Source organism: Nipponia nippon, unplaced genomic scaffold (genome assembly GCF_047370975.1).
Source record: "Nipponia nippon isolate SJK-2023a ecotype South Korea unplaced genomic scaffold, ASM4737097v1 scaffold_3, whole genome shotgun sequence".
NCBI classification, from domain to species: Eukaryota; Metazoa; Chordata; class Aves; order Pelecaniformes; family Threskiornithidae; genus Nipponia; species Nipponia nippon.
The window spans coordinates 83,498,791-83,570,570 of record NW_028262347.1 but is presented as its reverse complement, the minus strand read 5'-3'; the positions used below and the strand labels follow the sequence as shown (position 1 = coordinate 83,570,570).

The 71,780-nt window shown below is 41.3% G+C and overlaps 2 protein-coding genes across 5 annotated transcripts; both read right to left on the bottom strand.

Moving 5' to 3' along the window:
- Positions 1 to 19,869: 19,869 nt before the first annotated feature.
- Positions 19,870 to 42,116, bottom strand: LOC148054728 (C-type lectin domain family 5 member A-like). Of its 4 annotated transcripts, XM_087767272.1 has the most exons (8): positions 41,963 to 42,116; positions 40,951 to 41,019; positions 37,173 to 37,262; positions 30,519 to 30,584; positions 29,709 to 29,789; positions 29,463 to 29,605; positions 28,690 to 28,799; positions 19,870 to 28,091 (listed from the first exon to the last, which is right to left on the bottom strand). In XM_087767272.1, the coding sequence occupies exons 1-8, from the start codon at positions 42,039 to 42,041 to the stop codon at positions 27,947 to 27,949; spliced, it is 783 nt and encodes a 260-aa protein (XP_087623398.1). In that variant the 5' UTR covers positions 42,042 to 42,116; the 3' UTR covers positions 19,870 to 27,946. The 4 variants fall into 4 exon arrangements, with proteins under 4 accessions (XP_087623398.1, XP_087623399.1, XP_087623400.1 ...); XM_087767273.1 differs by lacking the exon at positions 29,709 to 29,789; XM_087767274.1 differs by lacking the exon at positions 37,173 to 37,262.
- Positions 42,117 to 46,428: 4,312 nt separating this feature from the next.
- Positions 46,429 to 64,051, bottom strand: LOC104021962 (DBH-like monooxygenase protein 2). Its single transcript, XM_087766021.1, has 12 exons — positions 63,887 to 64,051; positions 58,991 to 59,092; positions 57,689 to 57,772; positions 56,308 to 56,475; positions 55,258 to 55,360; positions 54,309 to 54,475; positions 52,407 to 52,498; positions 49,107 to 49,203; positions 48,831 to 48,890; positions 47,700 to 47,830; positions 47,298 to 47,412; positions 46,429 to 46,548 (listed from the first exon to the last, which is right to left on the bottom strand). The coding sequence occupies exons 1-12, from the start codon at positions 64,049 to 64,051 to the stop codon at positions 46,429 to 46,431; spliced, it is 1,404 nt and encodes a 467-aa protein (XP_087622147.1).
- Between the last annotated feature and the right edge of the window lie 7,729 nt (positions 64,052 to 71,780).

The window sequence follows — 71,780 nt, the reverse complement described above, 5'->3', positions numbered from 1 at the left end:
ATAATATTCTCTCTGAGAAGGAGGCAGAGTAGTGAGGGCAGAAACACACAGCCAGACATTGCGAGTGGAAGAGAGAGCTGCGTATAACCAAAAAAACCCCAAAACCCTAGGTCAAGGCTCTTCTCAGAAGCTCTCAGAGAAGCCACAGGAAGTGAAGCACTAAACGTCGACATTCAGAATTGCAGGTACTGTGGTGTCTAAGGGTCAGCCAAGAATTTGACCTTACATTGGAGATATGACAGCAAAACCTGGCCTTGTGGTTACAGTCTAAGCAGATTGAATAGGTGAAGGATGCAAGCAAAATTAACAGTCACTTGGTGGCAACTTTGGGGGAACTTTGCAGTTTTGGGGAAGGGTGAACTAAGTGAAGTAAAAGTGCAGAAAGCTCTGAGTTGCTGCGAGTCCTTTCCTTGGCTTGTTGAATAGCTGTTTGCAGAGCCTGCAGACTGCCTGGCTGCTCTCTGCTGTTCTTCCTCTAAGCAAAAGAGGGAAGAAGAAACTATCCCGTTGCCTCAAACTGGGGCAATTTCTTCTGTGCAGCACAGGATCTCAAGGAACTGAAGGGTGAAATAGGAGGGGAACCCCTCTGTCCTCCACTTTTTATCTCTTACTTGCTAAAGTGATAATTGTGTTTATTCCAGCCTGTTGGGGTTCTACATCCTGTTACAGCTCAAAATCTGTCTTTGTCTTTTTTTTTTTTCTTCCCCCAGTTCCAGGTTCACCAGAAGTAGATGATAATACTGTGCCTCCTTCAAATTTCATTCCTTTGCATAGTACTGAGGATAGTTCCTCTTTATCCACTTGCCTCCTCAGAAAAGAGAATGTCCAACAGAAAGTCAAAAAGTCACACAAAGTAGTAGTTTTTGGTAATGCCACATGTAAAGAAGGCCTTTGACTCATCTACTAGCTCCCAACAGCCTTTACAATCAGTAAAAATCAACAGAAGAGATTATTCACCTGCGGACAAGAAGTCATTGTCTTCTGGTAATCAGGGTCTGTCAGAACTACAGGGTGGAGAAAGCACAAAGAAAAACCAGCAAGAAGGAGACAGCCAGATGAAGAAGGTCTTAGAAACATTGGGCAGTATAGTGGAGCAACAAAGAAAAACGGAGGAGAGCATGACTAAGATTTACAGCTGTTTAGAAGAGCACAAGAAGGTAGCAAAAACCTTCCTTGGTCAGAAGGGAGCATGAACCAAGTCCTGCCACAACATGATTCTATACCTAGAGCAAAAGACATACCTAGTGTTTGTGCCTGTATGACCAAAAAGTTAATCTGAAGTGGGGCAGGAGAGCAAATACCTGGAGACGTGAGAGGCCATCTACTGTTCTTGTTTTGTCTGGTTGTAGCAAAAGATTTGTGCCAGGTTCTGAAGTCCTTTTTCTAAACTGGCCCATCAAAGGACAAACTGCTGTTTGTTAGAGTGTTTTAAAACTAGAACTAGTTGCATGTTTTCTTGAATTATGAAAAAATATATGGGGAGCTCCTTTTGTGTTCTTATTTTTTTTGCCTAGGTTTGCATTTTGATTGGAGAAATTAAAACAAAAAAACCTCTGCATGTAGTAGGCGTGTATTTTGATGAGACCACACCAAGAAAATGCAAACTGAATGAAAGTTTTGTACATACTGACCAAATCATTCTTTCTTAAAGTATGTATGTCTCAACTGTAGTGGTTTAAGATAGCTTAGAAATGGGTAGTGATTTTGGGGAATGTGGAGACATCTCCATAGCTCCTGCCTGTCAGCGAGAGCCATGCATCCGTAAGTAGTTTAGTACCGTCCTAGTGCCTTGTCGCTGTTGGCTGTCTGCTCTTGGAGAAGTTTCTGTCTTAGCTTCAGACTGGCTGTAACATGTACTGCTCTGTTTCTTCAGCATAAGAGGACTCGACCTTGTAGGCTTTCCATGGCTTTCAGGGTTCTCCGTAGTTAGCTCACTGCCGGCACTGGTGGGTGCAGCGTGCGTTGCTCTAGAGAGCCAGCTCTGTGGGTACAGTACAGATTTCCTGAGCACAAGGTGATACCACTCATAAAACATGCTGAATCCAGTGTATAGGAGCATGTTGACTCCAGAATGTAACAGCTGTCAGCATAGCCTGCCACAGTTACCAACCAATTTAATTTTTCTCTTGCAGCTCCGGATAAGGCCCACCTACTTTTTTTTTTTTTCTTTTTTTTTTTTTTTTCCAGTGAATTCATTCAAGGCAGTGGCACATAGCAATGCACCCATCATTGCTGTTCTGGTGTGACTTTCAGACGTCACTTCAGCTGCAGCTTTGCGAAGTGTGGCATCAGCAAGTGCATTGCTACTGTTTTGAACAGCCCGAGTGCTAGTTTGCTGGGTGGGTGATTTCAGTGGGGCTGGTCAAGATGCTTGAGAGTTCATTGTTTGGAGGAACCTGGAATGCTTTTATCCTTGTAATTTTTTTTCAGTACTAGAAAAATCAGTGTCATATTTTGGCAAGAGGACTGCTTCGTCGTTTGATGGCGTCTTTTATTAACGGGATGGTTATGCCTTTTTATTCAGTTTTCATTCCTCTAGGGTTGGGAAACACTCTGTTCCTTTTTGCACTGGCAATATTTTGTTTCTTTTAGACATTTAAAAATGTGTTTTGTGACCTACAGGTTGATGCCGTAGATCACTTATGCACCAGTAATAATGCACTGTAATAAACCAGTTGTTCAAAACACGATTGAGTTTCTTTCTCACTTGTTGAATGGCTGCCAGGGAATGAGTGAGGCTGTGTGTTATTCCAGGTCCCTGCACTGGGAAAGGTACAGGATGTGGTGTGTCCATCTGTCTTTTGTGATATAACTTAGAAACGTATAGAGACTATATCATGGTGTGTGAGAATGTGGACCTGTGCTGTCTGCATGGAATAATCTATTTAATAAAGTGTACCATAATTGTGCTAGGCAATGAACAGAGCTTTCTTAATGGTGAAGAATTAATTTGTGTGGGATGGCATGTTTGCATGCGTCTGTTTTGCTCAAGATATATATCCTACTATGTTCTGGAAAAAAAATAGAAGCATGCATAGCCTTAAAATGTATTAATATAAAGCCAGGAAATGCTAACAATTTCTGAAATGTTTCTGAAAGTTTTGATCTATTTTACTGCACATCAATGAGTCAGTGGTCTTGTCACTGGAAACTTTTTAATGAGATCTTGCCTCTTTTGTGTTCAGAAATTTTTAAGTTCCTGTTGTTTTACAAGGACCCTATCTTGTCTAGATTTTATCATTCTGCCTATGTAATCTACTTTCACATCAGCATGAACTCAGACTAATTTCTTGACTAGACAGTTTCTTGACTCATTGTGGTTATTGTAAATAAGACCTGGCTGAAACCAAAGCACAGAACCGTATGATTTTTATGCCATTTGCTGTAAAGTCTTTGCTGAAATTCAGTGGCGATAGTAGGACACAGCTATAGACAGGGACATGAATGGTGTTTGCCAAACCTTCAGATTGGTCTGCAGTCACTGAATTGGTCCAAAACATAAGGAAGCTTCTGTCTTCACCATAAAGTACTGATGTGTTCAGTCATAGAAAAGATTGTCTTTCTATATCTCTGAATCACCGTGGTTGGCAGGGAGAAGCAAGTGGCAGCCCAGCTGAGGAGCTTCTGTGAAATGGCGCTGATCGTGCACTGCAGAAGAAAAGTAGTTCTTCAAACTTTGGCAAATGACAGATGTCACAGATTCTTTGCTGGGGTAGACAGCAGCAGTGTGAGCTTCTATAGAGACAAGACTCGCCACGTAGGAGCTTGTAAGAACACGGGTTTGTGACTTCCTATATCTTCTTAATAATGCAATTCTCTTTGGTGGACAAATGAAGAAAACACAGGAGAAACACCATGTGAGTGAGTTCACGTGATCTGCAAAACCAATGAATGTAGGGTATTGCGTGAACTTCAGTGGAAGCCGTGAGTGAGTGACAATGTGACCTTCAAGAGGTACTAGATCACAAAAGGTTCTTCCTCAGTGGAAAAATAAAAGGGTTTTTAAATCCTTTTATGCCTTGGTGTCATAAACAGCTGAAGTGATGAGATGGCTTGCCCTCCCCATATGCACACCAGCTTTTGTGCTCTTTGGGTCCCTCTGAGACTGGATTTACTCTGTCAGCCTAGAAAGAAATGATGCATTGTTTTCTTGGGTTGATTTTCTGTTGAGCTGGTGAGCTGTACGGGCTTCCTACAACTCCCTCTTGGTCGTGAGCAGCTCTTGGTTTGGCTCATGGCGTTTCTTGAATGTATCTTTGTCTTTCTTATAAAGCTAATAGCAGAGCATGAAATTCACCTGTAGGATTTCTAAAAGGAGTTTTTTTTGACTCTCCTGTTGAACAATCATAGCTGGTTTGCAGATGAATGAGGAATTGTTTTCTATCCATTTATACCAGAGTTTGGACAAGATTACATGCTCACAAAAGTGAATCTGGGGAGATTTGGACTGTAGTCTAAAGTGAAGAGCTCTCTTCAATAGTAATTGCAATGATCTTTCCTTGTCTGCAGTAATAGAGTCTGGAAGATTTTTTTAGTCCTCCCTCAAAGCCCTGTCCTTAGGCAGAAGACGTTTGTCAATTTTGTGTAATTGCAGTTTACACTATCAAATTCTTTATGCTTGAGACGTAGTAATGTATGTCTGTTCTGAAGAGCATCCTGGGCATAATGGCTGCAGCACTGGAAAGAAGCGATAAGGAAGTACAGAGAGAATGGGAGGTGGTAGCAGGGATAAGGCTTCACCAGATAGATAATTCTGAGTTTTGTGGTAAATGCTAAATAAATGCAGTAAGAAACAGGAAGTCAGGGGCAGATATTGTATGTGGTAGACTGGACATAACTGTATCAGTCAGCATACACTTGGTGGAAAAAATGCTATGAGTATCTTGGCAAGAATCACAGCCAAGAGGTTTTTATTTTTAGGAGGAAACAGTGAGTGAAGATAAGGTTCTTAAAAAAAAAAGAAAAATTAAAAAGCCCAGAAGCTGTTGTATCTGCTAACAAAAAGCAAGTACAGCAGAAAGTGGATGAATAGCAGCCAAACCAGAACCATTCACAAAACAGAAAGAAAAAATCAAACCCACCCAAAAATGAGATGGGGAAAAGAAAGAGGTGTGTGTGGGGGAAACACAAACTTCTGTCTCTTTGTGCTGAAAGCTCTCTGAGTACAGCTGTCTCTTCTTACACATCTGAACTGCTCATGTGTTCTGGATAGGGTATTCTGTTTTCCTTCAAAGGATCAGGCAAAGTCCAGGACCTTCTGCATCAGATATTCTCATACTGTGGTATTTATTTTGTTGCAAGCAATTGTGGACTCCTGCAGGAGCTGCACTCTGATCATCCAGGTGCGGAGTACAACTTGCTTCCAACCTGAGTTACTGACTTGAACCTCTACCTACCCAGCCAACGTGGCTGTCACAGTGGAGAGTCAGATGAGTAGAAGAAGTTGCAGAAAAAGTATGCAGGGGAAACTGAATAGCTGTGATTTGTGTCTAGTTGAGTGCAAAATGAAAAACGAGGTTTTTTTCTCTTACCATGGGGTCTGTTGTCTCACTGTTACAGCTTGCATTTAGCTTTACATGCAAGGTAGGTGAGCAAAAAAACATTTGAGAGGAATGAACAGCAGCAGCACCTCATTGAACAAAGGAGAATTTGCAGGAGTCACATATTGTTTTAAAACAAGTTCAGGAAAACAGAACCAAATGCATTTGAACTACAAGAAAGGAACTTCAAGACAGGAGTTCTGTGATCTCCAAGTGTGCAGAGATGTCCGGGGAATGTGACAGAAAAGATTAGGGTACCCATGTACTGTATGGTTTAAGCTAATGCCAGTTTATAGAAGGTTGTGAGAGGTTCCAGTGGGAAGATTACATGAGGTTTGTCCTTGCATCCCTTTAAGGAAGTTTTTTTGGGGTCACAAATCTCCTACTTAGAGAGATAGAATCTACTGTAACAATTTTGTATGTAAGAAGGTACAGCTGAGCTTTTGTTATGCATTTTGCGATTGGATCCTACTGTAAAGAAAAAGCAAAATAGGAATAAATTGTAAAGATCTGCTTTGTGGAAGGCTAAGATTTGCAGTAGTTTTGGCTCATTTTCTGATGAGGATAGAAAACAGAAAGCCAGTCTTTACCTTGGATAAATGAAGACTAAGTAAATGAGAAAGCAAGATGATTTGCTTCTGGCTTCAATTAAATGTGCTAGTATCCCCTGCCAAATTGCTTATCAAAAGTAAATGGTGATCTCTCTGCTCAGTGCTGTTTCCCTGTGATGATGTTCCATTGCCCAGTTCAGTAGCAAGTGTGTATATTCCAAGGTCTGATTTTCTCTGGCAACTAAAAATGGAAAATCACTATATTCTATTGAGCCTTTCCATTTATTTAATTCACTTCAATATAAAAGTGTATGACTCCATGAAAATTCAGCTTCATTTTGAAAGTGTTTTCCTCAAAAGGTAGAACTGCTGTACATGAGTGCATGTACTGTATGTATGATTTATTACAATGCATTGAATAAATGTGTGTTTACACACATTTTTCTGCCAGTAAGACTTAGAGTTGTAGCAATTATATAACTCCCACTGAAAATAAAAGTAAGTGCACAATCTATATTTGTTGATCTATAATGATGTTTTTTTCAAATAAGGAATAATAATTCTGTTTCCTGCTAAAATGATCAATGATTCCAAAAATGTTGAAGCAGAACCACTAAAAAGAAAAGGTGTAAAAAGCGTTGGCTATCAGCAAATCAGTTAGCAGTAGTGAGAGCTGCAGCTGCGTACAATCCCACAGTGGCAAATAGGGCTTGTCTGAAAGGTGGGTGCCCTCGGGCCACGCTACCCTGGGTGCGTGCACCTCGGTGTCAGTGTGTCCCTTACCCTAGCCATGGGAGTATGCCCTCTCTCCTCCACCCTGTCCTCATTTCTCCACCCTATGGCGGTGTGTCTCTTGCTGCGTGGAATGACTTTCTCTTCCTCTTCCAGTCATGTAACAAGGAGTTATCCCTTGTGCTGAGGCCCTCAAGGTCCCTCCCAGTGTGATGGAGACAGCCTTGCCAGGCTGCTCCTCCAGACCTGCTCTTCTCACCTCTTCACCTCCAAGCACCCCACCTGGGGCCCCACCAAGGGCTGGGACACACCTCCCCCACACCTTCCACTCCAACAGGAAAAGCAGTGTGGGCAGGACTTCCCGGCAGGGAAGTCAGAGTCACTGAAACCAGCAGCCTCCAGGGCTCACATCTTGCCTCTTCCCAGGCACTGAGTAAATGCTTCCCTCCTCCTTCACACAGTGGCGATGATGCCCCAATCCCAAAGCGATGCCCCACTCCCAGCACCCAAGGGCTGTGGTGGGAGATGTAGGGAAAACAAAGATGGTTGTTGCTTGGGCTCCTGGTCTCTCTGCTGGTGCTGGCAGCTCTGGTTAGTTGTGGTTTCAGGCCCTCGTGTCAGCTCAGCAGAGGGGAATTCCTTTCTGAGGTGGAGGAGGAGAAGGACAGGAAAGGGACAGGAGGCCCTTGCGTGCAATCAACTGGAAAAGGGGGGAATGAGGAGGCTGGAGACATTGGAGAACACCCTGCAACACTCATACAGTTCTTTTAGCAAGATGCCATGTGGCTCGTTCAGGTGGTGGGCTTACCAGTGCTGGGTGAGATGAGAATATTTGGCATGGGAAGGACACAGCTGGTATTTATAACTTTGGCAGCCCTTATTTCTTTTTGCTATCATAAAGCAAATTTGCTTGAAATTTTGCATGCCAGATCTTTGCAAAAAGTAATATTTTCTATGACTAATGAGTCCTTGGATGATGCAGGGAGCAATGTAGAGTGGCAGTACCTGAGCCTTACTACACCCTCATTGTTCATGGGGAACCGGCATCTTGCACCTTGGGTTTTTGGAAAGGTCCGCGTATTCTCCCCACAGCCTCTCTGGTGTGGATGGATGGACCACTTCAGAGGGATTTTCACACCAAGAACAAAAACCTCCACAGTGATTACATCTAGCTCTTATAAAGGGCTCCAAGCAATCTGTTTGCTTCCTTCTTGTCTTGCATAGCTAGGCTGAAGTGAAGGACAGCCTGTCTGAGAAGGTTCAGGACACTTTCTGCTGGTCTGTGGAGAGCTGTCTGAAGAGGGCTGCTGCACTTATGGTACTAGCTCTGCTTCTTGCTTCTCTGTGTTAATAATATCAAAAGCAGTGAACAATACTCTGTGCATTCCTAATATTAAATCCCAAGTAGATAATACTGATATGTACTACTAAGGAGCTTTGCTGCTGCAAATGCCTGAATGGAATATATAGTTACTTATAATTCCTATAGTAATTTAATTAAAATTCTAGCTAGATGAAAAACATTTGCTCCCAGAAACAATTCCACTGGGTTAAATTAAAAGTATGAATCAGTGCTCACCAATGTGACAGAAGTTGAGTTGAAGCCAGGGACTAAGCCAGATGCTTGATACCGCAATTCCCAAACTCAGAGTCTGTCACCATTATCAGTGTGTCTGTGAAACCAAAACCACAAGTGCGTAGTGTAGCCCGAGAAGAGAAGCACGGACAGGGAAAATGGTATACCTTTGGCAGGCAGAACAGTTTGCAAAATTATGCATTTTATTTCTGTCTGTTTTTACGGTGCGCGATTTCATCATTTGTGCTTTCGTGGTTTGCTTTTACAGCAATGAATGATGGACTTCAAAGAGGAAAATAAACCCATTTCAGATACTTGTATTAGTGAGACCAGTTCTGCATTACCTGCAAGAGCAGGAATGGCAGATCTTCAAGGGCCACAGGTGCTTCCTGAGCTACCTGCACTGGCAGCCCGTGAGGCTCACCACGTCTTTGTCAGTTATGGTAAGATCAATTCAGCCTGGGTGAAGAACCTTATCCAGAGCCTAGAAGCCATGATTCCTAATCTGAAGGTCTGCTATCATGACAGGGACTCTATACCAAGTAAAACAATCATTGAAAACATGGTTGAGGCCATTCAAGGAAGCCAGAAAATTGTCTTAGTCCTCAGCCCTGACTTTGTCCAGAGCAGGTGGTGCCTTCTGGAACCCAATCTGTCTTCCAAGACTGTTTAGAAAGACAGTGATCCCCATCATGTTGGTGCCCTGTTTTGTGCCACTGCACCTCACCTGTTTGACTTATATTGACACCAGTGTCGTCCACTATTTGGATAAAGTTGTCAAGGTCATTTGCACTCCCAGCCATGAATTGAAGAATGCCACCATGGTTCCTTATAGCCCTCCATCCCTTGACAATGGGAAATCCCTCTTGGCCGTGCCTGCAGTGGATGATCAGGTCATTCCAAGATGGAGAGGAGCGCATTCAGTGAGGCACTGCCTGAGGAGCTGAAGATAGTCTGTGAAGATACTGAGGTCTACAGAAAGGCCATCCAAATGATTAATGAGGTATCATCTAGGGTATCACCTTGTTCATCAATCAGTATTATCTTCCGGATATCAGCTTGCCTGTTAGGAAGCTTACATTTGATGATTGCCATCTTTTTATTTGCTTCGTTAGGCCAGGACTCTGGTGACTCCTATAAAACAGAGGGCTCTCTGAAGGCTAATATAGGGGAAAATGTCCACTAGAGAACTTTATTTACCCTCCATTCTAGACTTACTTGCAGGGGAGTTAAAAAGAGAAGGCTAAGTGATTTACTGTCTCTTGAGCACAACATGTTCTTTGCTGCATCCCGTTTAATTAATCTTCACTGTAGGTTGTACAAAACAGATGGGACAAGTGCTCACCTCCAAGTCTAGTCTTGACAATGTCCATAAGGAATTGCCTTGCTGTATATGAGTGTGGGGTAGGAAAAAAAAAAGAAGAGTACTAGTGAAAAGGGCAGCCGTGGGCAGAGCTGAGCAGCAGTGGAATCACCAGAGACTAATATGGATTCTGGAAATTCATCCCTTCTGGACAGTAGTGTCTTTAGATGGATACCATGTGTGATGCACCCCATTCTTTCTGGCCTGCAGAGCTCCACTGAGAGCAGCTAGGGAACAACAGTGGTCTGTCAGAAGGATGAATCCCTGACTTGTCCTTTTCAGGGGCAATGTTTTTAGTCCACATGGAACATGTTATGAGGCTGATTTCTGGCTGCATCAAGATGTTCCTTCTCTCTTCTGCACCTCAGTGACCCTCTAAACTGCAGTGGGTTGTTTTTAGATGGTAGTTGTTAGATATATACAGTAACAGGAAAAGGAGAGGGATGTTATGCAAGGGCCCTGGCTTACTGTAGGAGGGAAGGAAACCTGGGACAGTTGCACTGACATACTGCTACCATGGAGCACCACAGGTTGTGCGACTTCCCAGACCAAAATTACTGGGTCCCAGATGTTCAATCATGTTGTTGCCACTACTGCTGCTGGCCTTCCCAGCCCAGAAATAATAGAGACATCTATCCAGATACATCTTAACTGGAGATCTAATGAGGTATCAGGGATATGAGGCACCTTTTGTGGATAGGTGATGGATCAGGTACCATACCATTGTACTTATACTTTACTATTTACTTTTCAACTCTGATTATACTTTTTTGGCTTGTTCATTTTATGGGCAATCCTTTTTAGTAATTGCTGTTTAGTCAATTTTGTAGCTATTCTGTCTCTGGTGACTTGAGTTTCGTATACAAGAAATGCAAATACTTTAAAGTTATTTGTATTAAATCATACCAAGATATGGAAGCTTTCAGGTTTCCCAGTTGGTTGGAAAACTATTCAGCTGCCAGGCTCAAGCCTTTCTGAGATTTTGAAAAGATGCAGAATATTTTTGTACAGATACTTTTACACAGAATGCATTTTACATCTCAGAAAATGAAATATAATTTTGATTGGCTCAGTGGCCTACCTTCAATCCAGAATGACCAAAATAGTTTAGAACAAAAGTAAGGCCGAATTCTGCTTAAGCACAATGAACTTAAGGAGAGATTATATAGGATATAAACAATGGCAACATTTGGTCCACTGTATTCATCTACAAGTTTTTAAAATAAAGGCTTATAACAAAACACTTGGATAAAAATCAAGCTGATGATAGTGTTATTCTTTGTTTGTTCTACTTGCCTCTTTCATTTGTATTGCTGCTTAGGGGATCATTCATCTCTTAAGTGCACTTCAGCTGAAAGATTTATTTATAAATAAAAAAGTTGATACTTTCCATACAACTTGCAAATTTAGCTTGGATCCAGGAAAGCAAAGCTGGGCTCTTAAGCATTCCTGTCCTAAGCTACAGGCTCATCATTCACATGATGAAATGATAAATTTGATTAAAAGAGGACAAACACATTCTGTTTGTAGCAACCAGTAACAGCATCGGCTTTGTATCCTACAGCTCTGCTGGCTTTGCATATCCAAAAGAGTGAAGAAATCCCTGTGTTTACACTCTCCAGTTTTGTGTTTTCAGGTGTCAGCATATGACATGGTATCATAGCAAAGCAGGATTTGTTTCTTGTTTTTCTATTGCATAAAATATTTGCAAATTGCTTTATGGGTAAATGGACATGGTTTCTTTTTTTCTAATGAAACTGATAATCAGAAACATAAACTTTGGTCAAAACTGATCAAAACCCACCACCATACTGTCTGAAAGGGTAAGATTGTGTAGTGAAGTGAAGTGAAGCAAAGAAGCGAAGCGAAGCGAAGCGAAGCGAAGCGAAGCGAAGCGAAGCGAAGCGAAGAGAAGAGAAGAGAAGAGAAGAGAAGAGAAGAGAAGAGAAGAGAAGAGAAGAGAAGAGAAGAGAAGAGAAGAGAAGAGAAGAGAAGGTTCAGGGGCATCTTGTCAATGTGTATAAATACCTGATGGCAGGGAATGAGGAAAATGGAGCCAGACTCTTCTCATTGATATGCAGTGAAATGATAAGAGGTAATAAGCACAAATTTAAATACAGGAAATTCCACTTAAACATCAGAAAAAAAACTTTTGCAGTGAAGTGGATTGAACATTGGAACAGCCTGCCCAGAGAGGCTGTGGAATCTCCATCCATGGAGCTACTCAAAACCCACCTGGACGCTGCCCTGAGCAACCTGCTGTAGCCTTGAACAGGAGGTTGGACCAGACGATTTCCAGAGGTGCCTTCCAATCTCAGCTACTCTGGGCTTCTGTGATTCTGCAATTTTGATATAGCTGATCATGTGCAAAGCAGAAAGAAATGGATCATTCACAGCTGAATTGCTGTATTACTACTAAAGAAAGCCTATGAGCCCTATAGCTCCCAGTAAGAATTTTATTGAGGATTTTACATTTAGCTTTGTGTTATTATTTATATATGGCCTAGAAGTAGCATTGTTCATGTGCAAGTGGTATGACAGCAAGGGTGAAGGAATGTTCAGAAAGACCCTGCCATGCACAGCAACAGTTGTTTTTTAGGTATATATTTCATAACATCTGAAGAAAGGAAGGAAAATCCAAGAGAGGAAGAGCTCACCACTTGTGTCCATCTGTCGGCACTTGGAATGAGGAGGAATGGGGTTTGTCAGAAAGAGTAGTTTCACCATATGTCCAGTAACCATGCCTGCCTTCCCTGTCTGCTTTGGCACCATATCTCTAGCAGTCTGAATGGCCAGGGAGCAGCTTTCCATCACAGTCACAGTGCATGTCTGTTATTCATCCCACCATTAGCTTAGGTACTATCTACTAGCTTCTGTTGGACCTGGAAGTGAATACAAGTGAACATGAAGAGTGCACAGGGAGAAGCCAGTCACTCTCCTATCTCCCACTTGATTCCCTGTCTTCCTTGCCTTAGTGTGGCCACAGATGTGTATCTTATCTCCTAGCCTACTGATTAAGAAGAGGAGCTACCTCCTTCTGCAGTTTTGTAAACGGAACATATTGAGCAAATAATGTGTACCCCAAATAAATAAAACCCCCACCATCTTTTAATTGAAAGGTGATGGAATGATTTTGATTGTTTCAGTGTCTTGCTTTCATTTTTGCAAAATGTCCTTCCTTGTTTGCAATAAAAATCCAAAACCAGACAGACTTATTTAGTATCTCCTATCACAATGTGTCTATAGTTTTACATATTTACACCATAGTTTGTCTTCAAGCAAGGAACAGAAATACAGTATGACACTTACATTCTAGCCCAGCTCCGTCTCACTTGTGCTTATGTTTGTGAGTATTGTGCCTTTTTTCCTGATATATATGTCTGCTGTAAACCCCTCTAGTCACTGTACTGAACATCTGTGTGTGAGGCCCCTGAGTACCTCCTCCAGCCTCCTGGGGGTTTGGCTGCCAGGGCTCAGGGCCAGCTTGGAAAGAGCACAGCTGGTGACCTTGAAGAAGGCTGTTGTGAAGAAAGCTAGCGGCTGTAGCAAGGGCTGAACCACCCCCCCACCTCTTCCCTGGGAGCTGTTTTAGGATGAGGGTCTCCCATGTAGTCCTACCTGAGGTACAGCTACAGCTGGCTCACAGTCATGCCTGTGCTTGGCCTTGTACCCTGTTGATCCAGCCCCTGCCCCTTGGACTGACTTCTCAGCTTAACCTTGGACCTGTGTCACTGCTATCGACCTGCCTGGCAGTCACTGGGCTTTGTCTGACCCTGGTTACTGTCTCCACTGATCCTGACCCTGACTTCCTGGCTTGACGTCTTGACTTGGCCTCGCATGGACCTGGCAGCTCTGGCTTTCGGAAAAAAAAGTCTGGTCTGGAGTCTGGGCTGGACCTGGCTACCACCACCAGTCCTGCCCTGCTCGCCTCACCTGGCCTGCGTGGAAGTGGGCCCTTCCTTGCTGGTGAGGCCACTGCCTCCACCACCCGTGTTATCGTGTGTGACTTCTGGCTCCTCTTCCCTCAGGGAGAAGCTGGCCCTCGCTGCGCCTTGACACTATCTGTCAAAAAATGGATCTTCAGTTTCCCAGCTCTTCCTTCTGTCCCTCCTCATCACTTTTTCTTCTTCCTGCGTCTTAGTCAAACTAGTTTTTGTCAGAAGTTCCTATTATCAAATAGTGAGAAGACTTCTGGATTCATTGGCCCATTCATCTTTGGGAAGACACTGTAACTGTATGGTTATCACTGTACTCTCAACAGTCAGAACTGGCTGCCAAAAACATTCAGACCTTAGATTTTGATAGCCCTCATGACTGGACTAACTCAGGCAATGCAGGTATCCTCTTGGTCTTACATGGTGTCCACTGCGATCTGCATCTTTTAGTTTTTATACGCATATGTAGGTAACACACACTGAGTCATACCTATTCATACAGCTCTTTCCCAAGCATTAAAATCGTGTACCTTGTGCTTTATTCTTCTGTGCCATTTGGGGCTTGTTAAGAGTAACAAGTTGTGGGTAAGTAAGTCCTGTCTTTCCAACCTGCACCAGTCCTGAGATGCTGCAAGAGCTCTGCTAAATCACAGCAGTGTGACTCCTTACCCTCCCAGTTTTCTTAAGTACCTACAATGCAAACAAATAGATAGATTAGTTGGCACTTGACCACGATCAAAAGTGTAAGAGGAAGAGTTTCAAAAAGCCAGCCATACTGTCAAAGTACATCCCATTTACTGCATGAGCTTGATCCTCCTCCACTGAACTTCACACAGGGCGATTGTTGTGGACATTTAGCTGGTAAGGAGGTCTGTTGCCAAATAAATGCCACCAGAAGAGGAGGTAATGCAATTGCAGAGGGAAGTATTTGTTGCAAAGGGGTGTTAATTTTGGCTGAGGAGTCATCCAGTGTGGGCACAGCTGAGGTGGCCTGATGTGGGCATGTGGTTGGAACAGTCCCAGGGGGAATACGATGAGCACTGTGCATCACCTGCCTAGGGCAGAGCAATAGCTCTTCCCAAGATCACCATGACACCGTGGGCAGTCACTGTCTTCTCTTGGATAGGAAGGGTAAATGCCCTGCAAACATCTGCTAATATCTGAATGTTTTTGTAGATATTATTAACACTCTTTGAGGTATCAGTGACCAGGCTTGCATTCAGTTCCAAAGATACACACTTCCCAGGGACCTTTAACTTCACAGATGAGAAGATCAGGACAGGCAGTGAGGAACTGGAGAGGATCAGGTGCTTGCTATGAAATTCTGTTATTCTTTGCTTCCTCAGTAATAACTGGCTGCTGAAGCAGCCTGGCTGTACTAACAAGCATGTTGTCATGTAGAATTAATGCCATGAATCTGCTAAGACAAGCATTATGTGCTCACCATGGTGGAGATGACTTTCACATGGTTGGCAATGTACCCTGTAACCCATGCCTCTGTCCAAAACAGCATTGTGGGCCTTGAAAAGCAAGATGTTTAGCAACATGGCACCCTAGAAAGAACTACGTCAGGCAACAGGACCCATTTCCAAAACAGTCCCATAGTCACTGGGGCCAAGGAACATGGCATTCATTGGGTGTATCTCATCCTGTCATCCACCAGCCTCTGGAGAGACTGAGCAATACAATGAACTGCTAAAGACTATGCTGAGAGTGATGAGTACTGGGACATGGAAACATTGGGATGTAAATTTAGCAGAAGCCATTTGGCTGGTTAACACCAGAGGTTCTGATGACTGACCTGGTCCTTCCCAGACAAAGGCCCTACACACTGCAGAAGGAGGTAAGGTTACTGTAGCACATGTAAGGGAACTGCCTGGGAAAGGCAGTGCGGGTTGCTCCTCTCTTGGGAACAGGTAAATCCATTTGTAGGATTGCTTTCACTCAAGAACATGGGTGCACTTGGGGGCTAGTGTGGGAGGATGGGGAAAACTGGCATGTACCTCAAGGAGATTTAACCTCGGGGGAAAATAAGTCATGAATTGAATTGTATGTTGTAGGAAGTACATATAGCAGGAACCACCTGAACCAACAGAGGATAAGAGCCTCACAAGAAACTGGGCAAGTGCAGCAGTAACCCTGCCCAGACTGGTTTTAGCACCCAATAATCCATGACAACATGCCAAGTCTCCTGTCCTGAGTGACCACCGTAACAGATGGAGCCCAAGTCACAGACTAAATTAACTGAACAGACTTTAATGGATATTTGAATGGATATTGGAATCAACATTTGATGGGGATGGCGTGTAGACTTAAGGGAATGACATCTGTGTATATGTCAAAGGGTGTTGATGAGGGGATATGAGCATGATGCAAATGGTATGGAATAAGGGGTGGAGATTGTACTGGGCACAGCTGGGACGGAGTTAACTTTCTTCATAGCAGCCTGTATCATGCAGTGTTTTGGATTTGTGGCTAAAACAGTGTTGATAACACACTAATATTTGACTGTTGCTGAACAGTGCTTGCACAGCATTAAGGCTTTCTCTTTTTTCTACTCTGCTCCCTGCCTCCATCTACCATGAGTGGGCAAGAAGGTGGGAGGAGACACAACCAGCACAGCTGACCCAAATTGACCAAAGGTTTTTTTCATATCATATAATGTCTTACTCAGCAATAAAAGAAGGAAGGGGTGGGGTGGGGTGTTGGCTTTCAAGGTGGCTGTTGCTCAGAGACTGATTTGGCATCAGTTTGCTTGTGGAAGGTGGTGAGTGACTGCTTTTGCATCGCTTACTTTTTTCCTCTTACATTCACCTATAAAACTGGCTTCATCTCAAGCCATGAGTTTTCTCGCTTTTGCTTTTCTTATTCTCTCCCCTTTCTTGCTGCTCTGGAATTTCACTGGGTCTGTCCTGTAGGAACTGCCTGCTATTGAAGTTGGTATTTTTTCAGTGACATTATCTCACTTCAGTGTTTTCAGAGGGCAGTGCTGGAAAATATACTGCTACATCAGGAAGTCCAATGGATAAGAGACAGACACTGCATTTGTTGACGCCATTTAAAAATGGTTTTTAAATACTCCAGATTTGCACTCATCATCCTTTCCATATACATTTCTTGATGCTGATTTCTTTTTTGTTAACAGAATTTATGTAGAATTTTCCATTGCCTCACAGACACTATGTTTACTTCTCAGTTGCACAACTTGAATTTTGCAATGCAACAGAAGGAAATGAGAATGAGGATTTCAAGGTTATAGGTGTTTGTGGTGTAAATAAAAGGAATTAAACTTAATGCACTATGATACAATGAAAGATACAGTACCAATCAAATGATGTAAAAGAAAAATGGTACACTAATCTTACGTGAATTACCCTTATGTTATGGTCAAAAGCAAATCGTAAATTTCAAGCAGTAATCCTGAACTATTATGCATCAGCTAAAGTAATGAAATGCTGTAAAAGATCTCTCTCTCAAGATGAAATGCAGTGAGAATCCTGAGTGTGGTATCTGCATGGTAAAGCTATTTGGCTTATCAAAAATCTCTACTTTGCCACTGAAAATAGGTGGAGTGGTGATGGATACATCTGAGGACAGTTTTAGAGTAGATTTTTAAAATAGCCTTGGATAGAGCTTCAGTTGCTGCTCTTGAAGCTTCATCTACGTTTTCTCATTTCTGGTGCTCTCCATCAGCAATATCTCAACTTACATCCTCATACAAGTGGTTTGTTTCAAGATGAATTTCGTAAGACCTTTACGTAGAATACACTGAGACAGGAAGAAACTGTTAGAGAAACAGTCATGCGTTGCACTTCTCATATCATTGAGCTTAAGTACACAAATTTTCATTGTCTCTGACAGACAATGATAGAAATTTGGAATCTCTACATTTCACTGCAAAATCAGTGCAGTTTCATCTGCCAAAGTCAGATCCATTTCCAAGGAACTTGCTAAACCATTAAATAGTGATGCTATCCATATTCTTATTAATCTGTAGGAACATGCTTGTCTATAGGTACCTGTCTCTGGCTAGTTTTCAGGTCTGGCATTGTCTCCTATCCCAGACTCCTGTCCAATATGGAAGTCGAGTATACTTTTGTAATCTGACAGGGTGGGACAGCACAAGACAGATCTTTCACAGCATCTAGTTGAATTACAGCACAGCTGAAATTGTTGCTTTCAGACTTTCAATTTGAAATAAGAAAGAGAGGAAAAAAAAGAAAGAATCTTCATCCTTATTGTCTTGTGTCCAGGCTGTTTTTCGGAATGTCATTGAAAATGAATGATATTGCTTCTACTAGTCATGCTCTGTGTCGTATAATGGATGTTAAATCCTACTGAGACTTGCAACTTCGCTATCCTTTTCACACACACACATGCTTCTCAAGGTCCACAGCCTTCTCTGAAATATGCAAAAACACGGTCAATTATTTCTGAGTAACTGATTTCTATGAGATGTTTCTCATTTCCTCTGGTCATTTGCCGGGGACAGGATTATTTCCAACTCACAAGCTTATTCTAATGAGTTTTTCTCCTTACTCCCCCTCCTTCCCCCTCAACAATATTGTGTTCATCTAAGAAAGCTGTGAGAAAGTAGCATGTCAAGGTATCTTCCATTCATATGCTAGAAGATCTATTATCAAATTATTATGCCAATATTAGCCATCTGTTAATTTATCTATCAACATGCCCATTGCTTTCTTAACCGGTGCATCTCTATGTCTTTTGATACCTTACACATCTAGAAGATAATACTAGCAAGAGTTTCCATGATGAGGCCTTTGGACTCATTGGTTGAAAACTGATTATATCTGGTATTTCCTATAATGAAGGAAGAGAGTGCTTCTCTCTTTTCCAAAGTAGAAATTTGCACCATCCAACAATCTCCTTCCCTTGATATAACCAGATATGTAGTTGGAATGCAAATGATAACACACACACAGAGGGTGGAGGGTATCTCCATTGACAGTCCAGGTAACAGGTTTGCCATTCCTTGGCCAATGGTGCAATCACAGAATCACATCCATTTCTTCATTCCCTCCATCAGTTCTTTCTTGTCTTGTGTTTGGGTTGCAGAGAAAGCATCTTTTAATCATATATTTGCACCTGCTAAACTAGGTCCTGTTCTGTGACTGTGACCTCAGTACTCGCACTTCGAGCTGTGTTCAAGGAAAGCATTGCAGTGTAAAAGGGATTGGGCAAAGCAGACTATATGAAGGGCAGAAATAAGAATAGCAGCAAAACCTTCCTGGGTATTGTCTTGCTTACAGGCTGCTTTAAAATTCAGTGCTGTTGAGTCGTTACACTTTCTTTTGCTCAGATTTAGCCTGAAATGCTTGCATTCTCCCACAAAAAGCAGAGTATGATCTCGTGACTAGCATGTGCCAAGGGTTATTCTGGTTGTGTAGTTTGCATGCAGCCAAACTGCTTTGGAAGGAGAGCTTTGTTGAGAGTTGTGTCAGATCAGATGTCATCTGAGTCAGAAAAGGATACTGGCCCTTTTCACTTCCTAGAATAGACATTACATTAATAATTCTTCCCCTGTCCACTTGCAGATCTTTTTCCAAAGAGAAAAAACACTGATTATTTTTTTTTTATCAGCGGAAAGATTTGCAGAAGTTTAAGCATGAAAGGAAAAAAAAAATCAAGCAGCAGAGAACTTCACTGCGTTGTCACAGGGCATAAGAACAACTACAAGGGCTGGAATTCAGGGAGACTCTGAATTCAGGAAGACGCTAAAGTTATTATGTTCCATAAGTGTGAAATATACATAAATAGGTGAAGAATATAAAATATTTTAATTTGTTTCCTCTGAGTTGTTACAACTAGACCTTGGCCCTTTCCATAGAGAGGCACTATTTTACTATGAATGGATGAACTGCTTGTGTTTTGGAGGAGCTTGGCACAGTTCAGTGCCCAAATGCTGGGTATTACTGCACCATTTCTGATCACAATTATCCATAAAATTCTCCTTGTGTAGTTGTACATTTCAGAATGAAATCCAGAGCCCCAGGTCTCAGCTGCTTGGAGACACAGCCAAAAGTCCATCTGATCATCAAATTTATGATTTCAAGTTAATTTTTCTCAAAAACTAGGTCTGGAAATTAGGGAACATAGACTTCAGACAAATTAAAAAACCCCAAACAAACAAACTTATATCCTAAAATGAATACATGGTTTATGAACAGGCTTTATTTTTAACACTGGGCTGGTTTTCAGTGCAATCTTGACATATCTTACCCTAAAACAAGTTTTCATCTTAAAATTAAGATGGACAATTTATTCCTCACTTCATGCCACATTTGTACTTCACCTTAACTTTTCTCCCTCCATCCTAACCAATTCTGATACACTTATGGACAATAAATGCATTCCTCCATATGTGCCATTTCACTAAGCTAGTCCATGCAAGCTTTCTTAATCATCTCTTGTAAGATCCATCCTCTCCATATTCTGGCTCTGCTAGTTATTATTCTGTACTTGTCACAGCTGATGCTCAGGTTCAACATGGGTGGCTTGAACTCCTCATATTACTGCAGATAAGGGTGCTTTTTTCCTGTAGAATGGTACTAATATGCCTCATCTCTACTGGAAATGTTCATCCAATACATTCTAGGACTGCACTACTTTTTTTTCGCAGCTTTGCTACACTGGTGGTTCCCTGTCACTTAGCATTGACTGAGGTGCACAGGTCTTTTGTCATTTCCAACTGCTAAACTCCCAGTTTAAGTCTTGTTATTAGTCTGTACCACTGCACTTCCTGCTGTTCCATTTCATTCAGTTTCTTTTACTACAGTCCACCTCAGGTCATGCAGTTCTTGCTGTATTAGGCTTGGATCTTCATCCATTTTGACATTGTCTTCCAGTCTTGCGTTATTCAAACATAACCTTATGTCACTTTAGACATTACTAGCAGATGTCTGCATTTTGAAACAAGGCCACTACTGAATGTATTGAACACAATATTTTTCTCCAAAAAGCTTGTTAATAATTTCCTATGTGGAATCCTAATTGAATGTTTTAATAAAATCCTGATTTCAGATGAGTCAGTCATCTACTCAGAGAAAGTTGACCAGGATGAGCTATCCTTGTGAATATATTCATGTTGGGTTTTTTCTCCAGTTGACCTCTGTGATTTGTATTACCTTTTCCTTCAAAATTTACTTGAAAACTGCTTATGTTATTGAGGTGAGTCTAGCAGTCTGTATTTTGTCTAGCTATAAGGAACATGCAATATCTCTCAGAGATGGTACTTGGGGAGCATTAGCTGGTCCCTTGTCCATAGCAGTCAGTGATCCTCCAGAAGCCCTGTGGCAGAATAAATTTCATCTGACAGCAAGTGGAAGGTGCTGCCCCTTCATTAAGGCTGCATCTATGCTTTACTGGCCCTTTGAGGAAGACTGGGTGCTTTAGAGTCAGCAAAGGAAATGGGAATGATCAGATGCCACAGAGTTACGGTATTTACCACCAGCTGGCAGAGGCTTGTGACCCAGAAGCGTCCTCTGGGATCACAGGTGCCTACACATTACACAAGTCTCTTATCAAACATCACTAAATGGCATTAATTATACATAGTTTTCCTGTAATGAGTAGTTTCAAACTTATAAAAATAAATGGAACAACAAACAGGCCTATCCATGCTCTGAACCTGCCTCTCACATCCAAGGGAAATGGATGCTATTCTCATGCAGTGAAGGTGCATTGAAAATATCTTCTTGCTCTCTCAAGATCCTTTGTTTATTTAGGTATCACAAGTGGCTTTTGCAGATTTTTTTCTACAAGGGTAATGGTGTCATTGACATTTTTCTAAATTTAATTTGCATGATTTAGTCAGAATCTGCCTTGAGCATGTGTCCTCCTGAACTGGCAAAGGGGCTTCCATAGGAAAGGTTTGGCATTGCTTCATCTCAGCCACCAACATGAAATCCAACTTCCTCACTCATCCTATGCCCAAGCTCTACAGACAAGGCAGAGGCATCTTCAGCTTTTATGAAACAGGTCTCTGTGTCATACAGTAATCCAGTATTAAGGAGAGAGGAAAAAATACTAAACATGGTAAGTCAGGAAATGGACAAACAACATGTACTCTAGACAGATTGTGCAGTATACAGCAATGATACCTGCTTTACTGAGTTTTATTGGCATAAAGTAATAATGTGCTATTCACAGGGCACAAAGTGTAGCTGAATCAAAATTCCTGGGGGAAAATGAAGATTTTTTAATTGATCTGACCTCTAATCCTGGACTAGTACATACGCTACGTTCATTTTTATACCGTGTTAATTCTCCCAGAGAATAACTTTTGTGTCAATATTTTTTCCATTTTTAAGCTGCATCAAAGTCCTCTCTAGGCCCTTCTGTGTTTCCAGCTCTACCATCTGAAGTCTTCATTACAAACTCTTGTAAAATACTGGCACAAGTTATTTTCTGGATATTGTGTTATTCTCCTGCTTGTCCAGTAAAATACTACATATTTTAGACTCATTAGTCTTAGCAACTGTATAGAATAATTAAGGAGCAAATAGCAAATATTTAGTTTGCCTCTATGCTCCTTGCCATCTCTAGCCTGTAACGTATAGATGTAGTAGGGTTAGTCTGTGGGCTACTTTTCCTTAAAATTGTCACTGTATATCACTGATACAAAACTGAATTCAACAAGCATGACTTCTGCTTTTGAAAACTGGATTTCTCTTGTCTTTCCCAGTTCTCTCTACAGTCAAGATGGCAATCAGGGAGCCAGCCGGGCTCTCCAAAAGCCTTTCATTGTATCCCATTGTGAAATTCTTGTTGAAGAAATGAAATAACTGCAATTGCAAGAGGAAATCCTGTTGTTGATTTATGCGACAGGAGAGGTGACTGACATATTTCAGTTAATGGTAAAACATCTCTAAGTGTTGTGCAAGGCTGGAAGTTGCTGTTAAATGACCTGGAAAAGACGGTGAGCAGGAAGTGGGAAAATAATTTACATCTGAAAACAAATTTTTGAGATTAAGTAAAACATGTTATTATGACAGTTGCTACCCTCAAGTCTTCGATACAGTTACAAGTTTTTACAATCACCTATGGTATCATCAGTTAAAAAAATGAATTCTGAAGCACATTAAGAACATGACAAAGTATCGGGTCCTGTGCTATTGTTTATTCCAATACTAAGTTTCCTGATATACAATTTTCTGTTTGTATCTTAATTACAAAAAACCCCAAGGTGTGTTGAAGCCCAGCATAGAGAAACTGCTTTCTCAGCAAACTTCATGTTTTTCTTAAAAACTACAATTAATCTCTTCTGTAAATGTACTTTATTCTCTCAGAGGATTCCTGCACAGTTGAAATAATTATTTTTTTCTATTATGTGTTTGGTTGTTTGATCTTCAAATTTTGTCCCAGCCCTCATAATTCTCCCATTTGATGATGTTTTACAATTTACACTCCTTTCCACTGACTTCCTGCAGAATATATTCTTGCGTTTAAAAGAGGCCTGTGGGACTCACGTCTCCTTGAAACCTGAGCATTTGTCTTATTTGTTTGTTGCTATGTTGTTTCCTTTTCTATTTGAAAATGTGAAACGCTGTTTTCCTAAGTAATTTCTGCCACAATCTAAAGCTTTTGTCCTAACTTAGTGTCCTTTTGAACTCATTTCTTTAAAGCCTCCCTTACTAAAACTGTACTGCAGTTCTCCTCAGAGCAAAACACCTCGGCTAGTTTTAAACACATCCAAGGTCTCCATCTCTAGCAGATAAACCTAGCATCTTGGTGACACTAGAAGTGAGGCTCGCCTTTCAGTGGTTTAGTTTACCTAACTGCCTTAATCTCCAGCTGGATTTCTCTTTGGTGATTTTGTTGAGGTATTTTTATCATGAGGCTACTTCTTCTAGCAAACCATGCTGATTTCCCAAATTCAAAAATGAAAGCAAAAATATGTTTCCAAAAATATGGTCCTTCAAATATGTTGTTTTTTTTATTCATACTCTGGGGTTGTCTAGCTCTCTAAAAAGATAAATATATGTATGTAAACATCCACAAAGCCTGGAAGCCAAATAAAGGCCTAGCTTCATCTTTTTTTAGAGATGAACCCTCAAGAGCAAAGGTTCACACATTTTTAGGCCTTTATAATGATGAAAGTTTTAAAGCTTTAATCACAAAGGCATAGCTACTATACAGTCACTCTGCTCATGAAGGAAAGAGATATGCTTTACAAGTATAAGCTACTTTATATCAGATGTACATTAGAGACTAATAACTGACCAATCTCTATCAAGAAAATATCACACCTAGACAAAATAGTTATACTAATTGCAACATAGAGTTCAAGCACTGGCTTAATTGTAGGAAGCCTTTGTACCGCTCACTTGCACTCAAACTCTAGTCTAGGACCAGAAGGAGCAAGGGGGTCTGTAGGAAACTACTACCAGTCAGGGCTATGCCAAGCATTTCTGTTCATATAGAAGGGTCCCTTTCTTAACAAAGAAAGTTGTAGATGAGAGAGCAAAACTGGCCTTTTAAAGGCAAGCCAATATCAACAGGCACATTTAGTTTTTTCTTTTTTTATAGATGGAGCAAACAGTAACGCCTATAGTTTAATCCTCAGTTCAATAATTCTGTTATTTCCAATACTGAAATAAGGAAAAAACCCACATTCTTAGTCATGTTAAAAGTACATATACAACCATTTCGCTGAAACTTTATAGTATCTCCACCAATGGAGATCAGAAATTTGATAAGGAAATTACCCTCTTCCCTAAATACAGCCTCCCTGTATCTCAGTTTGTACATGCTCATTAGAGACTCAGTAGAGTCTGGTAACTTCCTCTCCAAATATTTGGAATGTACTCAACATGCTAAAGCATAAGTTATCAGGAGTAGGAAAAACATACGAACAAAAAAAACCACCCAAACAAAAACCAACCAACCAACCAACAAAAAAAACCCTGTATGGATGACACTTCCATTTCCTATGCTGGAAATGGTCCTTCTCCCATGGTCCTCTTCCTCATCTAGTAGTTGAATCAGCAGAAAAGGAAACATTGGCTTTTTCTTCTTTTCAGAATGGCACCTCCTTAAAATACAATGTGGGCAGAGCTTTATCAGCAAACAGTTTTAACCAAGGAAGCTTTTCAGAGGGTTAATGTGTGTGCGCACGTGCATGTGCACACACACATTTTCTCTTCAGCATGTACTCAGCCACTTAGCTCTGTTTGTTGATACTTTCATGAAGGGATCATTCTGGTTAACTAAAATCAAACTGAGCAGGGGAAGAATTGCACAGAAATCATGTTTTTATGTCAGTGGCATCACAGCTAAAAGTGGAGAAGACAACTCTCACCAACTAAAGAAGTGAGGCTGGAAGAACATTGCCCCATTCAGTAACTGAGCAGAGTAACCCAGTCAATCCTGAGTGTCTGGGAAACCTGATATTTCCTGACTTGTAAATGTTGAGGGTTTTTCAAATGTTTTAATGTAGATTTTCAGTGGAATATGGTAACAGTCGGTGACTGGAGCATAAATTGCCTACCATTCTAACACAGACTGTAGGGGATAGCATTGTTGCAAGAATGGGACAATCCAGTGTGATAAATGTATATTTTAATTTTAAAGCTACTGAGAATTTGCATGAAAATAGTTCTAAACCAAACAGACTCTGCCTTTTGTTGGCCCAAGGGTAGACACGGAGGTGGAAATAGGGCTGCGAAGAATGGCCCTTCTGACAAAGGAGATCCCCAGGATGCCGCTCTGTGGCAGACTTCAGCTCTGTGCCTCACTGCCAGCATGCTGAGCACACTTTCCTAGGGCCACTTTTGCATTGCAACTACCCTGGGTTCACTTTGTTAGCCCCTTCATCAGCAGCAATGTAGCTGAGGAGATTTTTCGTGAAATGCTCTGCAGTATAGGTCTATGAAAATAGGACAAGCCCTGGGGAACACCTCTTGGAGGTGTCTCTCAGTTGCAGGTTATTCTTGATAATGGTCACTAATGGAGCCTGCCATGTGTCTAGGATGTGCCCTATGAGGCTGACGCTGTCAGCCTGACCTATCCAAACGAGTGTCAGCCTATTGGCCAGCTGCATAAAGAATTAAAACCAACCTTGTAATTCTCTGCAGGCACACAGAAGCTCTGAGAGGTTAGGTTTGGATTGGTTTGGGATTCCCTGTCCTTGGCATCAGAATGAGACCCTGAACAAGTCAGAGTTAGTGTGAAATGTTTCACCTTTTCCTTGCAGTAAGCATGCTAAAAGATAATCAAGGAATCCCAACCTGTAAACTTAAGGTTTACTTAAAAACTAGGATAACAAAATCAGAAAAAGATAACTTTGTGAACAAAGAAAGTACAGAGGCAGAGTAAATAAACCACTTTAAATCAAACTTCCTCCCTTGCTAGAGATTTCCTTGTAAGCAGTGTTTGCTCCTTAGTCCTGTGACTTTCTGTGGCTTTCTGGGTTTGATGGACTTCATGTAGTTCCACAGTGGCCTTAGGGCAGCTTCCCCCTTTCTGTCACTGCTGATGCATAGCTGCTTGGATCTGCTGCTTCCTGAAGCCTCCAAACTTCCCCTAGGTCCAGTGTCTCCCAGGGAAGAGATATTTCCCTGCCCCTTGCCTTCAGTAGAGCCTACCTGATTAAAGGGCAGCAGCTGGAATATGAAAATAAAAGGGCAGCCCTCCTCCAGGCTGCTCCATAACACAATATAGAGCCCTCTCCCACCCCCTCCAGTAAACTGAGTACAAACAAATAGCCTCTCCAGCACAGCTTCCTTCTGAGATAATAGTTTAGATTCTGGTTTCTGCCATTGAGATTATTGTGTTACAGGTACATATTCTTACTTTGTCCTTTGGTGATTGCAGATCAGTGGGGGAACTACAAATATCTTTCAAAAAAGTCTTAATGAATGAGGGCAGTAAGAAGTATTGCTTTCTGAGGGACATCAAAATGTGCTTTTACGTCAGAATGAGAGAGTTTTTCCTGTATGATTCCATTTTTACTACCCTTGGCTACAGCATTCTGAGTAGAAATTCTTTGATTAAGCAAAAACTTTTTTTTTTCAATGAGAAAGTATGACATCACTGTCACTTCATCAAGGAATTCACAGAGCTTTCTCCATCCTGCAGATGAAGGAGAGAGCCATGAATGGCACCATTTTAAGTAGGAATGATTCTGCCTTCAAAGGACATGGTAAGAATAATAATCCTCAGAGTTACAAAAGCCCCAGGGTCCCAAGAGCCGCTGAAGCACATTGGAAGAGCTTTGGTAATATTCCCTGTTTGCTGGTCACATCTGTGCTCTACTGATACCACCTGTTTCTGGAGTTGGCTGTAACTTTTCTGTGCAGAAAAAACCTTCATGCATGATTTTCTCCTTTGATCATTATCCAAGAAAAACAGGACAGTCCACTGTGTTGTCATTCTCTGTAGGTCACTCTCATGCTTCTCACCAGCTTCTTTTGATTTGACTGTTTTCTGTCCAGTTGAGCTATTATGGTGACTCTGTTTTTCAGGCTTTGGTAGTCTCTACTGCTCTTCATCCTGTGCCCTTCTTCAGCAGGGCTAAGTCTAAATCTGATATACATTCCCTGACCTACACAGGACTTGCGGTGATTTTATGCAGAGAGCTGTGGTGTAGGATATTTGCCATTTTGGTGAATCACGTTTTAGCCCCACAGGGTCTGGTATCCGGTGTGGTTTTTTAACAGAGACAGTCTTTTACAGAGTAACATTTATATACACACACACATTTGACTTTGTCCTGTCAATCATATCTATGACACATGGCAATGAGTGTGATGATTGCACTTTTCTACAGGATCCAAAATATAAATATGTGTCAACCTTCACCTGTGGCTTCAGGGAAGACCAGTGCATGGCAAGGCTTTGAAGTGTCTCGTTGTGCACAAGCAGAATTGTGAATATATGGATATATATGCATGTGTCTATGAGAGAGAGGATCTGTCATCTGAGTGACACCTATCACTGAGGTTGGCCTCATATCACCTAACAGTGGCTACCTGAAAGTCAGGCATCTTGTAGGAGCAAGTCACCCAAACTCCTAATGTGTGAAAATGCAGGCTCCTCTAGAGGGGGATCCATCCAGTCCTGGACACTCATCTTGAGAAAGAGTGTGCTAAGCTTGGCAAGGTGTCTAAAGGAAGCCTGTAAGAGTCTCTTTGACTAGATATTTAAGCAGCTAAAGATAAGTGAGACAAATCCCATCTGCCATTCGTACAGGAAGCTGGGAATGACATTCCTGCCTGGACCTCTTGTTTTTAGCTCTCCGTCTCCTTTTCTGAAATATTTGCAGCTTTTTCACACATATTTTCTGTTGTTGAGGATCCACCACAAGATGCAGTTTCTACATTGCCATGTCCAATGACAGCGCAATAATAGTTAGGGTCTCCTTTTATAGTAAAGCTGAACAGGGAGAGAAAGTTAGATTTAGTTGCATTCCTGACCTAGATGGATGCAGTGCAGTCAGTATCACTTTCATGAAAGACAGAGTGGCACCTGGCCTTGCTGCTAAGCTATATTATTGTCAGTGGGATTAGAAGCTGCCTTGTTGGAGTGTCCCTCCCATTCCCTAATTTTCTTCCCTAGACCTCAACAAAAGTATATGGGCTATGCTTTCCCACCCAGAGACCTTCCCCTTCTTTGGTAACCTCCATTCAATGGTGCTGACATCACACTCTCTCTTGTACCTGCAGGGTATATCCTTTCTTTCCCCACTGAACTCCATCTAGTCAGATTCCTCCTTCCGTGACAGAACTACAGCTATGTCCTCTCTTGCCATCCTGATGTGACATGCCTGTGTTCCCATGTGACTCATTTATGGGCTCCCTTTGATTTGTCACAGGGATGTTCTGAAGCACCTGAATCTCAAGGAATCAGGTTGCTACAAATTGCAATCCCTGATCTCGCTTACACTCCCTGTTGTTGGCTCTGTTGTTTTTTTTTTTTTTTTTTTTTCTGTTTCCAGACATTGCATCACAGTGACTTGCTGGAATAAGCTTACCTGACTGCGCTATGTTCCACGTTGTTAATCCACTTCCATTTCTTCTCGCTCATCGAGTATTTGAAACCAAGGAAGTAGTAATGACCCCTTGATTTTGAAACAAGATAATTCTAGAAAGGAAACAAACAATTGTAATACATTAAAATTACATTTTCTTCACCAGAGGTACATAGAAAGCGTAGTCCTAAATAGCCAACAGAGAAAGAACAGTGTGCATCCAGCCACACCATCTCTTTCCACAGCTTCAGAGGCTGAATTTTTCCACTTTTATTTAATCTCATCTCTCTTCCTGGGGTTTCTTAGGAATAGACTAAATAGAATAATACACCTGTGATACCATTAAAGCTATCCATTGTAATTAGCCAGGTGTGACCTGATACCTGGAGACACTTTTCAATTCTGATTGTGATGGGAAAGACTTTTCAGCTTTCATCAAAGCAATGGGTCTCACAAATAAGTGTCTGTTCAACTTGCTTGGTCTTGGTTTGTGTGCTAAATCCCTTTAAAACATACGTCGGGTAGGCAGAGAGTTTGCTCCTTCCCATGAGAGCATGCCTGGGGAGAGAAGCTTCCAGATGCAAGACTTCAAGAACCAAGATGCATCTTACTGTGAAGGTGTTTGTTACCATACAGAGGTGCTTGGTGTATATGGCTAGCAGTAGATTATAGACCCCCAAAGACATCTAACATGAGAATACACAAGTGTAACCCATCAGCTCTTTGGCACACAGGTCAAGCAACCCTAGAAGCAGCCCCATGAGTTTAGATCTCACCAGTTCTTCCTCACTGTCAATGATCACCAGGTCTGAATCCATGTCAGTACATTCTTTACGGGAGGCGTTCCAGTCTTTCATTTCTTGGATTTTAGAAAAGAAGTAGCATTTTTCCCCCTTTTTTTCCCAAGATGGGGGACAGCCTGGAGGTGGGAAAAACGGGTGTGGAAAAATCCATGTTTACACTAATGAAAGGATCCCATTACCAAAGAAAGGTAAGAGAGTAAGTTACAGCCAAAAAAGTACCTGTGTGGTCCTGCTTATAATTTTCACCAGACCACCAGGGATCCCTGCCAGTCTCTGTAGCTAATACCAGCCCAAGAGTCCCTAGGCATGAGTCAGAGAAGTAGAATCACAGATGATAACATTATCCTGCCTTTTAAATCTGTGCTCAGGAGATAAAGAGAAATGGTCTGGGGAAAAAGCAGCTTTCAGTTTTCAAAAGTCTTATTTGCCTGCTGCAAAATATGGCAATAGTGATGTTACTGAAAGAAAGAACATTTCTCTCCATTACCAGGCAAGGTACCAGGAGGAACAGAGAAAGGGATCTGGAAAGGGTGACATGATTCAGGGAGACAGGGACTGTGTGATATAATTTAGTTGGTTATCCAGCAGCTCCTAAACAGAAGACAATTGCAATTAGTTAAAATGCTAAGAATGGAGGAGTGTTTGAAAAGCAGTACATGCACATGGATCCATCATGCTCACTACAATGCTGTGGTACCAAAGGGACTGTTACATTCATGTCCATTCACCCAGCCATGTGCTCCTCTGCGCTAGCATGAGAGGAGTAAATCAGTTCTTCTTCCCTCTATAACAGTAATGCAGTGCTGACCAAGCACTACTTTTAAAGAAGATGAAAATGTGAAATGTCTCTGTCCTTGAGAGGTCATCCTATGAGTGTACAAGATAAGGTTGTTTATTCCTGAGATATCAGACTTTTTGTTTGTTTTTCTTCTGAACAAAATCTATACACACCCACCACTCCCCTCCCCCTCAAAAGGCAATCTAACAGGCTTTTGGAAACTGTCTTTTGAATGACATAGTATTACCTACCTAGTGTCTCTTCATAGGTAGCGAAGAATGTTTTTGAGTCAGCTGGTCTGCTTGCAGTTGGATGATCTGGAAATAAGAATACAATTTCTGCTTTGAATGACTGACCATTTTGCCATACACTGTTAGAGCTCTTCTGGACCCCTTTGACCCCCCCCCCCGGAATGCCTAGTCCTCACTTTTTTGCTCCTCCATTGGAAAAAAACCCACCTGTAGTACCATACTATGGAGCAGATTTCCAAAGAGCCTAACTCTGAAATTTGACAAAAAATGCTCTGCATATTTTCAGATTAGTGGTAAATGTGGTGTATAGTATACGCATAACTACAGCAATAAGAAATAAGAGCCATCTTTGAGAGATCAGTGCTCAAGCCAATCTGTTCTTGGTTAAGCGTGCTACCACACAGCTTGGAGCTGTGGTCACTGTCTGCTCCTATCCCAAAACAACTGAGGTGAGATATTCAGGCAGAGCACACCTGTGCCCCACCTGGAAGCTGGTCTAACAGTGTTGCTCCCTGCCCTGGTTTCAGCTGGGACAGAGTTAATTTTCTTCCTAGTAGCTGGTATAGTGCTGTGTTTTGGATTTAGGATGAGAATAATGTTGATAACACGCTGATGTTTTAGTTGTTGCTAAGTCCTTGACACTTGTCAAAGACTTTTCAGCTTCCCCTGCCCTGCCAGCAAGAAGCTGTGAGGGGCCACAGCCAGGACAGCTGACCCAGACTGGCCAAAGGGCTATTCCATACCGTATGACATCATGCTCAGTATATAAGGCTGGGGGAGTTGGCCAGGGGGGCAGCAAATGCTGCTCAGGGATGGGATGGGCATCGGTTGGCAGGTGGTGAGGAATTATATTGTGTATCACTTGCTTTGTATATTATTATTTTATTATTATTATTATTAATTATTATATCATTATTATTACTACTACTATTACTACTATTCTATTTTATTTTACTTCAATTATTAAGCTGTTCTTATCTCAACCCACGAGTTTTCTCACTTTTACCCTTCCAATTCTCTCCCTCATCCCACCGGGGGTGGGCGAGTGAGCGAGCGGCTGTGTGGTGCTTAGGTGCTGGCTGGGGCTAAACCACAACACTCCCCCGAGACCAAAATGAGACAACAGTGTTCATTTTAGATTTGAAAGCAGATAGCCAGGCTGAAATAGCCTTGATTTTCCTGTTTCTTCTGACACAGTGGTTGTGAGGGATTTCTGCTCCGCAGAAGGCTTCTGATTCCCAGAAAAAGGCATCGTGGAAGGAGGCTTACAAATGTATTTTTATTATCTGATGACTAGCTAGACTGCATGAATTTATCACAGAGAAAAGGAAAAAAAGGGTTTTGAGAGGGTGAAGAAAGTAGCCGAGGCCTCAGATGAAATAAACTTATGTCTACTTTACTAGAGAAGCTCATGTGATTTTTATGTATTTTTCATGTCTTCTCAGGGCTTTGGTTTTATCAGTTTAGAAACTCCCTCAAGGGTTTAGATTTTATTGAAAGTATGGAGTTCAGGGATCATTCTTAGTTAACAGGCTAAAGGAGGATTATGTTATTCCAGCTGACTCCGTGTAGCAGTAAGAAAACATTTATATTCTCCCAGCTTTGCTGCTCAGGAAGCCTCAGCTTTAAAGACAAAATTGCCCATGCCATGAATGGGTATTAGGTCAACTGACTGGGAGTTACTAAATTGTCTATAACAAAGTTTAAGGAGGCATTTTTGAGGTTATTTGGAGTTGAACAATGAAGGGATGAATAATAACTGTAAAGAAACATTAAATTAAAAATTGTAGGGGTAGAATTCTTATAGTTGAAACCAGAATTGATAAATTCCTTTTAAAAAAAGAATATATAAAATGAGAAAGAAAGATTGAATTAAAGAAAGTTCTAAGAAACTTATACCAGAACGGCATGGAGCATGAAAGAACTGACATCTCTGCAGAATTCGTACTAGAGGCAAATGATAAAAAACCCAGAATATTAAAGGAAGAACTTTGTTTATAAGCATTAAGCTCAAAAATAAGATGAGGGAAAAGAAGTGGAGTGGCAATTAGATTAGGTGACACCTAATCTCTTCTGGACATTGAAAATTGGTAGTGAAAGGACGGATTACTAGCCCAAAGCATCCAAACTGCAAAGGTGGCAATCCTGAGCTCTTACTTTCCTTGGAGTAGAACCACTTCTCTAGTACCTATGCATCCTTACAGATGCAAGACACTATAGTGCAGTAGGAATGATATCTTGGAAGGGGTTCAGCCCACCAGAATGTAGTCATAACTATGCTGACAAGAAGTAACTATTGAGTCTGAGAAATGAGCGCCTCTCTTACAGAGGATCCATTTTTGCCTTGTACCTACCTCTGACAAAAATAGGTTATTTTATCATAAATGTAGCATCTCGTCTTCCGATACATCCTCTGTAGCCAAATTTTTATTGACAAAAATCCTGAGGAGCGTTTGTGCTCTGATTGAATATGTCATTCCGATACAATATTCGGTTTTCAGAGAATGCTGGAGAAGTTAATTATTTCCTCAAGAAACAAAGAATACTGGCAAGGCAAAGGTTTTCAGGAAAGGGAAAACCTTTCACTAGACACACGTTTGTCTGTTGTGAGAAGCAACCTGACCAGCCTTTAACATGTGAGGATTTTTTCTTCCAACTCCATCTCAGAGAATTCTTCATAGCCAAAATGAAGGAACTTTTAGCACTATGACAATCATAAAGAGAATATAGATTTTTTTTGGCTGGCAACTACAAATACCCCTAATGGCTGAAATATCCCCTCAACTACTACATTAAATGATTCAGTAAAATGCTCAACATCATTGAAATAATTAAAAAATATATGCTTGTCTTATCACTTCCCCCCACATATCTGTCCAGAAGGATTTCAAGGACCACCAGAGGCTCCAAACTGAGCAGTGACATAAATGAATCTCAATTTTAGTACAAAGGATTAATTAGCTCCTTCTGTAAGCCTAGAGCCAGACAGTGAGTGACAAAAGGAAATAAGTATGAAATAATGGTATTATTCTGGGAAATGTTTATACTTACTTTCCCAGAAAACAGAGCCCCTGGACCAAGTTCCTCTGTTCTGTAATTTTGCTCAGGGTTGCCAGCGTCTGAAGGGATTTAGGATTTTCTATACTGTCCTCTCCTTCTTTGCAGCATTAGCTCTAATAAATAGCATTTAAAATAATCCCTTACAGAGTCTGAGTGCCTTTTTTTTTACTGGGATCATAATGAGCTGGCATCTCCTGGTGCAAAATGGTTGTCGAGCTACTCTTTTACAAATTGCTGAAGTATGACTTGTAAAAGCCACTATAGACTTCAAAAACACACTGCCTAGGAAGTCCTACTAATCTACATTTCTTTCCTGATACCAAGCAAGAACTAGACTTTTGGAGTTGTGAGAAAAAAGTTTCAATTTAGCACCTAAAACCAAAAGCTGGCAATGTATAATACTGCTTTTACATTTACAATTCAAGGATCAAAGTTGATCAATAAAAGTCTAATTTTGAGGAGACTAAATTGTATTATTTGCCCTGTTCCTTTTAGGGATTAACTTCCAATATATTAGTGTAGGAGCAGTTGAGTCTTAGATATCACTATTTAAAAAAAAACAGGGAAAGATGCATGTTTGAACATTTGAAAACAAAGGTTCTTAAAGCTCTGGGATATAGAATTACATCCAAACCTGTACATAGAGCTACACATGATAAAGTATGCATTATATTTTATAGAGTATTAAAACAGATAATCATTGTGGAAGTAATGAAGTTAAAGCTGAGAATTGAGAAACTGAAGAAGCAACCACATGTTTGGAAGAGGGGAAAACAGAATTTACTCTTCAGGAAAAGTTATCAAAAACATAATATGAACAAATACAAGGACCATTTCATTTTAGAAAATGAAGAAGCTGGGTTTCGCATATACTCTGAGCCTGTGGGTGGAAGCTTGCAGAACTGCTTGTAAAGATACCCTGAAGTCCTTAATATATAGTAGTACAAAATACTGGTACTAAAACTACCTAACATAATTTAAAAGCATTTTTTTCTGTGAAAAATTAGAAATGAATGCGTACTGGTATGCATTACAAAAATGAGCACCGTCCCACTGGTTCTCCTACTGGATTGAATTCAATTTACAACACATAAATGGTGGGTCAAGATTTTCTCCTGGCCCATTGTCACATTTAGCTCTGAAATCTGCCTGAGTGATTCAGACAGCACCATTACTGTAAACAGTTCAAAGGCACTGAAACCTAACAAAGCAACAATATGTTATTTTCTAATTGGAGCAAATTAACACTGTGAATTTTATGGTGCATTAGTCATAGAATCATAGAATCATAGAATTGTAAAGGTTGGAAAAGACCCTTAAGATCATTGAGTCTGACCATTAACCTAGCACTGCAAGTCCACCACTAAACCATGTCCCTAAGCACCACGTCTACCCTTCTTTTAAATACCTCCAGGGATGGGGACTCAACCACTTCCCTGGGCAGCCTGTTCCAGGGCCTGACTACCTTTTTGGTGAAGAAGTTTTTCCTAATACCCAATCTAAACCTCCCCTGGTGCAGCTTGAGGCCATTTGCTCTTGTCCTATTGCTTGTTACTTTGGAGAAGAGACTGACCCCCACCTGGCTGCAACCTCCTTTCAGGTAGTTGTAGAGAGCAATGAGGTCTCCCCTCAGCCTCCTCTTCTCCAAACTAAACAACCCCAGCTCCCTCAGCCACTCCTCATAAGACTTGTTCTCTAGACCCTTCACCAGCTTCGTTGCCCTTCTCTGGACACGCTCAGCACCTCAATGTCCTTCTTGTAGTGAGGGGCCCAAAACTGAACACAAATGCTAATTGAGAACATCAAGGCTTTCTTTGCCTTTAACTGAATCCCTAGAGCAACAGGGAAAAATAAAACAGAAAAATCAATTGGTAATCATATGTTTTTCATGCGTATGTAATCGCATGTTTTTCATATATACAATTATATGCATATTTCTTAAGGCTGGATATCAGCTTCTGGTTTCAGAAAAGAGCAAAATTTAATTCATATGAAGGAGCATTTGAAACAAAGTCAGACCTGCCTGTTCTTGGAAGACCAGCTCATGAACTGCAGGGCCAATTTTTTACTTACTAGCAGATAAATTTTCTCTCAAGAATAAAGAAAATAATATGATACTACCATAAAAATCATAAAAATTTCTGGTCAGGTTCCACTGTGTAAAATTGTTGTCATTTTCATGAACAGAAATGGAAAATGCCTTCTGGCCTGCAGAGCTCTTGTATGGTGGAGCAATATCAAGAGATGAGAGTTTAGTTCATTTAAACAAGCTGTTAGTCAAAAACAGTATATTTGGCAAAACAAAACCGTATGGAAAACTCATATAAAATTAAAACCTAGAAATAAAATGGTCAAAATGGCAACAGTTTTCATTTGGAGTACAAATGAAAACTGTATGCTATTGAAGTTAAAAACTAATTTGATTTAGTTTCTAAAGTTTGATCTGGATCTCATTTCTTAGGAGTATTTTTTTGGTTCACTGAGACAGTACTGAACCCAACAAAGTAACTATAACTGAAGCGAAACCTGAATTAAAGTCTAATGACCCCTCATTCAACTCCTGATTTAAAGCTCTATTAAATGCTTGTTAGTTTCACCTTGTTATGTTGTGGTGGGTTTTTTTGTGGTGGTTTTTTTGTTTATTTGTTTTTTGTTTTTTTTTTTAATTTTGCCCTTCCTGTGGTATTTTACATTTTATAAAGGTCAGAGTACTATCAGACATCTGTCCTACTCTTTACCTTGAAAAAGAAAAAACAATTACCTCCCCCAACCCTATTTTTTAAGTTTCATGGATCAAAGATTTTGGCATGTCTTCACAAAGAGTGTCTCCATGTGCATCTCTGAGTAGGTGGCAAACTCTGGGACTTGAGTATGATTGATTGTGGAAACTTCTTAAGCTTGCTCAGCTATCAAAGGATGAAAAACAAGCAAGCACATCTGAAATTTTAAAATGATTCCTCAAAAATATTCAAAGGAAAGTACCACGTGGTTCTATTAATTTTTTTTTTCTAATGGAGATAAGAATGCTTTATTTCTAAAAAAACCTATATTTTTTTATGTAGTTCGAAGATTGTTATGAACTCAGTGATATATATGCAGAGAGACCTAGTAGTAGGCTTTTATTTGAGGAAAGTGCAAACAAATTCCTTTAAGTTGTGACTCAGTTACCTGTTTCAAATGAGCTTTTATTCATATTTATTTAAAGATTTTTGGTGTTATGGACATCTTGGTGACATGATACAAGATCATCTCCTTGAAATATTCTCATGGACAGCAATCATATTATTAACAGGCATTATCTAATCTATACTTGTTTCTTCAAAACATTTGTATAATGAATTATTTATTGTTTGAACATTGTCACATTTTGTAATTGGGTTTTGGCTTTTTTTTTTCTTTTGGAATTTTAAACTTTCAAGCCACTCAACTTTTTCACAGATTTCTTCTTACGTCCATGATTGGCTAAAAACTACTATCCTGTGCCTTCAAATTAGCCTTCTGTTCCTACTGGTTTTGGATTTCATGACTTAGATGTCAGTCAGTGAGTGAGAGTCACAAATTAATTGCAGTTATTACATTTTTAACAGGACTTACATATGAGTATCAGACACACCGCTAAGATCAGTAGGAGGGTTATGACAGCAACCAATAGAGCGACACTTGTTCTGGAGCAACAGCTTTTACCTACAGATAGACAGCAAAAATAAAGATTAGGGGATCAACTGGGAAAGGAAACCTTTGCCTTCATTCAAAGATGCCCTTTTCAGGCTCACACTGAGACAACTCTTCCAAGTTAGGCAAAGCCCTTTGGTGCTGTATATTGTGGACACATTTTTTTTCCATGACAGATATTCAACCTGAACCCTTCTGCCATTGCCTAGAATACTTTGTTAAATTCTGCTGCACTTGATACTAGAGTTAAGTGCTCACTGAGATCCTTATCTGCTCTCTCAAAATACTGTGGAAGCAAAATCCAAACAACCTACCAGATAAAGGTCCTGCTATGTTATACTCCCTAACAAAGCAAATTTTTCAGAGGATTTGAACTGTCTCCTCTTTCTGTTTTGACTGTTATTTATGGACTTTTGTTCAGGATTTACTTCAAGGGGATCCTTGCAATATTCATTAGTCTGCCAACTCAGTGGATACTGGCTGGGTGTGATAGAGCACAAGCAGGTCCAAGAGGGGACAAATAACAAGCTCAGTGCCTGACTGGACTCATCAGACACTGAATTAAAAGGTAAAGGAGAGCTTTCCATCTCTTCCTGCTTCACATATTTGCTAGAGTATTTACTTACCCCTTCTGCTGTCTTTGAAGTTTATGGTGTCTGTGTGACAAGTAGGATCTGAAAACCAAATTAAGGTTTTTGCTGCTATTTACCCCTGCTCTGTAAAGTAAACAGTTTTAGATAAATGAGGAAACCATCCTGCATCTTCATCCTGACTGCAGTCAATATCTGGTCTGTTCTGTCTGGTAACCTCATTTTCACGCCTTGTGCATTACTATTTGAATGACTGAAATGCTAAGAAGCTGTCATACTTAGTATAGTATTAAACTAGACTGATTTTCAACCAGTCTTTGAAAGAAGAAGGCACACAAGAAGAACTCTGTGCTGTCAAGCTTTCTGCCTGAGGTTTTGTCAGGAAATGGTTGCACCCTGGAAACCTGTTGATTGCTCTAATCAACAAATCTGTTTGATAGGTGCAAACTATCTACTGATACGCTAGTCCAACCAACAAGACTGGGAAGGGTGGAGAGAAGTTTTAGTGGTAAAATGAAAGCTTGTAGGAAGGAAGTTGGTGACCAGGAATCCTAAGGTGGCAATTCCAGAAATGGTCCCGGTGCCCTATGCAGGACTGGAGGGAGAAATGAGAAGGCAGCATATTAGCACCTGGCTGAGAAGATGGGGTAAGGATCCAGATTTCTGATTCTTCGGGAATTTGGGACACATCTGGTGCAGTGTCCAAACACTCTGGAGGAACAGATTTCATCTTAACTATAAGGGAGTTAAGCTGCTGGACATGACATCTAGAAGGTTTTAAGTAACTTCTAAAATTAATAAGAGCAAGCTGGCAGGGGCTAAATATAAGTAACTCTTAAAATGAGGAAAGCGAAGCTGACACAGGTTAAAGAGCAGTTTAGGGTGATATTACCATTACATGTGACTTCAAAACCACTGTATCTCCAGGAAAATGAAAGGTCAGAGTGTAGAAACATTTAAATAAACTGTTAAGAAGCAAACTACAACTATGGCACACCTGCTTCTACACATAGACTAGAAGTCTGAAAAAAAAAGCTGGGAAGATCCTCAGATGTCAGGTGTCTGAAAATGGGTGGCTTCTGCCAGCTGAGATACCCTCATGTATCAGACAACTGCACAGACCTGGAAGATGTTACACAGGACCTCCAAAAATCTGTGGCCTTCTATATTTGCGTATTGAAGCCAGACCAAATGTCCTGATGCTTCCCAGATGGCTCTGGACACCTGTGGTTAGGTGTTAGCATCCCAATATGCTATGTATATGGGGAAGTGGTTAAAAGGAAGAGATTCATCATAGTACTAGACTAGATAAGGAAAAATAGAGTGCTAATGGGTAAAAGAGAGGAACTACAGGAAGCTTATTAAAAAGAGCTAAAAAGGGATGCTAAGAAAGAATTGAATCCATACAGGCAGACTATTTATTATTGAAGGACAGCATCCTGGCAACACATAGCCAATACAAGGCACTTACTAAGAAGGGTCTGGGAACAGGTAAAAGGAAGTTGACATAGCTATTAGAAACAGATCGTTAATTTTCCAAAGCTGTAGACATCAAATGAAGAAAATAGAAAGTATCACAAGCCCTGGGAGATCAAAGATTATATATAAGAAAAACCAATTAGACAGAAAATAATTTGAGAAGGAAAAGACTTCAAATGTGGTTTTGAGCACCCGTGTTTCCAACACAGTGTGTCTTCAGACACATCAAGAGAAAGTATGTTGCTAGAGATCTGTAGGCCAGTGGATTGTAGGCTATCCAGGAAGCATTCAGAAGATAAGGCCATAGTAGAGAAGCTGAATTAATCCCTCGTATCAGGACTGACTGAGTAAGAACTGGGTGGATCTTCCATTTCAGGGGAGTTCCTTGTGAGGAGCTGCATGAACTGGAAGACCTATGGCCCAAGTAAAAAAATGGATATAGTAACAAATTCCAAGAGACATTAAGTGTGAGATAGCTGGATTAATAATGCCGTTTTGTAATCCCACTCTTAAAGCTATCTTTGCACCCAGGGCCTAGAAGGTAACAGATCTAATGTGAATTAAAAATAAAAAATAAAAAAGTTCTAGAGGAGATCTGTGAACTTCAGGTCTGCTGTCCTGACCACACAGTCACAGAATCATTTACATTGGAAGTGACCTTTTCAGATCACCCAGTCCAACTTCCCTGCTCAAGTGGCGTCAGCTACAGCAGGCTGTCCAGGACCATGCACAGTCAGGTTTTGAATATCTCCTAGGATGAAGACTCTACAACCTCATGCGTTAGGAATTATTCAGAAGGGAAATGAACAAAAATCAGGGATGTTTTGTCTGCCACATGGTTCTATAAATCCATGATTTGCCTCTACCTTCAATGGTGCATGCAGTTCTACTACCCTTATTTCAAAAAACATATAGGAAAAGGTTCAGAGAAGGGAAGCAGTAAATGACAATGTAGACTAGTGTTCTGCAGTGTGGAAAAGAGATGACTAAGAACAGGCTATGTCAGAGTCGTATAAAATCCTGAGTGTCATGGAGACCTTGGATAGGGTTTGACTGCTTACTGTCTCTTTCAGGGAACATCAGCTGAAGCTAATAGGAGGCCAGCTCAGAGTGAAAAAATGCAGCTGGTTCTTTGTGTGATGTCAAAAAGAACTGTGGATCCCCTCATCAAAGGATGTTATAGAAATCAGGGCTGTGTATAGAACCAAGAGGAGATTGGGCAAGTTTGTAGAAGAGAAATCCACTGAGAAACACATCTGTTTCAGGAAGTCCCTGAGTAGATACATGCGTGTGAAAGTATTACAGGAAGGTATCATATATGCCTACCCTCTTCTTATTCATGTCAATTTGTTCACTTATGCCTGCTGTTGGAGACAGGAGGCTGGGCTAGATGGTTTCTTCGTCTGGCCCAAAATATCTTTGTGTTCCTACGCCAGTGAAGCCAATAAGTGTTTAGTTGCATACAACACAACACATGCACTGCCCCCTGCTCTGGCTATATAAAGCAGACAACTGTATCTTCCTGTCTCCCATACGGTTTTATATCACTGCATTTTTAGAAAATAAGGAATGGACTCCTCTCTGCTCATTGTTTAAATTCATTTCATTCTAGCAGACAGCTGAAAACTCACCGGAAGATGTGTGGCTAGCTGCAGCATTTGTGTCTAGGGATTGCACTTTCACTTCTGCATATGTAGAACCTAAAACCAGGCAAAAATAACAGAGAACGAAGAAAGCTGGGAAACAACTTAAATGGAACAAAAATGACTGAAATGATAAGAAATGCTAAACACATGAGAGCAGCTGATTTATGTGACCATGTTTAGCTATGCCCAAATAATATTTTTGTCTGTTGCATTCACACCTGAGAGGACTTGCTATAAGTGGAAACAGATGTGGTTTCTCTCCAGTGCAGACAATAACAGAGGAGACATGGGCACATGCACACACATTTTACATCTAAACAGAAGTGGAGAAAACTGTCTAAGGTTGTCTGATCATCTTATTCAATTTGCATCCATATGTGAGTGGTGAGAATAACTACAATATCAAAGCAAACCTGAAAACTGCAGATAATGCTACATTTGAAGGGGTTACTAGTTAACAATAAGATGGTGAGAAAAGTGAAAACTATTCTAACATCTGCAGATAATAAATATAAGCGAGTATGGAAGAAAGCAGGGATGCATAAAAAGGAGGTAGAAACTAAGAAACATGATGTTGCAATTTTATAAAACATTCAAAGTCATCCTGATATACAGCACTGAGCCCCTTTGTTTCTACCACCATACAGAGTTAATGTTTTCTATGAGTTTCCTTATAATTTACTCCTACTTACAGCTTTTATACAGTTTTTTATACAGTTTTTATAGTATTTTTATGAATTTTTCATGAAATTAATTCCATAAGCCAGAAGAATGCACTCTGTATGGTGGTAGAAACAAAGGGGCTCAGTGCTGTATATCAGGATTTATTTTGGTAAAAATATTACGGGGACAGCCCACCTGCAGATTTTTCACAGCTCTGTCCCCCATATTTCCTTCGTCCTCTTTGGGGCTTTGGTGCTCCATGGCACTCTTTCAAAATATGTGTTAGGGAGGTCGAAGAATACAAAGAAAGCTCAGTGCGGACCAGTTGACCTACCTTGGACATCAGTGATCTGTAGTCTGGGTCTGGTTGATTCAGTCAAGTTCAAGTCAGCATAAATGAGATTTTCTGACATTCTTGCTCCCCCTTCTCCTTTTTTTCCCGTTGCTGCTGTTTTTAAAGTGGTACTCTAGACTGAGGATGACTAATAGCTCCCCTCCGTCTCTAGCCTTCAGGAGGAAGTTCTTTACTCTTTCTGTAATGCAGAAACTTGTAATGAGAAGGGAAGCCTACTTCTAATTGGTCATTTGATAGTGGCACGTTAAATGTAAGGTTGTGGCCTTGTGGTCACCTTTGTTGGGAAATGGTTCTGGAATTAGTAGTATTTTGAGTTTCCAAATCTTGACACCCTGTCCCTGTCCCACCTCCTTGTATTTTGAAAAGACAAACTTTATTACGTGAAATGGAAAGGAGAAGAAAAGTACAAAGATTTGGAAGTCAGCCCCAGGAAGGAGAGTGAAGCTCTCGGGGTGGACCCATGGCACATCACAGGGAGCAGCCCTGTGGAGTCCAGAAGGCAGTACTCTCAAAAACGGACATCTGAAAGCATGATACATTTGCCCCTGATCTCTAGAAAAACATACTCAACACTGCTGAAACAGGACCCTGCCACACTTTGGGACTCTGTCATGTGTCTGCAGCTCTTCTAAACCGGAACCAAGCTGACTTGCTGTGTCCTGAGGAATGTGGGGTTTGTGCAGCTCAGAAAAATGTTCTTCCCCTCTGTAGGTAACTTCTGATGGCAAATGGGGATTCATAAAGTGGGATTAGTCCAGCCTGTTTCAGGAATGGCAAAGTGTGCTTAATATGCAAAGGCAGCAACTAGAATAGGCTGGTCTAAATAAGACAAGCCCTAGGCTTTCCAGGCTTTTAATTCCCACATGACTATTGCTTTCATAGAGCAGGAAGTGGCAGGTACATGGACATTGTGCTGTGAATCATTTTTAGAGGAAATATCGTAGCTCATAGCAGCATTTACCAGATTTGGGTTTTGCACTGACAGCAGATATAATCTGCCAGGAGAAGCCTGATCACCCAGCCTGATTGACAGCCAGCTCAACATGAGCCAGCAGTGTGCCCTGGCAGCCAACAGGGCAAACCACATCCTGGGGTGCATCAAACACAGCATAACCAGCCGGTCAAAAGAGGTGATTATTCCACTGTGTTCAGCGTTGGTGTGGCCTCACCTTGAGTATTGTGTGCAGTTCTGGGCCTGTCATGGTTTAACCCCAGCCGGCAACTAAGCATCACACAACTGCTTGCTCAGTCCTCCTTCCAGTGGGATGGGGAAGAGAATCGGAAGAGTAGAAGTGAGAAAACTCATGGGTTGAAATAAATACAATTTAATAGGCAAAGCAAAAGCCATGCACGCAAGCAAAGTAAAACAAGGAATTAATTCACTGCTTCCCATCAGCAGGCAGGTGTTCAGCCATCTCCAGAAAAGTAGGGCTCCATCACATGTAACAGTTACTTGGAAAGACAAATGCCATCACACCGAATGTCCCCCCCTTCCTTCTTCTTTCCCCTAGATTTATATTGCTGAGCATGACGTCATATGGTGTGGAATATCCCTTTGATCAGTTGGGATCAGCGTCCCGACTGTGTCCCCTCCCGGCTTCTTGTGCACCCCCAGCCTACTCACTGGTGGGGTGGGGTGAGAAGCAGAAAAGGCTTTGACACTGTGTAAGCACTGCTCACTAAAACATCCCTGTGTTATCAACACTGTTTTCAGCACAAATCCAAAGCACAGCCCCATACTAGCTACTATGAAGAAGATTAACTCTATCTCAGCCAAAACCAGCACAGGGCCCCACTATTTAAGAAGGATGTGAAGATCCTTGAATGCATCCAGAGGACAGCAACAAAGCTGGTGGAAGGGCTGGAAGGCATCTCCTATGAGGAGTGGCCAAGGCCTCCGGGTTTGTCTACTTTGAAGAGAAGGAGGCTGAGGGGCGACCTCATTGCTCTCTACAGCTTCCTGAGGAGGGGAAGTGGAGAGGGAGGTGCTGATCTCTTCTCCCTGGGATGCAGTGCCAGGACGCATGGGAATGGTTCAAAGCTGCATCAAGGGGGGTTCAGACTTGATGTTAGGAAACACTTCTTTAGCAAGAGGGTGGTCAGACACTGGAACAGGCTTCCTAGAGAGGTGATTGATGCCGCAAGCCTGTGTTGAGGCATTTGGACAACACCCTTAATAAGATACTTTAACTTTTAGTGAGCCCTGAAGTGGCCAGGCAGTTGGACTAGATGATCGTTGTAGGTCCCTTCCAACTGAAATATTCTTCCTTTCCTTTCCTTTCCTTTCCTTTCCTTTCCTTTCCTTTCCTTTCCTTTCCTTTCCTTTCCTTTCCTTTGCTTTCCTTTCCTTTCCTTTCCTTTCCTTTCCTTTCCTTTCCTTTCCTTTCCTTTCCTTTCCTTTCCTTTCCTTTCCTTTCCTTTCCTTTCCTTTCCTTTCCTTTCCTTTCCTTTCCTTTCCTTTCCTTTCCTCTCCTCTCCTCTCCTCTCCTCTCCTCTCCTCTCCTCTCCTCTCCTCTCCTCTCCTCTCCTCTCCTCTCCTCTCCTCTCCTCTCCTCTCTCCTCTCCTCTCCTCTCCTCTCCTCTCCTCTCCTCTCCTCTCCTCTCCTCTCCTCTCCTCTCCTCTCCTCTCCTTCCCTTCCTTCCTTCCTTCCCTTCCTTCCTTCCTTCCTTCCCTTCCTTCCTTCCCTTCCCTTCCCTTCCCTTCCCTTCCTTCCTTCCCTTCCCTTCCCTTCCCTTCCCTTCCCTTCCCTTCCCTTCCCTTCCTTCCCTTCCCTTCCCTTCCCTTCCCTTCCTTCCTTCCTTCCCTTCCCTTCCCTTCCCTTCCCTTCCTTCCCTTCCCTTCCCTTCCCTTCCCTTCCCTTCCCTTCCCTTCCCTTCCCTTCCCTTCCCTTCCCTTCCCTTCCCTTCCCTTCCCTTCCCTTCCCTTCCCTTCCCTTCTCTTCTCTTCCATTTTATTTTATTTTATTTTATTTTATTTTATTTTATTTTATTTTATTTTATTTTATTTTATTTTATTTTATTTTACTTTATTTTACTTTATTTTATTTTATTTTATTTTATTTTATTTTATTTTATTTTATTTTATTATTTATTTTCTTCTAAAGCCTCTCGCCCTCATTATGTACAAGGGACAATGAATGTGTCAGTATCACACCAGCCTTGCTGTGACTTGACTATGCTGTGAGTGAGAAGGAATGTGATATAGAAATTTGAAGGGGAAAGTGTTTAGTGAGCATTAAGATCATGTTACTAAGCACAGCACAGTGATCTCAGTAATGTATGTTTTATTTAGGACATGGCTCTCTGTGTCTGGATGGTTCTCTTGGAATATCTCATGGATTCTCTTCATGAGCTTGCCTTCAAGGCAAATATTACTTTTTTCTGTCCATGCTTCAGTTTTAGCTGAGATAATTACTAGCTAATAAATGCTCATCAGCCAAATAAGGAATGAATCCACTCTGTGTGGTTAGTTACTCTCCTAATCATTCTGTTTTGCGATGCTTGCTTTTAAAGTCCGAAGGTGGTTTTACCTGGTGTACTAATTATTGTCAAAATAAGCAGACACTCTGCCTTGGGGAAAGTGGGGATAGAATTTGTTGAAAAGTGCTAGTATGAAATTTGAAATAGTCAGTATAGTGACAAAGAACGTAACTATCATCAGATTTGCTCTTCTAATTCTCATGTATACATTGGGGAAAAATATAAGAAAAGAGAACAGCAAATGGTTTAGCTTTTGTAAAATTGGAATTCATAGGTTTGCTATACGACAGAGTATGAGGTCTATTTTTCAGTAAACACCAAGTCATTGCCTCATTATTACCTGGCAATCAGCAGGTAAATTCCCTGCCGTGCAGTCATTGGAATATATACTTTCTTGCTGGATATGGCAGGACTAGTTTTAGAATCAAACACATTATTTAATAACAAAGGAACCTAGTTTTCTATACTGACATAAGTATGTAGATAGCTTGAGACTAGATAATGATTACTGAAATGCCAGTGAGCAAATACATATAGTAGCCCATCTATGAAAGCTCTGGATTTAATAATTAAGCAGGAGCTATTGAAGAGATTACTGTATTCCTGTCTTTACTGCATTACAGTACATTGCTTTTCTGGTTTAAAATAAACTATACTAGAAAGTATTTTTTATGAAAATAAAGTAAATGCCAATGCTAGCTGAACCTATTTCTTCCAAAGGGAGATAATTGTCTACTATGTAAATATCCCCTCATGTTCAGGGCCATCAGATCTGGAATACCCTTCTACCAGGTGATAATTACAGAAACTTCTTCAGCGGACCAGTGATCTGTTCTGGTATTCTGCCCCTCACTTCCCATACTCAGGGGCCAAGATAAGCCAAGAAAACACCAGCTGTGTGAGAGAAAGAAGAGGAAGCGAAGCAGTTTCTTTGGTGGTTGATGATTCAGGAGTGCATACTGCGGTCAAAGGTCTTCAGTGGCCCTCAGACCTGACAGTGAGAGGTGTCCAGAAATATTGTGACAGACAGCCTGCTCTGGAATACTAATGTCTCTGATTAGACCGCTCTCATTTCTCTGGAGTTCCTGGGGAAGGAAAAAGGGAAAAATAAAATTACATGATCTGTTTTTAAGTGGGGACCAACATGACTCTGGCATAACACTGCAAGTTTTGGATGCATTTTAGTCAGTTTTCTTACTGTCTGAATGTGTAACTAGCCATCTCAGAGAAAGTCACGACATGGGTTTCCCCTCTGACAGCAGAGAAGCTCTCTGAGAGAGGAGAAGATGGAATTTTGATCCTTTCTCAATTTAAGAGATTTTTTTCCCTAATTTACCTCTAAGATGAGTAGTTACCAGACTGATGCACTGAAATGCAGACAGATAAGTAAGCCAGGAAGCTGTGTCCCATGTATGTGGATTTTCTGGATCATCCTAACTCCCTTTGTATGCACGTTGTCTGAGAGACCTTCAGCACTATTTTATTGCTCATTCTGTCAAAAATGCACTGCCATGGCATTACCCCCTAGGCACTGTTATATTATCAAGACGCAAGAGTGTTTTTTCTCTTTGGAGAAGAATTTTTATCTTTTTAAGTTCAAAGTTAAGTGGTAACTAAATACGTCTTGGACAGTTACTTGCAACTGCAGCCTAAGAGACAGGACTTCATAATTCAGGTAATCCCTTTCAGTTCCTATAGCTATGGATAAGCTGTGACTAGCTGGTGTTACCCAAGGTGTTGTGTGTTGGCTCTGTCTCTCAGCTGTGCTTTACTCTCGGAACATCAGAGATGAATCCATTTCCCTAACCACAAATTGCTCAGAAGGGGGACTTACATTAATGGTTTTGATCATGACTACTTGATCTGCCTCCTTGGCTGCATTCTCTGCAGTTTTGACAGTCTCATTGTCCCAGTCAACAAAGTCCATGGCCATCATTCCATCCACTGCACTGGGGAGAGAGTAAGGGGCAATGGGGAGGTGGAGAAAGCAAACAATTAGAAGATGAGGAAGGAGGAAAAAAGAAAGGAAGGAGAAAACAAGATAAAGGAGAAGATAATTCAAGTAGCACAGTTGATATAGATTACTGCAACAAGGGAGCTCAACTTGACAGATCCAGATACATGGCTCTTTCTTCCCTGTCAGCAACATTTCATTTTCATTATCTTTTCCTTTTGCCATTCTTCATAGCTACATTTTGCTCTGCTACCTCCAGAAACATGTTGACTCAGGACTCACTCTGAGGCCTCCTGGTTGAGTACATGCGCAATATACAAAATATCAGGGTAGCCCATACAACTGGAGATGTTGTTACGAGGGTAGTAGAAGAGGAACGTGAGACACGACACATTCATGATGCTTGGCCCACCCTGCAAATACACAAGGGTGACTCAGAGGTCTGCTGACACACAACGAGGAGACTATTTCTCCTCTGGAAAGCACTCTTGTTCACAGCTCATGCAGATCCTGTCTGGTGGGAAAAAAAAAAAAATTGTTTGTCTGAGAGTTAGAAATAAAGAAACTAAGTATCCTCATAAGAGTCTGATAAATAGGCTGCTCTGTGGTTTTCTAACATAAATCTACTTATTCTCTCCTTCAGAAAGACTACCATATTTGTATTTCAGTCTACAAGATCCCCAAATCGGAAACTTTGGAAAGTTCAACTAAAACATTCAGGGAATTAACTGAGTGTGACATTCAGATCAGAATTTTTCAGTTGATCCCTACGTTTGGAATGGGCCCAACCAAATCAAACAGTGTTGCTCTCTGTGAATATAAACTCTGTAATCCTCTTTAGGTCAAATCTCAGTTTCTTGTGCACATTTCTAAGTCATTAACTCCTCTGCACAGTGTATGCTCTAAAAGAAATATGACAATAATTGTTTACATGCTAAGTTCTGCAAAACTGACGCCTGGTTTGAATAAGAAGAACTAAAAAGGATGTCTGCATATTTTGAGAAGTCCAAATCAGATCCAGCTGCCAGATTACATCATTTTCTGTATTTGACTTCTGCCTGTCCACTAAATCCAAGTGTTAAATGACTGAAAACCAAAGCAGCTGCAAGTTTTGTTACTTGCACTTGACATTTTGGACAAGAATTATCTTGCATAGTTTTAAGATGCAAGATAGCTTCAGGATCTGTTCATAAGCCTATAGTAGGAAGGTCTTGCTGGAGAGGTACTCTCCAGCCATGGAACAACTGTGTAAGGCATGCCTCAGTATGTCTATGATATTGTGTCTGACACAAGAAGTTTTGGCCAGGGACATATTTGCTTGGGGAAGAGAGATATGTCTGCCCAAAAGATTTTAATGGTGCTAAACTAATTTTAAAAGCCATGGAAGATTTGTAGGTAGAAAAACAAACTTACAAAAGTAATCCCTGACCGATCCAGTGTCTGAAAGTTGCATTTGACCAGGATCTCATCCCCCTAGGGAACACAGTAGGTCACACTGTCAGAGCCGTACAGGCAAAGCACGCAAAACAACCACTCGCAATATGGGGAACCAGGAAACTGTGTGAAAACTATGGGCCACAGCCTGAGGTGGAATGAAGGACAGAATACGTCAACGTGCTCTGACATCTCTGGTGCTTGTCACCTCCCCAGCCTGCCTGCCCACAGCTACATCCCAGGGGAGGAACGTACTGGTTTGATTATGAGGATTTCCTTCATGTCCCGAATCTCCTGCAGTCTGAAGTCATACTTATTGTCCTCACAGATGATCCCCAGCTGCTCACCATTCCTGGGGAAGACAAATGAGGGGAGAAAGTTATAATGTTTCCAGGGAGGGGTGTGAAATAACTGATTCCTGAATGAAATAAACAGAGCTGAGAAAAAGCCCCTCCAGAAATCATGCCTGATCTCTTTTGTACCATAACTCACAGAACGTATTTTCAGCGACAGCCAGTCTCAAACATACACTTGAACTTTCTCACCTAGCCCTCTTTGGTCTAGAGCCCAAATATGGACTTTTTGCATTTTAGTAATTCTTGGGTCTTGAAAGTTTTGCCTTTCAGATGACAGTCTGGGATCTCAGAAGTAAGAAGTCCAATACTTGCATTACAAAACATTGTCCTAAATAAAAAGACTCTCTGACCCTAGCAAAGTAGAGTTGGCAGGCTCTTTAGGACCTCCTTTGCAGATGTAGAAGTATCACATGTGAATTCTTCCTTGCTATTTCTACAGTGCTTTGTGATATTGCTCCTTAGGTGGTCTCTGAGCGCTGCTTCTCCATCCGTGTTATAGGTCCTTAGGTCTTGCTAAGTACCTCCACAGTGCACACTGCAAGATGCGTCAAGGCAACCAGCCCACAAATCCTTGTGGTGCTCATGGCCAGGCTGTCCCAGCAGCTGTCGCACACCCTGCTTGCTTGTTGTAGGCCCGCTTTGTGACCGCTGGCAGCTCTGAGCAGGTGAACTGGTAGGCTCACACCACTGTCCAGCTACACCTTATAGCAAAATGGGTTCAGTAGGGAGGGACCTATCTTGGAGGCCAGGCAAGAAAGAAGATGGTCTGTCATGTGACAGATGGTTTATGTATACCATGCAACTTGCATAAAAAGCAGGAGACAAAAACTATTGCTATTGTCTGGAACAAAATAACTCTGGCTAAGTCACTCATACTGGCTATGTGTGACTTTTGGCCTATGCTGGGGTATTCTGGAATTAACACCTAAAAAGAAGACAGACCTGCCCCTAAATTGCTATCAAAGATCACAGTCTGCTAATTGGACAAGTGACTAAGAACAACATAGTTATCCTACTTGTTACAGGGGAAATCCCAGAAAAAAAAAAGTCACTCCAGCTGCTGAATCATCTCTATTCAGAAGGTGTTTCAGACACTTGACCTTCTGCTCTGGAGCCTGTGCTTGAGATGGCTTCAGGGCATGGTCCTTGCATGAAAAAGTCTGTAAAGGTCCTTTCTCAGATATATGCTCATCCTAAGTAAATTGAATTGTTGCCTTAGTCCTCTTTAGACTGACCTCAGTTGATTCCTAGCAAAGAGGCAGAACCTTCCATTTTCTTCTGAAGCCTAAGGAAAACTCTCCTGATTATATCACTCCCTGCTACTTGGAGCAGGCACTTGGACGGTGCTAGTTAGTGAGATGGAGGGAGGCTCACTCCTCTTCTCTTGCTGTCTAGCATAGAAATCCAAGTGTCAGGCCAGTTTGGGCTGGAAATCACTAGCATTGAAACTGAGGGTTGGCTTTGAAGCCAATAGGCTTTATTGATATCTGCTTTGCTCCTTTACCAAGAGAGGACCACGTTTGCCAGCTATAATGTGCTACTCTTGAGAGAGACAAACAGGCATAATTGGGGAGCAGACATATTCACAATGCACCTTTCAAGTTACAAAATCCCCATTTACTTAGTTTAGTTATAACAGACCAAGTTTGTTTCCTAAGGTTCTTAATAAGTTTTCCCCTGCTTTTGCCACGTCACAGGCTGCAGAGGCTGCTAGGGGAGTATGTTGCAGATACTAGTGGCCAGAGAAGGGAAAATACTCATCAAACAATTGTATTAGTCCCAGTTTTCTGAGAGTGCCTTTCAAAGATCTTCTAGTCACTTGGCCCCATTCCTTGGGGAGTGGGTAGAGAGGCACAGGGCCAGGGTGTTAAACTGTGTTTGACTGTAGGGTGCCATTGGTGTTTAAGGATAACTGAGGAAGACCATCTTCAAGGGCAGATGTGCTACCTTGGAACAACCTAGATTCTTCTGAATGATATTTCATATGTGTGCTTAGAAGCCAAACTAGACAACATCTGCCCTGCTCATAACTCAGCTTTGCATTGATTGTGAGGGGGTCAGGCACTCTCCTGTCTTCCACAGCTTGCCTACAGCGCAGTTCAGGTTCCCTGCATACCTACATGATCAACTCAGTATGTGTAGAGTTTCTGCAGAGTGAATCGGCATGTGAGGCAGTTTGTGAGACAGTGCAGGGTCTGGGGATTTGGCGCTAGAGCACAACCATCTAAGGCAATGCCGAAGTTTCCCCCTGCCATTCCAGATGGGACTCACAGCATATCCCAGAGCATGCACCAGCAATACCATGTAGACAGGCAGGGAACTTGATCTTGAAGGTGTCACAGTGAGCACTCTAATCTTAGAGTGTCACGACAACATCTTGGGCTACACCCATATTACTAAATATCATAAGGTTGCATATTGTTCTCTGGCTCACTGGCACCGGCTAAATATCTGCCTCCCTGTAACTGCAGTGTCGTGCTTGGCTTATGTTGGGTTATTCTGAAATTAGAAACCTAAGGAGGAGATAGGCCTTATACCTATACTGCAAAGCACTTGGACCTCTGTGATGCCTCTTTGGCCTAAAGCACAGTTTGGTTTTAGTTCTGGGTTTTGGTTTTTTTTTTTTTCAAATTCTAAGTGGCTGAAGTAGTGTTCAAATGCTATGCTGCAGAGCATGATTTGCTATTTTCATAGCTTGAAACTGAGAATTCATGCTTCATGGGCTGAGGTGTGATCACAGAGTGCATAGGGGTGTTGAAGTTTTTAGTGTGGGAGGATGGTGAAGGAAACCAAACCCAGTGTAGTTTTGCCCATACAGCCCATGGGAACTGGTACACACAATCCCCAAAACTGTGCCTGTGTAGCCTCAGCGTGAGTCTGGTTAGCAGGACCAAGCTATGCAAGGGCAATGTCTAGCAGCTAACTAGTGTGGATGAGCAGCAGTCCAGTGCTTGAGCTCACTGCCTATGCCTGTTTTATTTAACAGGAGGCACAGTTCCAGTCTCATACTCTCTGCTCAGCTGACCCTTCTTTCCTGAGGAGCTAGTTCTTTGTACTACAATTCAGACACTGCAGAGTCTCTTGCACAGACAGACAGATGCAGACTAACCTGGGAACATCATTCTCATCCACTCTAGTCCAAGAGGCAGGGACTAATCCTGTGGCATGGGCAGCAATATTGTGAGTTTGCTTCTCTTACCGGTATTGAGCAGCTTTCACTCCTCTGCCAGACAGGTGGGTGTGAAGCAAGTAGGCAAAGACATGCAGATCTGGAACCAGCATCCCATTCATCTGCAGTTCAAAATGAAGTAGGTCAGAGCCTGGCAGTAAGAGCTTAGCACCGCGTATCAGGATTGCCCATGAAGTCAAAAGCTTGATGGAACTCACGTAATTGTCAGCTTAACATCTTTTTTTAAAAGGGAGGTTTAAGCCCATTTCCTCATGTAAGTCACTACTGATTGAAAGGTTGCTCTGGTGAGCCTTTCTGAAAATTGCTCTTCTGCGTTTAGGTACTGTGGCATAGTTGTCTGAGTTTGTGATATCTCATGCTGGGTACTGTAAGCATACCTTGCTATCAGCTATGTAAAAATCTAAGACAAGATACAGGAGAGGTAATAAGTTAAACATGCAGATACATGAACTCTAAGAAGGTGCAGATAATAGAAAGACTAAAAGCAGAAATCGTAAGACACTGATCAATGGGCCATTAAAAGAACCATCAAAATGTAAACCTTGAAAGGTTCAAAGAAAGTCTTTGAAAACTGATGAAAAGAAGAAAAACAAGATTACCTCAGGCCTCATAAGAGGGAGCAAATTTATGGGTTGCTACAGGGAAATTGTGGGACTGTGTAAAACTTACAGGATGTTCTAAGTGGATTGTGGGAATGTGCAAAATTTATTGTGGGATGCTTAGGGAAGAGGTCAAAGGTAGGGAAAGAGAGGAACAAACATGGGAAAATGGAGAGAGGAAGAGGAGAGTCTAGCTGTACTTGAGCAGACTGCCAGTCAGTATGTTTGTCTGACCAAACCTGGTACCTGATTGCTGCAATCTAGACTATCTTATTAAACTCTGTTCGTAACTATTTTCTGTGTGAGTGTGCTCTCTATACTGTGTATATGTGCGTGCCTGTGGTTTTGGGGTGGGATGATCCACTAGGGAATGTCAAGCTAGAAAACCCAAGGTCCAGGCCACAGAGTGCGTAAAAGGGCCCTGGATCTGGGCACAGATGCTGAAAGGACTTATGGTCTGGACCAGAAATCAGAGGGACCAACAAATATGATTACGTATGGGAGCTGAGTGAGCATGCTTATGGTTATATTCCTCCAGTGAACTTTAAGCCTGATTAGTCGGAAAGGAGGAAGAGGCTTGGGTCATTTGTGTTGTCCATGCTTGTGTGGGCCTTGTTCATGCCTGCAAAGGTACTGTACTCCTGTCTGTGTTGATCTGTTTGTGGCCAGCTGAGTCTGCTCTCTGAGTGTATGTGTGTTTGGGTGTGGTGGGGGTGTCTATATCTTTGGAGTTTGCCCCCAGCGTTAGCACCTGCTGGGCCTCGGAAAGGAGAAAGTGGCAACCTCACATCTAGCGGTGCTGGAGGGACATGTGAATCCCCTGGATCCCACAGTCCACCAGAGCTGATTATTGTTAGCAGCCTCTTGGCTGTGATTTGAGGGATGTTAGACCTCCACTCTAGAGGTATCTTCTTGACCTGAGAGAGAGCACCACATCCTCCCAGCCTAGTACCTGCCTTCCTACACCAGTACCACACACTTATGGCAGGACAAAGGCTTCTTGCATGTGGTGGAGCAAATTTGAGAAGTCACTACATACCCTTGGGTTTTGTTTCCCTTTCACTTAGATGGGGTGAACGGGTATTCAAGCCATGGTTCTGACATGCTTACACAGCTCTGCTAATGCTCTTGGGCCAAATCTTGGGTCTCTGCTGAGCAGTTTTATTGGAATAGATATTCATTTTGCAACACGCAGAAATGGAGGCTAAGATGGCACCCTGCACCAAATGGCTTTTAGACATGTCTAGAGCAAGATGGAAACCCAAAGTGGGAAAGATCAAGGAAGATTTTTTATGGCTTTCCCCACACTCACTTCATCAAACTGGCTGGAATTGCAAAGGCCATAAGATCTGTAGGATTCTGCTCCAGGAGGAATGAAATGCACAGTGAAAGTGAAGATGCCTGTTTGCAGAACCCCCACGTTGTATTTCCGTAGCTCCGGAGTATAGCAGATTCGTACCCCTGAGCTGTCGATCAACCCTGTAAAAGAAAAATGACCACTCCTTCAGCAATGACTCCAGAAACAACAGAAGCAGGGCCTGAAGCAACAACACCTATAGTGTCTCTTTCCCAGTCATGGGTTGGGAGCAGGCACAGATTAACAGGAAGGCCTAAGCCTTCCACCCTACCCCTGTGGTATGGTCCACTGTAATGTACAGCCTCAAAGTCATGCAAGGTGCACAGATCTTCTCATAGTGCATCTGGATACAGCCCTGCTTATAGTCCCAGATGATTCCCATAAAATCACTCCATACTTTTGTTTCCCCTTCTGTAAAATGATAGCAAATACCGTGGTGGCATTCTTCATCACCTGTCGTAGTGATTGAGTGCTGGAGGTCATGGTAGAAGCCTGAGGTGGTATTATTAGGCTCTCAGGACTTCATCCTGACCCTTGGTACACCTATTTCTTCCAGAGCCACTCTGTCCCTTCCCCCTCTGCTCGTTTTTCCCATGATGCCCACATTTCCCTGACGTTTTCCCTAATACTCCTGCTAGTATCATAGCAGGAAGATGTGCTCAACTTTTTCAATGGTAAGATGTGTCTAATCTAAGCAGATATAACTATCTATGTTTTTAAAGTTTGTTTAAGTTCTTCCTGAATGGGAGCCCAGTCCAGTTTCTTCTTACTGTCCTGAAGGTTGTACTGGGCAATATATGGACGTGTTTCATACAGAAGCTGGATTCTAATAGGCGTATGGGTGAGGTGTGAGGCTTCCATCCTGAGGCTGTTCTTTGTCAGACAACTGCCCAGCATTACCCACCTGGTAACAAGTCAAAATTGCTGTAATGGATTTCTAGTCGGACGTACTGAGGATCCCAAGGTGTCCCTATGGAAACTGCAGCTTCATCTGGAAATTGATAAGACTTGTGGAAAGAGGAAGAGGAGGAATAAAGTTATAAGAAGTAGGTAGTTTTTAATTCTTCTCTGTTGTTTCTTGACTGAAAACGTACAAAAATAAAGTTTTTATTTTCTTGCATCTCTGAATACTTATTTTGACATTGTTAGAAATCATAATGTTGTGGAAAATTCTGCCAGTTCCATTTCTTTTCCTTCTGAATCAGAACAAGGAAGAATTTTCAAAATTTATTTTTCATTTAACCTTTTGGTTGGTTTCATTTTTATGCTATATTTAATAGGAAATACTTATAGTATGTGTATACTCTTGCAGCAAATTTCATATCAGTATTGGCACTGCATAATATAAAATCTGAATAAAATTAGTATAAGGGTTTTGCCTAAAACTTATCGCCTTCCTCTCTTTGTCCCCATGTACATGCATACTATAGAAATACAAAATACATTTTGCTCTGAAAGGCAAAGGGACCATCACAAGATAGATGCTAAAATTTGTGCAGCACTGACTAGTAACTAGGCCACTCAGCCAGAAGCACCAATTTCACTGAACTTTTAATTTTACTCTGCTGAAAAAGAGGCAGAGCCAGTAGAAAAAAAAAAGCAGAAAGTAGTTGCAGTACTTTCTGTTACGCAAGACTAGCACAAGGAGAATTTTGTGAAATTAATGGCAACGTTATCAAAATGTCAGAATGAAAGCCTTCCTAAGTGACATACAAAATTTGTTTAATGCAGTTATGATAATAACATACACACATATGCAGAGTATCGACAACTATGTAGAAATCGCCAGCATCACCTGATGCAGCAGAAGTAGAGTCGAGTGGGGACAGTATGAGGAAACTTCCCCAGTTTGGTTGGCCCTGCAGGACTGTGGGGTCTTACTGGACAAGCTGACAACAAGGGTACTGCTGTTCATAATAAGAAACGGGGAAGAGAATGGGCCCTGCAGACTCACCTCTCCTCCAACAGCCCAGCCCACAAGCACCTGAGAGCACAGGGCAAAATCTGGATTGGCTCCATAGCAATCATCTATGCCACTGGGTAATACACTGGCATTGCCACAGGCATAAGCAAGAATGTAGTGAGTCAAGGTTATGTTGTGGCGTGTTATTACAGGTTCGAACTGTAACCAAGAGAAAGAGTGAAAAAAAGTTATTGTCAACCCTAAAATATTTCTTTTTCAGGCAGCCAGAAAGAGCAGTTAACCATAGTTTAGGCAAAGAGATATAATCTGATTTGCAAAATGGACGGTAAACTGGATGATGATTTATCTACTCATTTCGGTATGCACCCAGCAGAGTGCATTTTTCCAGAAAGGATTTGCATCTTCCTCTAAAGCACCTCCCCTTAATCAGAATCACAGGGGTGTCTATTTGTCATAGAATCATAGAATCATAGAATCTATTTGACCTCTTACACTGGGCAGTGAGATTCCAGACTAGAAATGTAAATAGTTTACCTCATACACCATTTTCTTGGCTGCAAAGCAAGATAAGGGACCTTGATCTAGGGCTCACTATAATTCACTGCTCCCTCAGTTGTGCCAAAAGTACTATAATCAAAATAGTTTAAAATAAACCCCACAAATAACCTGGATCTGTTATTATTAATCACTGAACTTTTTAACAGCACTGATGAGATCAGGCCTCAAAATCCTAATGTTACCACAAGAACTAACTAAAGCTCATGAGTTTGTTCTGTAGGATTACCTGTCAAATTCTGTTTTCCAGTCCATGGAAATTCTTCCATATGAAATTTTGCGTTATGCCATTGCAGTGGAACATCTGTTTTTAAACCTTCAAAACCCACAGAACTAAGAGGGGTTGCTTGACCTTGAAAAAAAGTTATCTTAATTTGAGAAGTAAGCTAGGCTTGCTTTGGAAAGTTCCTGTTTCTTTTCTTTGTTCTTTTTTGCATATTGCATCTTGAAAATAGGACTGCTAAAATATTAGTTTTGCTTTTTATACAAATATTCTTAGCAATTTCCAAGAACAAAAGCAAAATTCCTTTCAAATATAGAAGATTCTGGAGGATCCTTTGCTCTCAAAGATACCAATAGGTAACATGGCCTGAACTCACTACGCTGAGACATCAGGCTTGTAGCAAGGTTTCTTCGGGTGTGATGTACATAAAGACACAGGTACTTCCAAAGCTAGAAACAAGACAGAGCTTATCTCCACACAAGCCAGACAGATTAGCTGGCTCATGCCAATAGCAGTGAAGAACAGATGGAATGCTCCAAAATTTATACTAAAATGCTGCAAAGGACAGACTTGTACTCATGGACAGTCTGTCCTGTCCTGTTTTTTCCCCATTAATACAGCCTGCAAGTTTACCTTGTAGATATGGTATTTCTGCTTGACCATGGGCAGTGGGATAAAGGTACAGGCATACTTGGTTTCTTCAACTGGAACAGCAAACTGGAAAAGAAACAGACACGAGTCACCTGAAGGTTCCCCTGGCAACTCAATAATGCGCACAGGGAATTGGAGAAGCCAAAGGGAGGCAGTGCAAGGAGAATGAGATCCAGAAGTGGAGGGGGCAGGAAGGATGATGCATTTAGCAAACATCTGATTGGTTTTTGGTTGCAATGAGTGAGAAGATTAAAGGGCCAAGAAGATGAAACTCTGTTCTGGTGAAGGACAAACACATTTGTCAGCTCTACGAGGTCTTAAATTCTTTTTCTTTCAGATTTTTTTTCTGTATTTTTCCAAAAGGGATTTGCATTACTAATTTGCCTATTGTAACATGCACTGAGCATAGGAAACGTCCATTCTGTTCAATCAACATTTTTAATTGCCTGTTTTCTGGAGTCACAAGCACAACACATGATAGCACTAATCCCACAAATCTTTACATAAAAATAGTGCCCCTCTTTACTATGGAATATTGCCCACGCTGATCAGCAGATGCTGCCGTCTTGAGTGAGTGCTGACTGTGTGGGCTGATGCTGTTTAAAGAAGGAAGGTGTTAATGCAATAACACACTGAGCTGGTACTTTTGGGCTTCATTTGACAAGGATGGCGCATGTACCACGACGTGATGCTTATGGGGGCCTCCAGCTCTCCTGGTAAATCCTTATATCTGACACTGAGATGCTGCATAAGTTAATATTGGAGGCAGCGCATGCAGTAGTGCATATTGCATTTTCTGAGCTCTTAGCCAGACTTGTCACAAAGCATTTAAATGTATTGCCATTATTTCTCTTCTCTGTGATATTGTGTAGTTCCCACAAAACTAAGATGGGAATCAGTAAATATCTTCAGTATATTATAGATATTTTTCTATGGGTCTACATGGATGTGACAATAGACCTGTATACATACATGCCCAAGTTAATAGTTATATTGCGATTCAATAGCACCACAACCTGTGTTTGACTAGACTCAAGGGAACAGGATACACCTTACAGCATTTTTCTAAACTATAAGCCCTTTACCCTCCACACAGCAAGCCTTCCCTTCCCACTTCATTCCTACTCTTGCCAGCTCTATTTGCATGTTTCCAAGATCAGTCATGTCTATTATTTGACCTGGGCAATCCAAACCTCCAGCATGGGCATGATCGATTTTGCAAAGAAGGGTGGGGGAAGGGGAGATTTTTTAACATGCCAAGTAAAGCTCTTGTCCAGTACTTACATTGTCCAGCCTCAGGTCATAGGTGAAGAATATTTTGGGGTCAGTTGAGTCAGATGGGCCTCTGTACCTCATCAAGAAAAAAAGACTTGGAAAATCTTTGGCCTTTAAAGAATTGGACTGTGTCATCAGCACAAAAGGCAGTAACAAGGCATGCTGTGTCCATCTGTAATGGGAGTGTTTCATTGGAAAGTCTCCTTCATTCCTTCCCATCAACCACACACACAGGTATTCACCCCACATCACATGCCTCATAGCACTGCACGTTTTAAAATGCAATCCACATACTAACCATGTGCAATTAAAAGTAATCTAAAATAAAATAACTGTATTTGGTACGTACCCAGACACTCAGACAATATGCCAGAACACACAATAGACAATAAGCAGTTTAACACACAAGATTTGTCTTGTCCAGACAGAGAAATGATTTTTTTTTTTTTTTCCCCCAAAGAGAGGGTGCTGGATAGAAAAGACCCTAGGAAAGCTGTACCCACTGTCATTTCACATGCATTATTGAAACATGTATGGATTTAAAGTGTTGGTATGTGAAATAAAAGAAAGCTGGAAAAAAGCTGTAAGGGATTTGATAAGATTTCAGAACCTGCATCATTTTATGCTTAAATGTTTAGATGTTGAGTGTCTGGATACTGTTCTAGCTATGGGAGCTGTACAGTGGTGCTAAAGATCAGATTTTCAGATCTTTACATATCCTAGAGAAAGCAGGTGCAGTTCATTTATCTGTATATACTGTTAATACACTTGGGGCAATTTTTACAAAGGATTACTAGGGTACTTACACAAAAAGCTAACAAAACTAGTCCTCTGATTCCCCATTAGCTGCTACTGTTGAGCATGAATGCAATCAATGATCTGCCTGCATCTGCCCCAGCATGTGACAGCAGCAGTAGCCACAGAACTCTGTAGGTTAATCCCATTCAGAATGGGATTATATTTCTTTCAATTAGTAAAGGTCATTAAGAAGGTTTGTGACTACAAAGGCGTCTATCCAGTCAATTGCACATGTATTTGAACTCTGGAAAAATGGTGAATGTACACCTAATTCTGGACAAACATTTTTGAGTGGGCTAAACCTTAGATAATGCTAATTTGTCCAGAGGTTCCTCAAGTAAAGGTGAAATGGTGTAAACAGTGTGTATGTATGCAGAGTTCTGAAACTGTGTGCATTAGTGTGCTTGCGACCTTGGCAAAGCATATTTTTGAAAACTCTGACTTAAAATACCGATTTGGATTGGCCAAGTTTTTAATGTCAGTCAATACCAGTATGAAGCTCTTCCAAGAGAAAAGGACTGAAATTATCAAAACGTTCTGAATTTTCCAAATATAATTCTTACCGAAATATTGCCTTATATTAGGCAAATAAAAACTTTATCTCCCATACTAGATTGGTTTTTTTATATGTGGCAAATGAGAGAGAGACAGGGAAATGAGCAAAATTTTGAAGAGCTGTGTTCAAGCTTAAGAAAATGTTGAGATTTATATCATCTTCCCTATTCTTTGATGGAAAACATTGTAAAAAACATCAAATACATCAATACAGTGCCCTTGAAATGGGCATTATCAATGTGGTCATATGGTCCCATATTTTTCTGTATATTCCTGTTATTGTACTGTTGTAAGGAAAACCTGCCATTCTCAGATCTGATCCTGGGGATCTGGGAATACAGTGGGACATGAGAGCAGGTTTGTCTGGGATGTTGCTTGAGCAGTCCCCTTTCTTACTGTGATATCCAGGTCATTTGGGTCACATGTCCGGAGGTGGTGTTTGAACAGCATGGTGGTGGAGGTCTCATTCTCTGTCACGGCAGCAGTTGGTAGTCCTAGCTATCATCTTCCTCAAGGGTTGCCTCATCTGGCACATGACAATGCTGGAAAAGGAAAAGTGGTCAAAACCATAAAGAGAAGAGACGAACGTCCTATGGTCTGAGAAGTCATGTTTCCAAATACCACTGGTGGGACCTCAGTAATTATGAAAGCATTTCATTCTCCAAAAAGCTCCTCTGCTTTCACTGGTAATTTCCACAAACCAATTGAAGAGAACTCACATCCAGTCCCTGCTATACCCAGCTGCTCAGGGAAAGAGCAGCCCCTGGGTTCCATCACCCAGAGGATGGCCTGGATAGAATAGATCCTAAAGGATCTTCCCTGCTCCCTGAGTGACCTGCTGCACCCTGGGGCATTTTAGCACATCTGGCTCAACCACACAGGGTGGGAAGTAAAATAAGCTCTGTCGAAAAACAGAGGTAGTTCAAGAGTAAAATATTTTGGGCATATCAAAACTTCAACTTTAACTCTTAGGTTTTCCATACCAGCTGGAATCTGGGCCTTCTTGTGGATGCTAAGCTCTCCTAGAAACTACAAGCTAATCAATAGCTTTAGCAGCATAGGCATAGTGAAAAAGAAAAATAATGCATGAATGAGGTCACCAAATGCAATTGTTACTCGGTAAAATGGCACAGAAACATCAGGCAGAGTTTGAAAAGCATCTAAATGTCTAATTACTGTAGAAATCTCACTGGGAACAGAATGGGCCACAATAACTGCTGCTATGAAAATACAAGGTGAAAAGGTGGGACTACACACACAGCTGTGGAAAGAGAAAAAGGTTAGAAAGGAGTAAAGCTCCAAGCTGACTGACTGGGGTAGCATCATATTTTTGTGGCAAAGGAGCTCAAATGACCAGAAATGAGAAGTCAGTGGATGAAAATCTCTCAAAGAGAAACCTGAAACATAATAAAGCAAATGTCTCCCTAATGTACAGCTGTTAAGTGCTACATTGAAAAGTTTTGCTGTAGTACTCAACTTTGGAGGGATAAAAGAGAAGAGAAAAATTTTGCCAGACAACAGTCTGGTCAAGGAAGAATATTTTTATGTGAAATCCTTCCTGGTATTTTTTCCTCCCATCTCTGTTCCTTTAAGTGATTATTTCAAAACCTGCTTACAGCTTTTGCTAAATTTCCCAGTATCTCCTCTAATATCCCTTCTTCTTGAATTTATCCATGGATTTGGACTTTCAGAATACTCTAAGCAATTGTTCTCTAACCCAAATGCTCCCATTTACAGAGGGTCATATCATACAACACAATAAATACATACGTACAATAAATACAGCTTTTGTTTTCCTACTGTTTTGAAATACCTGTTGCACTCTTTAATTAAAAGATCAAAATTCAAAGATAAGTAGTCTGCAAATGAGGTACTTTGAAATAAATAAAATACTTAAAATTAAATATACCTTATGAAAGAGGAAGGCAGTAAGCAGCTGGAAAAAAATTGGCAACTTTGTGAAAACAAGCCTTTTTGGTAATTTTTTCACCCATTGGACATTACTTAGATAATGACTTGTTATGGTTGTAGTAAAGAGGAAAATTAAAACAAAAAACAAGGATGTGTGAGAGAGAGGGTTAGAAGGAAGAACACAAATGGAAAACCCCACTTAAACTCCATTTACAGTAACTAGCATGTTTTTCCTTCAAACTGTCTGTTCCACAGGTTCAGTGGATGTGATATACAGCCTACTGAGCAAATGTGGATTTTTGTGGTCATTAATGTGTTTGATTACTGGAATGTCTCCAGACCTAAATAGTTGGGAGATATTTTCTGATATGTAAAAAAGTTGAAAAAACCCAAAACTTTTCTAGAACCAAAATTATTTTCTAACATAAACAAAGAGTTTCAGCTACCAATGCAGAAAAACACTGAAAATGTTAAATATCTCTTCTGAAAATAATGGAATATTTAATATTTTTGAAACCAAACACTTCAATTTTTCCTTTCAGGATGTTCTTTTAGGAGAAAATAAATGCTTTTGATTTATCCCAAATTACTTTGTAAAAAATCATTATAAAAAAGTGAAGAACAAGTGTTTCTTCTAAATTGATCACAATTTTTTCCCTGTCATCATTCACAGCCAAAATTTCCCTGTCTGTGGCACAATCACAATGAGATTTCAAAACTGGGTATTACAAAAGTGGTTTTGCAAACAACTAATGACTGTAAGTAAGGCTAGCTACCCCACCCCCTCCAAAGTTCACCCATTTTAGACAAGCACCAAGACATACTTAATGCAAAACACATTTTACTGTTATATGAAAAGGGAACTGAAAACACCTGAACAAAGCAAGATCACAGTGACTGGCAAACACTTCATCAGTGTAAACTCTTTTGCTATCTGTATCTGGATAACTTTAAACTATCTGTTTCTCTTTCATGATTAAAACAAAACAAAACAACAGCCTGTTTTTTTTTATTTAGCACCCTCAGTGGCATTTTGTTCCTTTAAACTCCAGCTGTTTTAACATCAGGCATCTATCCTTAGTGGCTACCTTTACATTTAAGACCATTTTAAGACATTTAAGACCAACAGGAAGAAGCAACCTTTGGAGGTGAACACATGTCTCCACTCACTACAGAGGAAACCAAGTAAATTAACCTTTGAAGAGCTTCAGTGAGGGAAAACGTGGGAGTTTCGCATCTGACTCCTGCCTCAGCTGGCCTGTGGTTTGGATGAATCAGAACTTACACTCCCAGCAGCCTCTTCCAGCTTCATGGTAGGTGGTTGCTTCTGTCATATCTAATCGGTTCTAGCTGTGGTTTTGACTTGCAGGTGGGATCAGTTTATTTGCTTAATAAACATAATCTAGTGCCATCTGGGATACCATAGGGTGTATCAGGTAGCTGTTATGGGGCTAGCAGGCATGACACAGGACTTGCAGAAGACCTGGGCTTTCCTGGACTGTCAGTCTGAGGCCATGCCAACTAAGGATTTCAAATGGCCTTGGACATCTTTAGCCAGTTGAGTCCATATGCTTTCAAGCCAAAATACTTGGAACATGACCCTTGGCAAAGGGGGATGCAGAGGAAGTCTTTTCAACTTACAGCAAAGTAGATGCTGCCATTTGGGAAGACACCTCCTATCACAATGTCAGATCCAGGCAACTCTCCATGAGGGCTGAATCCAAATGCCACCCAGCCAGTTGTATGGACCTGCAGCTCAAATGTCATCAGCTCCTGTTCACCATGGTCCCAGTGGAGGCAGACCATGTTTGAACGATCCAGGAAAATGGAGAAACGCAGCAGTGTAGGTGCAGGCTGACCAGAACAGAAGCAGGGGAGGAACAAGAGGAAGAGCATACCCTTGATTCTTGAGAACTGCCATCATCAACAGGATCACTGCAGTTTCGGGGTCTTGCTGATACCTTGGGCAGCTATTCTGCTATGAGAGGTCCAGTTTATATAGAAGGGCATGAGGCTGGGCCTATTGCCAGAAAGGAGGAGTGGAAACCAACTGTTCTATATCCAATTTAACATGTAGGAAAGATCAACACTTTACATAACATGTCTGGCACCCTGCCGCAGTGAAACTGTACTAGGCCATCCAATATACCTCTTAAAACATTTTTAAGAGCTGTTTAGTACTACACAACCAAGAAAAGCAACAAAGTGTTTTACCCAGTACTCCTCAGGGTGGGTGAATTCTGTCTCTCCTCACCAAGGAAAAGGGGCTCTTCTGACTAACTTGCCTTTCTGTTGCAAATGCTGAAATGAACCCTGACTATGCCACCCTATTAACTGGTGTGATGATTATTGGCAAGTTTGTTGGGAATGGGCTGGTGAGTCTTAGTGCCATGGCTTATCAGAGGAAGCTATTGTGGCACATAAAAAGGGGCTCCTGGACGGTAGTGGAATAGCAGAATAAGAAAAATGCCTCTGCTCCATTCACTATACCTTGGTGGGAATGAGTAGAAGGAGAGGAGGGCATCAACTGTTGCACTGCCTAAGACCTTCAGTGTAATGATATGAAAAACAAAGAGCCTCAGCAGGTTTCCAACTGCTTCTGCCAGGAAGTGCCTTGTGCATCTCATCTCCAATTTGCCCAGTTGCATAATCCACTAGAAAACATAGCCTGGGTCTGTGGATTTTGAAGGATGTGGTAGCTTATTCCTATTTACTTTGGAAATATTTGCTAGGAAAGCCTAGAAAAGCCCATTTGTATTAATCTGCTGAGACAAGTACTTGCAGAACAGATGACTAACAGAGAAGGAGAGATAACTAATCTGATCTTCAGGGACAGGGCTTAAACAGATCAAATTCCATTCAGATTGCTTCAATCCCAGGTTACTTGATTGACAGTCCTGCTGTAGACAGCAAGTATATTTGTGGGTTTTTTTTGAATTATGTAATACAGTGCCAACATTTTACATTTTCTCTGCTCCAGAGAGGCCCAAGACACAGTTCTAGGGGCACTAGGCAGAGCTGAAGGATATGGTAATGCAAAGTGAGTATTTCAAGACACAAGGATATCAAAACTGGGGGACTTCAGCCCCTCTGTGGGGAGAACCAAAGACAGAGTTAACGATGAAGGGGGAAGGGAAAAAGGGAAGGGAATCTGCATGGCTGCATCAGGGTGCCTTGCAGAGCTGGTGGTGTGTGAAATTTTCACTGTTGCTAGTTCTCCACTCTTTTAAGCAGAAAATCCCTTTCTCATATGGAAAGGAGCATGAGATTAGGGAATGCAACTGAGACACTGTTGGAAGACGTTACTATCCTGGGATTACGAGGAGGAATGGTTTAGCTGTGTGACAAAGATTAGAATTGCATGATTTCTTTGATGGAACAGGATGTGGTGTTTGCATGCCATTGCCAAGGGGCATGGGAGAGATATCCAGGAACAGGAAGATACCACAGATTGGCAGTGAGCAACATGCCAAAGAAGATTATAGAATTATAGATGACCTGAGTAGAGGAATGAAGATAAAACACCTTCCTTTAGAAAACTAAGTGATCAAGTGTGAAAAGAAAGAGGAGGGTCAGAACCATGGGGTACAACACCACTTTTGAGGATTTGCCTCATGTGGCAGACAGACACCCAGAGAGAAAAGGAAAGCAGTGATGTTTTCTCTTTGGGGATTAAAATGATGTACAACAAACTCGGGAGATGAAGAAGAATGAACGTGTTATGCCCTGTACTCTTTTGAAACGACCCTGAAGATTGCACTGCTGAAACCCTTTGCTGGCAGCACACACGTCCCTGACACTCAGCCAACTCCAACCCCCATGTGTCCCCAGCTCAACAACTCCCTGTTGCACTGCAGGGTAGAAAGCATAGGATTCCTGTTACAACCAGTTGAAGCAATGTCAGTGTTTCATTTCACAATATTTGACCTTCTGTTGAGGTTATTTAACACCTTTGCTTGTTCTTTTAGGCCAATTTTTAACAAAATACTGCATTTTACAAAAAAAAAAAAAAAAAAAGTAACCGAGTCTTGTTTTGGAAATGTGGAAAGAAATGCAACCTTCATTTCAAAGACTGCCAGCTGTTAAAATTGGATATCCAGTCAAAGGGATTTATTTAGGTTGCCTTCATGATCAGTGGTAGAGGGAACCTAGACTAACTTAGACCAAACAACTGGTTTTTAAATGACTTAAGTGACATGGAATGAATCCAAAATGCAGCATTTCTATACCCTTTAAATTTCTTCTCATTTTTTTACTATAAAGCTAATCACTCATTTCGATACATTCAGTTCTAATCCCCCCAAAACCAAACTTAGTGTGAAAAACTTCAAAATCTTGCTAAAGATTAGCTATGAAACTTTTAGGGAAGGATTTAATTTGAGAGTAGCATGCTAGGTATATAGAGGTCTAAACATATACAGGTGCATCCCTATTCATAAGTTGTCACAGGAGCCCTGAATTAGGAGACCTAATTCAGTTGCCCACACATAGGTGTCTAGTTCCATTTGAGATGCCCACTTGTATGTCACCTGGCCTCACCTGCTGCTCCAGGAGGGCACAGGTTTCCTACCATACCTGTCTCATCTCTGTCAGTTCTGTGTGGATATCTTCAGTCACTAGGCCATCTAAAATAGTTATTTATGCATATGTTAAGACAAGAGATTCATGCCTGCAGTGACAATAAAAAGCCTGGACAACAGATTTATATCTCCTCAGAATGAGGGATTAATGAGGGAGAAGAGAAAGGCAGCATTTTAAAAACAGCTACTTCTGCCAATGTTCTTGTGTAAGGATAGTTAAAGGAGCCTACCTCTAATAACGTTGACACTTCTGCTATGATGGGTGATAGGAGCAAAACTAAATATGGCTGTTTAAAATGGTTTAAATTACCATTTTATGACTTTATCTTTCATTTTATCAAGGTGTTAAGCACCACTGCTCTGCAGCTGTGCTCAAACTAAGATTAAAATCTACTTTTTTCTTCACTTTTTGTGTTTGTTTTTTTGGGGGGGAATATGGAAGTTGTGGAAATATGCTATATTTTGGTTTAGGCCAAAATGGTGGGAAGACAACTGCCTGTTAGACAGTAAAGGGAACAATAGTAAAAGCAGTACAGTTGGTCACTTATTTTTCAAATGAAATATATTTCTCCAAAAATGTGCACTTACTGAAACCACAGCTTTTCACACAGACATACCACACTGACACCAGTTTGTCAGGGAAGGCTTTCAGTTCCAAGTGGAATTAGGGACTGAAAAAAAGAGAAAAAGAAACAATTGCCCAAATGAGCTATTAAGAAAGGACATTTGGTAGGTTGATATCCAGCTTCTGGACCATGTGTTGTGGTATTTGGAGCAAGGCTTGAAGCTGAATCCTGTATCTCAAGTCAATACACAGTCAACAGAATATCCACTATTTTGACATCAGTTCATTACCCTCCTTTAAAAGGTCTTAGCTGTATTACCCAAGGGAACATAAAAGGAGGATGTTAATGAAAGGCAAGTGAAAGGACAGTGGCAAAAGGAATGCCCTGGGTGAAAATGAATGGGTTGTAAGCAGTGGCAAGAAGCAGGGGATGTCAGTGAGAGAATCAAGGTTTTCAAGACTAGAATAAGTGCAGGCAGCTGAACTCTGTGCCTCATGCCCATAACAAGGTTTGCTTGATAGAACTTGTTACAGTGCTTGCAATAATTATAACATTCCCTATTCTCTGGACAAGGCATATCGGTACAGTGCAAGTGTGTAGATTAGTGGTGTATTAGTTTATCTGCTGAAAAGGGCAGAAGCAAGGCTGCATTAGAAAATTTACTGACTTTGTTTCCCAATTCTCAGCAATTCGGGTTTCAAGTATGACAAGCACTTCTTGTCCCTCCCCATCTCCATCCTTCTCCCTGACTGTGTCCTCTAGGAGGCCTTAAGACAATGCAGGACTACCATCATTTGGGAAATGCATTATGTTGCAATATGAGCTGCTGCAGTTGCTATACTTTGCAATGTGGTGCACAGTACTATATCATACTGAGATGGGTGATACTCCTTTATAAGTCATTGTATGATATGTTATTATATTATGCTCACTATTTGAAGTAAAATTAACCATCAGGTTTAAAAATGACTGGAGACTGATACCCAGACAGAGTGACAACTTGAACCTTTCGTAGCCAGGCTAAAAATATCCTTGCATTCAGCACCACACATTGCTGGACTTCTTTGACAGCCTGCCTTTTCCATGTTTGCATCCATCCCAGATCCTCTAGGTTTCAAAAAACTGTAGACATTGTGAAAGATGGTTCCAAGCTGACTTACCTTTTGCCACACATCTGCAGGACTGGTTCTACCAAATCATACAGGGAGGCCATAGCAAGAAGCAGAGGAGATACAGGCTCCTCATTGAGTAAAGCATGCCGTCCTGAAGGAAAGGTGCTGACAGAGGTTTTTTTCATGAGCTACCCTGTGAAAGAACTTCACCTTTGCTTAACATAATTTCTCAGGTCTTTCACTGCTATTGGCTTGCTTTCCCATTGCAGTGTTGCACAAATACTCTCATTCCTGCAGTCATCCCACTGTAGTTGAGAAAAGCCCTCTCTCTCTTCACAGGCTGAAAATCTTGGATGCTCCAAACAAAACTCTGAGGATAGAGAGAGGATCATTCTCTTTACATTAAGTAATTTTCAAAGTAGGCTAGAAGGGAAAGAGACAGTACAAAAGCATGTGAGGGATATTTAGGGAAGGGGGAATAGTAGGACTGTAGTCCTTTTGCCTCATTTCCCTTCCCAAGCTTCAAAGGGCCGACAGAAGTACTATTGAGGGCAGGGCATCATAGGTTATGGATAAAGGTCTCTTGGAGCAGGTATAAACAATACAGTGTTTTCATAGTCATTTTGCTGACAGACTTGTCATTTGAGTGCTAAGAGCACTGGGAAGGATAGAGGGTAAAAGACAGCCAGTTCCCAGGCTGACAAATTGGCTTTTGCTGTGTCACATAACAAATAGGAGGGCACATGCATACCTATAGCCGCAGAAATTTATGCCTGCTGATAAACCATTCCACTGCAGACCAGGAGTAATCAGGAGGGTCTCTACTTGTGGAGGTCACAGACCTGGGCAGGCAGCAAAACCAGAGATTCATTTCTAGCAGGAGGATCATGAGAGGAAGCGAAGAGGTTGTTTGAGCAATGTGTTGTCTGGAAGTAGGCATGGAAAGGTGAGAGTGGAAAGTGTCTCTACCAATGATTTTACTATGACAATTCTGCTTTTTAATAAAAAAATATATGGAAATAATGTGACCGGTCTCTCAGTTTCCCTGCCAAGTCTCTCTGCACACTGAAAAATTAAAATTAAATTAAAAAAAATTAAATTAAAATTGCTTTAATCCATCCAGTCTGACAAACATTAACTTTTTTTCTCATAGATAGATAGTAAAAGTTTGATACATGGGTAAAAGCCAGCATTACAAATAATTTATACTCCTGGTTAGCACCTTTCCCCAGGGTAGATGATCTCTGCTTATTCACACAGATGTTACAGCAGTAATAACATGTTATGTGTGCACTGTGCATTGTGAAATCAAAACCATGCAAAACAAGGGCAGTGGGGAGCAAGCTGCAAAATCTCTGCTTTAGGTTTCTTGTACATTGTTCTAAGAGCTTCTTAGCTGCATTGATTCAGTAAAGCAATTGCTAAACTCACTCTTTTTTCAATGTAGTAGAGACATACTGCTGTATTCTCATGGTTCAACTCTACACTTATATAACGTAAGGTGCTTTTGAGTTTTTGTTATTTGGGCTGGGGTATGACCTTGAAGCACTCTGCTCCCAGGTTAAGATACAATGTTCTAGATATAAACAGAGATCTCACCACTGTCACGCTTTGTTCCATCAGATGTATTTGGTGGACTTATTACTCTTTTATAGGAGGGGGGAGGTTAAAGAAGAGCCGTTAGCAATGCATTCAAAATTGAATACAGGCAACCTGTAGTGACACTAGAAGGCACTGGAACACTAGCGAAGGATCCAAAACCAGTGTGCAGGCAACATCTCATGACCAGCTGCACCTCTGCGTTATGTGAATTGGGATTGTGGTGTTTCAAGATGGTTGCAGATGAGATCTTTATTGACCCTGAATAAAAGAACTAAGTTCAGGATCCAGCATGAAGAAGAACATGGCAAGACTGTTAGGATCCCCATGGTCGGTCTGAGCTCTGGCAGTGACTGTGCATTTGACTTATAGCAGTGATACTTAGGCAGCCTCCTAGGGAGGGTGGTAAAGTGAAATTATTGCAAAATGCATTCAATTCCAGAAAGGCAGCAGGTCTAGGAGCATGCATTATCATTATTTTTTTACAATCAACGTTTTCTTAATGAGGTTTCAAAGACGGAAGAGGTGTAACAGCTTGTTTACTGAGCCTTTGTTCTCACAGCTTGGTTTCCTAAAGATTTGTGTCCTACATTCTGTAAATACCCACTGTTGCAACAGTGCTGGTTCCTGCAACTTCTCTTCAACACAATGACACAATTTCCCAGTGCTTCCCCATACCATGATGCCCCTTCTAGCCTTACACCCCAAATCAGTCATCTCAGCTGTAAAATGCCCAGTTCTTTCTATGATGTCCCACATTCCCTAATGGCTTTTGTTTGGCCCAGCTCCTCGTCAAGGGGCAGCATATCCTTACAGTGATGCAGAATCATGCATGTGCTCCCCGGGCAGCCAGCACTCTCATGCTGCTCAGTGGGCCAGCAGAACTGACCATAACCACATTCTCCTGCCTTTCCCTCACTGGTAACGCTAATAGAGGGTCTCACTTCTCTGTCAGCTGTAGCATACAGAAGCAAAATACTTTTGAGAACACTGTTCCTCTGCCTACCTCAGCTAATACCTGTTAATAAGTTGAAGAGCTCAGGGGAAGAGGACACCAACTAGAAGATATGCAGATCAATGTGCAGAGACAGAAAAGAAAGCAACCACCTCATTTTCTTGGCAAATGTAGCTAAAAATGGCACCATATTATACAGAAACAAAACATGATGCATGGTTTGGGCTCTTCAGTTAAGTAAATTGATCACTTAGTGTTTCTTTTCTCTATGAGTCTGCTCCATTACTGATCTGTGGGTGGCTCAAGCGGAGCGGGAGTCAGGGTTATCATCTCAACATTTTGAAGGCTGTCATCTTACAGCACAGAGAAGAGGATGCTACCTGTATCTATTGCATCTGCTTGTTTCTGCAGAGGAATGTGAAAGCAGTGATGATACCTGAGGGCTAGCTCTTTCTGCCAAGTCATTTCTATTTATTTCTGTCATCTCTGAAAAAAGTCCAACAGTTATCGAAAAGAGCCCTTATTAGGAAAGATTTTGAAGATGGAAACCACTGTGGAGGCTGAAGGAATTAAAAAAAGAACAGCAGGTCAGCAAGGAAGGGAAGACATGAAATGCAGGGCAGCCAGCTAGCTACAGTGAAACACCATCCGTCTGCCTTCTGCAAACAGAAGGAAAATCAAACTGAATTGCAGTCTTAGGTGGCTTTGTTACTTTTCCCTCAA

Coding starts and splice junctions, on each gene's coding strand:
- LOC148054728 (XM_087767272.1), bottom strand. CDS start 42,041: ATGTCAGAAAATCTCATTTATGCTGACTTGAACTTGACTGAATCAACC. Junction 41,020..41,962: donor ACAGATCACTGATGTCCAAG/GTAGGTCAACTG, acceptor GCCTGGTTTTAG/GTTCTACATATGCAGAAGTG. Junction 28,092..28,689: donor GTGGAACATAGCGCAGTCAG/GTAAGCTTATTC, acceptor CTCCCTGTTCAG/CTTTACTATAAAAGGAGACC.
- LOC104021962 (XM_087766021.1), bottom strand. CDS start 64,051: ATGGTCTGCCTCCACTGGGACCATGGTGAACAGGAGCTGATGACATTT. Junction 55,361..56,307: donor GCTGGGCTGTTGGAGGAGAG/GTGAGTCTGCAG, acceptor TCTTTCCACAAG/TCTTATCAATTTCCAGATGA. Junction 54,476..55,257: donor CAATTTTGACTTGTTACCAG/GTGGGTAATGCT, acceptor TTTCTTTTACAG/GGTTGATCGACAGCTCAGGG.